General features: G+C 40.4%; 1 protein-coding gene across 2 annotated transcripts; it reads right to left on the minus strand.

Annotated features, from left to right (window-relative positions):
- Positions 1 to 6,703: 6,703 nt before the first annotated feature.
- Positions 6,704 to 59,469, minus strand: RALB (RAS like proto-oncogene B). 2 transcript variants are annotated; one of them, XM_074144709.1, is made up of 5 exons: positions 36,068 to 36,197; positions 17,906 to 18,062; positions 16,543 to 16,751; positions 13,341 to 13,518; positions 6,704 to 11,159 (listed from the first exon to the last, which is right to left on the minus strand). In XM_074144709.1, the coding sequence occupies exons 2-5, from the start codon at positions 18,017 to 18,019 to the stop codon at positions 11,040 to 11,042; spliced, it is 621 nt and encodes a 206-aa protein (XP_074000810.1). In that variant the 5' UTR covers positions 18,020 to 18,062; positions 36,068 to 36,197; the 3' UTR covers positions 6,704 to 11,039. The 2 variants fall into 2 exon arrangements, with proteins under 2 accessions (XP_074000810.1, XP_074000811.1); XM_074144710.1 differs by lacking the exon at positions 36,068 to 36,197 and adding an exon at positions 59,327 to 59,469 and having other exon boundaries at positions 6,710 to 11,159.
- Between the last annotated feature and the right edge of the window lie 12,620 nt (positions 59,470 to 72,089).

A 72,089-nucleotide genomic window follows, 5' to 3' on the forward strand; every position in this document is an offset into this window, starting at 1 on the left:
GGCAAAATTCAAAGAAACCTTGGGCATCTGGTGTGGTAGTGACTCCCACCATGATCTATTCAAGATGCCCAGGTGCCCGTCACCGGCTTTAGTGGCAAGCCAAAAGCCTTGTGAAGCCTGCAGCATCCATCTCTGACTTCAGTCCCTTACAATGAACATCTCTGACTTTCTTCCCTAAGGACTCAGTGCAGCAGGTGTTTTCAGTCTGCCCACCTTCCAGATCAGGTGTCCAAAAACGCAGCAATAAATATATTTTTTTCCTTCCCTTTTTCTAAAAGAGCTCAAGGTGGGCGGAGAGGATGGGCATAAGCTATTTTTATTCCTACCTTAATTTAGTCAGCAGTCCAATGGTTCATGAAAGAAGAGCTGGGCTCTGACAAGTCCCAGGGAACATGAGGCACATCAGATCTCCTCAGAAGGAGCAGGCTATGGGGTGACGCTGGGACAGGAGCACTCTCTAAGCCTCCAGTTGAGTCAGTGCATGACCTAAGGGAACATGATTCCATATAGCTCTCTAGATAGACAGTTCAGAGACAGAAGACCAGGCCTCCCCGCTTCCCACCCTGCTAGCCAAAACATCTGGAACTACCTAGTCCCCATGAGACTAGCTTTGAGAGGACAGAGGCAGTCCCCTCCCTGGCACAGAGCATGCCCAGGTAAGTGCACTCTGCTGGGAGAGGAGACATACACACTCCCTGGGGCAGAAGGGAATTGAGCCATGTGAAATTCCCCGTGTTCGGCACTAGCCTTTTGAACGCCGAACGTAGTGTATACAAAACATCGCCACGCTGCCAACCAACCTGCCTTGCCCTTGCAGGAACGGACCCACGCTCTGTTCCTGGAAGGAAGCCAAGAGAGAGCCTAAATTGGAAGCCCAAGGGATCCTCAGCCCCCAGGCAAGGTAGATTTAAGAAGCTGTGTTCCCCATCACTTGCTTAGGTAGCAAAGCAGCCTCTTGGGCTTGAAGGCTGCCATTTTGAGGTGGCGAGTGGTTCAGGAAGCCTCACCAAGAAAGGCAAAGATCTGGAGTTTGTGGCTGCTGTCAAGAACGGGGCATTGCAACACTCCACACTGATGCCCAACATCATTTTAAAGTCTGCTTCCCCCAAACCGAAACATCGCTGCTGTTGCCACGCTGGCAGTCCACAAAACAATAGCAGATGGAGTTCCCCCGGAGTTCAAATCACTGCACGATAAATACCGTACAGCTCCAGGTCTGCCCAAAGAGTGGGCATTACAGGAGAGCAGAGAGATCATGAGTTAAAGTTGCCAAGTGACTCTTCCCCCTCTCTAAGTGACAAGGCACAAACAAACTTGCAGGATTGCGCCTGTAGCAAAATTGGTCCCTCTGTAACTTCTCTTCTGCCTAGGTAACAGGGCTGAATTTCTTTAACAGTAGCTGTTAAAGGAAAATAGAAGAACACAGGTGTAAGTAAGGGTGGATTTAGACAAGGCAAACACTTAACTGTATGTATTAAGATCAGAAAGTAAACAAGTGATTGATAGCAGTCGATGGAGATTGTTCTTATAGCAGAAGTGGAAGAGCTGAATGAATAGAAAAGTAAATAGAAGCAAAGTATTTCCCGCAACAGGACTGCTGCTGTGAACTATTACAGGTATGCAACAAGGAAGAAGCAAACAGGTTCCCATCCCCACGGCTGGGATGTTTTGTTACTTAGCAGAGACTACTCGGTGCACAGTAGAGAAGACTTCATCTTCTCATTACAGACTTCCAAGTTTTAGAGGTAATATTCTGGTTTTGGGCTTCTGACACAAAAAAACAAACAAACCCATGCCTACCACCTTTAACTGGGAGGCCAAAATTAAGAGTCTTGCAAAGACACCTTTCCTACTCTCACCCCTTGGTTTAGCTCCAAAACAGGAGGAACCTCCAAGAAGCTTGTGACGACCAAAAGGGAGAATCCGCCGGCACAGAGGGAAGCAGGAGTCGCTCTGTGCGTGTGTCACCTGCTGCAGCCTGTCTGGGGTGACAGTGTTGTCAGCAGGAAAGGGTTACCAGGAGAAGTGGGGCTGCTTGGAAACGGGCCTGGGTGCTGCAGAGCTTTTCACCTTTTGCTTCCTTAGCTTTTCCGCAGCTAGGAACAGGCTGCAAGCCCATTCCCATTTCTATGTTCAGGATAGGTCTCCATCAACTTGTTTAATTCAAAGTTCTGGGATTGTTTTTATTTTAGGAAGAAAGAAAGAGAACAGAAAGTAAAGCATGCATCCCTTTGTCATAGACTCACATTTCAATGCTTCGAACCTATTTAATACCTTGGACTTTACCCGATTTTTGACTCATGGGGAAGACTGTTTTCCTGGAACCTATATCCCCATTTCTTTCCAAAAAAGAAGAACAAAAGATAAGTTTTAACTTGGTGTTGATGCAATATTCACCCCACCCAGAACACTGTAACCAACTTTGAAAGCTCATGTAAAAAACATGAAGAGTAATTTTTACTTAGCTCTTGTTATGAACAATTCAGAGATAAGAAACAAGGCAAGACACGTCTCAGCTGCAAGTGTGAACATGATCTCAACACTGCAACATTTTCCTTGCCTGGCTAGAGATGGGTTGGCAGCATGAGGTATATGAAGGTAGGTTACAGGTGACAAGAATGTAAAAAGCCTATTATTAAACTAGGTGTAAGCAGTCTTGAAACTTCATTAGGGCCAGGGAATTCAGCCCTGGACATTACACCTGCTTGATTATTCACTGGAAATTAACATGAAACAAATGCTGTAAACTTGAAGCTAAGTTGGAGGGGATTCAGATGCAGCTTTTCCTGCCTCCTGACCAGGCAGGGGAAGGAAAGCGGTTTGTATCACGGACAGACTTCACATGCCTTCCTCTTTCAGGAGGGAAGTGAAGTCTTCTCCACAAGTTTTCACCAGGTGCAGAGGACAGGTCATTTGCTGTCCTCCAGCTGCCGCTCTAGAAGAAGAATGAACTGCAGAACTGCACTGTGTTAAAGGTACATTTGAGCACTGACCTATTTTTGTTCATTTGCCATGGGAGAGACATGTGGAAACATTGTGGTTTGATGGGTTTGATTAAAAATATGCTAATGAATAAAGAAAATTAAGTGCATCCCTTGGGCTCCTGGCAAGCTGCCAAGACAGACACTGGGACCACCAACGGGGGGTCCTTATGCTTCAGCTTTTGCAATCCTTCAGATTCCTACTGCGGAGGATGATGATCCAGCGGAAACAGGGCTTAAAAGTTGAGTGTTTTGCGTGTCCTGCCTCCACTCCTCTCCAAATGCCACAATATTTGAAAAATTATGCCCCAGGTGCTGGAATCAGCAAGCATAAGAACATCTTTGTTTTCATTGAAAAAAATACTTCTGCCATCATTGTTGAAGAAAGAAAGCTTGCAAACATGAAGCAAGTGCACTCAAAAGCCTTGGAAACAAAAAGACTGTGAAAGAGAACTCCAAGTTCATTTTCTAAAGCACCTCATTATTTCTAAACCAAATGTAGTTTTGGAGGCCTGACTTATGGTTTTCAAGCTCCTGAGGCAAAGCTGCAAATGTGGTCTTTATTCCCACGCAGGAGAAGTTCTGCCTGCTCTCCTCCCTCCATACTTTTTTTTTTTTTCGGCGGGGGGGGGGGGGGGGGGGGAAGGGGGGAGGAGAGCACAAATCAAAACAACTTAAAACAGGCACAGTGTTACCCTCTGCTCCCCAGCTGTTTGCTGCACTACCATCATTGCCCAAATGGATTTACTCAAGGTACCACATAAGAAAGCTCTAACCTGGCTGGAGGAATAGGTGCATCACATACTTTTCTGCTGTTCCTCAGGTAGGAAGCAGCTCTCATTAGCAAAGTCTGAAGTGTCCAGCTCTCCCAGTGCTCATAATCCTGCTGTTGGTAGTTGTTCTTCCCATAGTCTGATTCACACTCTGTTGCCTTGCAGTCTTCAGAGCTGGTACAGGGTAGCTGGCCGTAGTTCAGGATGTGAGTGTCTGTCATCCAGTGGAACTGCTCAGCACCGAATTGGAGTACAGTCACCAGGAGTGAAAGGAAAGAAGGACTCGTGCTTAGTTAAGCTGTCTGAACCTAAATAGAACTACGAATATTTGAAACCCTAGGAGTAAAGATGAACATCCAAGGACAAAGAACCAAGCAGGCCTAATAAAGAAATGAAAATGGAGACCCCAGAGTGAAAGAAGTTCTTCCACAGCCATGACCAGGGCACTAAGTAGACGAATAGCCATATTTAAAACGAAACACTTAGTCTACCCTGCAGGCATTTGTTCAACAGCCTGGTAGGTTTTGGTGTTTATAGCTCCACCTTCCAAGCAGAAAACAAAGTTCTAACTTCTGATTTCTGAATCCTGTCATTCTGGGCAAGGATACTTCTGTCAGGGAGATCTGTGTCTGACCCACACCATCTCTCTCAGGTTCTCATCAGCATTTCTAAAACTGAAGAGCCAGACAAACTTTTAGGGACAAAACTGCAGGCTCTCTCAGGAACGTTGCCGTGATGGTTTTCATTTAGAAGAAAGAATTTGGCTATTTTCTAGATAATTACTCCTTTCCCCAGTCCACAGTTGTTTTCCTTGTTTACACGTACAGAAGCGTAACGCCATCATTTTGTGGGGAGGGTAATCACGTTACAGAGCACTCTTACAGGCCACAGGTTGAGAAACACTCATCCAAAGAGCAAGTTCAGTTTGTTGTATGTGTTTTCCTTTTAAAACAAAAACAGAGCACTATTAAACAGTAGGGAGTAACTTTCCTTGTCTCTCAATGCTACATGTATGCACAAGTTTGTCCTTGAATTCTGGTATTTGGCCTATGAAGCCAACACGCATAAAGGCTCTGATACCCTGAACACTAGACTTTAAAAACAAACTCTATAAACTCTGATTATATCAAAAACATGATTCTGCCTCAAAGCCAACTAACAAAGCTCATTGAAGGGAACTTACTGTAAACTCTGAAGATTAATCAACTTTATCAGGAAGGCAAGTGCAGAGCATATGGTCCCAGTCTCACCTCAGCATTTTACCTCCAACCCCCTTTGGGGTTACAAGGCTTAAGGGGCCATTTGCTGGTATTTCCCTAGTAGATCCTATTCCCACAAGAGACACTAAGTAGTTTGGGGGAGGAGAGTCTGAGGAGCAAGGGAAAAAAAAAAAGAAAAAGAAGATTTTTAAATAGGATATTCTCTCCTTCCGTCCCCCAACCCCCCCAACAAGGCTTTATATTTCAAAGAAAACCCAGCATCTTTAGTCACCCTTAGAAGCAAAATGTTTTGTGAAATACTGCACAGTCCCCTGGAACAATAACTATTCTTTCTGGCATGCAAATCAGCGCTCAGCAAGCAGAACAAACTTATACTTGCAATGCAAACTGGTTTAATGCCATAGAAATCGTAAAGCCACCATCCTCATGAGAAATGAGGTGTTCTGCTGCACACTGGAATGTTTAGGGAAGAATTAACATCAGCATTTGCATGCAAAAGGAACATTTTAATTTAGAACACGGTCTCCTACTGCATGAGAGAATCGTATGGCAGAGCAGCGAGAACAGAAGAATCTAGTTAGCGTGGATTTCTACATGTAATTCAGGTAGCAGATTAACAGCAGCTACTTGTGTGCTCGTCCGAGCACGCTGAGCAGCCCCTCTCCATGGTAGAGCTTCTGACTCTTAAAGCCACAAGATGGAGCCAACAGTTCTCAGGAAGAGGCTCCTGTAACCGTCCAAGGGATCCTCAGAGCGCTTAGCACACAGACCCACACTAGTTGAGTGCTCTGGTTGGGGCAGGACACAGGCAAGCGTGAAGGCAGAAGCCAAGCTATGTACGGGCAATCCATTCTCCAGTTTCATCCTGCTGCAACCTAAGGAAGGCCTGTTCCTCACAAGCATCCACAGAATATCCTTCTGAAGAGGTGCCGTTCTGGGTGCATCTTGTAAGATAGCTGTGCTCAGAACCCTCACCTGCCTCCTGCACAACGCTTTTCATGCTACCCTTCCTCTGCTGCAGAATATTTTAAAAAAAATGACTTCACTGGAAAGGGGAGCTACATAAACTGCTGTGGCCATCTGAAATACAGGGCAAACACTGCATAAACGATATGATGTAAATTGCTGTAATCCTTGGCCAGAGTCATCAGATAGGGGATGTTCTGCTTCCAACTTGTACAGCAGTGGCAGCAGAAACTGCACCCAAAGTTTACTGTGAATGCCATTTCTACGCCACTCCAAATTAAGTGGCTTAACAGCACAGTGAGTCTGTCTTGAAGCTTCTCTGCTGCAGTTCCTCCATCGCAAACCAACACAGAGGATGGAGTCTGGCACACTCCGAAGACCAAGGATCAATACTTCCACAAAACATTCCTTATTCTGTTATTTGAGCCACAAGACTGAAGAGGAAAGCAACTCTGTCATTTACACAGTTGATACAAGCTGTTTGATCCAATTAGGCTGTGGAAAATTATCTATGAATGAATCAAACTATTGTACCAGTTCAGTCCAGAACCATTTCTGGAAAACCAATGATGGAGTCCTCAGCCACCTCCTCCTCTCCCCTCCCACAGTCTGCAATATAATCATGTTAGAGCTGATACAAAGGTTAGTTCCAGACACTCAAAGTCAGTGGTTGCCTGGTTCAAGAATTTGGGGATTAGACCTGCTTTTAGAATGCTGTAGAAATCAATAACAAACAAATATTATGCCTGTTTTTCTTTTTATTATCAATAGTAATACAAATCAGTTGTATTAGCATGATAATGAAAAGTGACCAGTTTTATAGACATTAAAAATGTTGTGCAAGTTAGAGACAAAGCTCTGAAGCTATGCAAGGAAAAAAATAAGAATTTACATTGTATAGTATAGCACACATGGTTTAGAAGCAGTTTTATTAAATCTTGCAATCATAATCACTTCCTCTACACTAAACCTCTTTCTTGGCCTTAGAGATAACACCTTCGCCTCCCAAGAGGAACACCTGCCATTCCCATGAAGTGTGGAGATTACGGTGAAAATGTTTGCTTTTTTGTTCCTCTTCCCTCCTTCTCCCAACTAAAGTCAACAAGAGGTGAACACTGCAACATATGCTTCTAGCAATTAAAGAAAGCTTCTGTCTGCATAAGCTCGGAGTTGAATTAATAAAAATATCCTCATTTTGAGCAAGAATTGATAGACCTGTCAGCCCCAAGTACTGGGTTAACACTTTGGAAAGCTTAAAGATCTTTGTGAGCATTTAGTTAGATGCATTTCCCCCCCACCTCTTGCTACATTTCAGACTGTAGCTTTGTGCCTCAGACCTAAAGCATTCTTAAGCATTAATATTAGCCAGGCAGGATTCAACTGGAACTTCAGATGGCTATTAACATCTTACTGAAGTTTAATGCCCAGTAAACATATGTATACATCTTTCTCTTCATTGAGCCAATTGTTGGCCCAGAAATTGCAGTAAAGGCATATTAGTCTGTATAAAACACATATGGCACAAGTCATTGAAGATGCACTTCATGTTGCATCTATACTCTCTCTCATCTGGAGAGATGCTCCTCTAAAGAAAAAAGGAGTCAAGTCTGCCTTTGCACTCCTGGAGTTTAACCTGCTTTTTTTCATATGATGACTTAGCTCCCATTATAACGGGGCCTTGTTTCAGATGTTTGCTCAGAAGACTGGAGCACTTGAATACCCACTGCTAAGCCACATATGGAATATTGCATATAGCAGTAAATAGCTCCCTGACTTTCTATTAAGCCATTATGCAAGAACAGTATTTGAATGCTTAAGTGCAAGTGCATAGTCAAGTCTTGCATGACCTCCAGCTTCAAATATCCAGTTACTTGCCTACAGCCATGCTCTAGAAAGATTTAAGAGCACGTTATACTGATGAAGACAAGTCTTGCTCCTTAATTACTTAATGTGGAAAGGCTGCTAGAATGTATCAGCTTCAGTACAGCCTTCAGTTGCCACAGTTACACAGCATGGCTAGCAGGCAGCCACACACACCCCTCTTGCCAAAGTCCTCCTTGTTCCATGTACCTGATCTGCAAGTAGTCATTTAAATTAGAAGTCAAAGCTCCCTTCACAGGAAACCCTCTCATCCAAAGGAAGCATTTGTCTGTGCCATTTTTTATTCACTCTAGTCAACCCACCTGATGCTGATGTCCAGTGAAGCACACCTTGGAACTCATTCAAGGACCCTCAAATTGTACTGCCCCTCTGCAGAACAGCATGCATTCAGGCACTTCCACCAGGAGGTGGAGTCAACAGGATTCCAGTCTGGGGTGCAGTTTTATTGCCTTCCCAGTACAAGTCAGAATGCGTTGCCCACCGTTACAAAGTAAACAAGGCAGCTACCTCAGCTATCATGTCTTCAGCTGTAACTGGAAAGTTAAACTGAAGTTTGCCCCAAGTACAGAAGAGGAATACACAAAAGCTGCTGTATTTAGTCTCCATGCCTAATCTCTCTGGAAAAGGTGACAAGCGCAGAACACTGAAAAGATGCAGTATCAAGCCACAGAACAGCAAGCACCATCTTCCAAGTCCACCTCGGTGGTGGAGCTTTATCAGTTAAAAAAGACAAAATACCCTGAGTGAGAACAGCACATGGACCGTAAGAACACCAGTAGCAGAGTCAGTGTTCTGAGTAGAAGAAATTCATCTGTCCTATCAAATACTGTCAGGTACTTTAAGAGATCAAAGGTCAAAAGCATGCAAGTCTCTTGAGCCAATACAGCTGAGCTGCTCATTGTGAGCTTTGCTGAGTTCGTTATTCATATAGCAAGGAAAGCTTATTCAGTTTTGTTAGACACATTTTACAATCCGCCTCAGAGGGGCTTGACCTACATAAGCTTGTAATGTGAACTCAACTGTTGTTTATCCTTTAGGTTAATTAAGGACTTAACCTTTAGGTCTCAACTAAAACCAAACCTAAATGAGTCATCTTCCTCCAGAAGCACTCATTTGCTGTATATACCATATGCACTCAAAAATGGATTTTATCCATGGAAGCTCAAGAGGAAACTCTGTTAGCAAAGTGCTACCACTCCAAGTGTCCCATTAGGTGCCTAAGCTACAGACACAGCTGACACAACTCAAATAACACATTCTGTAAGCCAGCAGGATCCCAGGCTCTGCTTCAAAACTGTATTGTCAAGCTGGCTTTGTGATACCAATCAATTACACTGTTCAAAGATAATATTTCCAGAATTGGTTAACCATTCTTTCTGCACATACAAGATAACATTAACAAAGGAATTTAACTTGACAAGAATGAAGATTACAGCACCTTTTATTTAGTACAATTTCCCCAATCCAATGAGTTGCCTGACAAGTTGAACTAGTTATGGAAGACAATGAGTTTGCGTTAAGTCCCTGTGAAACCTCAGACCAACAGAGGTTCTGATATCTAACATATCTTACTTTTTTCAAAGTTCAGAAGTGGAATGCACAAGAGCAATCTAGTACATGTTAAAACTGTTTTTCAATCTCAAATTACCATACTAAGTACTGAACGGTATTCACTACTCCTCCACCTCAAAAAGAAACAGTATTTGTTAATTTAGTGCTGCACTGTGCTTCATTGAACAGCCACATCGCATATTCCTTTCACCAAGTAACTGTTTTAAGCATCCAGTTAGCAGGTAAGATATAGTCACTACTTCATGTTCTCTCTACTCCTTCAAAACAGAAGACAGCCATAATTCATTCCACGATCAGAAGAAACAGTTACTTTTCACAACAGTGACAGAAGTATTTTTTGGCAACTGCACTTAAACTGCCTCAGAAAGCTTGGTTCAGTCAGCTGACAAGAGGGCCTAAGTACTGACTTCTCTTCCATTTTTTTGTTGATCAAAAATTGTGACCACCATCGCTTAATTGACAGCAAAACTCAACATGTGTCTCCATGTGCTAGGTTGCTGTGCATCAGAAACAGTACATATAAAATTAAGTGAGTAACAAACATGGCAACTGCTTAACTTCATTTGCTTTTTGACACCATACAACTCACTAGCCAGCTAATCACTGAGAGGTAGCATGTATGCCTCACCTATTCCAAGTCATGACTGTGTGATGTGACCCATCCTTACTCAGAATTTTCATCTTCAGCAAGACAAGAGACAGATGCAGATGTTCCCACTTTTCCAACATGATCACAAGTGTTCCAATATAAACAAAACCGATGAAATCAACACTTTGATTTTCACTATACCAGTACCAGGGAGGGGAAGGATGATGGATGTAGATGAGTGTAATTGAGTCTAGCCACAATACATGGAAGAAACCCTGGACAGCATTTCAAGGAGATGGTGATAATATTATTCCTTTGGAAGAAAGGATTATAGTAATTTTCTCACCCTGTATCATTAATTTAAGGATGAGAAAACAGACCAGTGGGGAATGCACCTAGACAGTATTTAAATATCAATTTTTGCATTGCCTAAATAAATCTGAATTGAGTCCATAGGCTTGATTCATGAATGCTGTATTGACTTAACATAACATGGAAGAAAGTTTGTTTTGAGTTGACTCTCAAGTGTCAGTTATTTCTTACATGGAGTGTGGGGGAGGAAGCCAACAGATTTCAGTGTAAGAAATATCAGTGACAACTAACAGAGGATGGAGACTCAAACCCTTTACCAGCTGTCATGTAACTTTTCTGCAGTTTGCAACATCGAGGGCAGCGACAGTGGGGAAAAAAAAGAAGTGTTTGAACCTGAACAGCTGTGCTTGTTAAGGCCAGAAGAGGTTCAAGAGAAACATTAGAGTAAACTAGGAAGTTAATACAGAAGTACTATTGTATAACCAAGCAGAAGGATTGTAGTTCTGAAACTGTTTCTAGTTCTGAAAGACACTGGGAAGTTGGAGCCCATTTCAGTTTAAGTAGGCATAGGTTTTGTTGGATACCAGAAATGGTTTCAAAGTTCTGTTTTCACATTTTGAAGGTGTGATATGCAAAGCAAAAGATAAGGGAGTCAATACAGACTTCCTTTCATGAATCCAGCCCTATATCCTTAGTGGTATTTTATCCATGCCACCTGTAGATAGATATTTACAGTTCCCAAGCATCACAGTAAGCAACATCGTTCTTTAAAGCTTTTCTTGTTCTTTCCACTTTTCTTGCCATTCTTGTCTTTGTTTTCTGACATTTTCTTTGCTCTGATTTCTCTCATTAAATCAAAGAATACCTAGGAGGGAAAAATAAAAAAATATTAAATAAGGTCTGCCACCAGAAAGCAGATAAAAACGACTGTATTCAGCAGCAAATAAAGATGTAGCACCACAATGTGCCTAATACAACAGAAATAAGTCCAGACATAGATCCCAGTGACAAACACAGTATCAGAATTATGTAGCATGTCAAACAGTGGCAAGAAGTAGGACAATCTTACCTGGCTACCAATTCATTCAACAGCCCTATTTTAAGAACTTTTATTGAGTATCAGTCTTGCACAAAAGTAGCATTCAGAGTTCGTGAGAACAATTGTCTGTGCCTAGCAAACACTTCCAGGCAAATCACTCTTGTAACTATGCAAAGCATTTAGTCCAGTCTTCTTCACGTAGTTACAAGCACACTCTGCTGAGTAGTGTTCTGCCTGTTTTATAATCAAAAAGCTGCAGCATACAAGCAACAACATCACACACAGAAAATTCCCCGACTACATTATAAGAAAATCAGAGAAGGTCATTATTCTGATGTTTTCTCCAAAATTTTAGCTGATTTCAACTCTGTACACCTGATGTCTAGGTACATACCACTTAAGATGCAACAGCTGTTGTACTGTAGAGAGTTATAGGGAAAAATGATTTTTAGGATTACAGGACAAGAGCTTGTCATTCTACAGAGTCAGGCTTTTTTAGTAAGGAACTACACAGATCTGATAATTGGAAACAAGACCACACTACTAAGTCAGGCTTTTTTAGTAAGGAACTACACAGATCTGATAATTGGAAACAAGACCACACTACTGATCGGAAATAGAATAGTTTATCATTCAAAACCCTCCTAAGGCTTTTTTTTTTTATTCTGCTACAGTTTCAATGCACAATCATCACAATGGCCGATAACTTGTCTTAACATATTCATTATCCTCTATGTAAGTACTGTTTTGTGTATGTCACACAAGCTAGCTAGAGAAGACCTGAGAGCAGGTCTAGAACACCGTGCTAGCACACTCCAGATACATTGCTGTTAATCCCAACTGATCAGAAAGCTAGTCTAAGTATAAAACAGGCTAAGCATTCTCTAGTCACACGAGACAGCTCATAGGCAAAAGCAAGTCCGGGTATTCATGTTTTACTACATCACCCACTTTATACATCTGACAGTCTGACTTTCTATAACATTCCACAAGTCAGAATAGTTCTTTACCAAGTTTAAATTATGCTATGTCCTTGATAACCAAAACATCTCAAGTCAAGAGTTTAATATACAGCATTTTAAGCAAGAACGAGAGAAACAGTGTTCATACATATGCAACTTATGCACCAAAGCATTTCCATTAAAAATTAACAGACTAGAACAGGAAGCTGTCTACAAAAACTTGAGAGTACAGCTAGCCACAAGTGTTCTCTGTCAAAAACCAAGAACATTGATTACCATTTGTAATCTTTAAACAAATGCGGATTACCAAGCCACACCCTTGGAGTCCAACAGTAATTTCAGACCATCTTCAGTGGATTTTTGAAGTAAAGAGGCATCATCTTCTTCAAGAAACCCCCAGTACACACAGAATGAAGGGAAGGCTTGGAACTTATTTTTTCCTACTGGGCAAACACTCCATATAGTCATAACTCATCTCTCTTCTGGAATAATGTACCATCACCACTGGTTATGCAAGAAGCCAGCAGCAAAAGCACGCTGAGAATGACAGTTCTCTCAGCATGGACAAGTCAAAACAGGGACAGGGATACAGCAAATTTGTGTTCTTCTCACAATTCAAAATAGTGTTGGCAGAAAACAAGAATGAAATCTTTAACATTAGCCACATCATACATAGCTTTGTAGGGAAGGTGGAACAATTTATAAGTGTCTATAAGCTTGCTATTTATTGCTGTTACAATAATAGGACACAGCCTATAAACAGAACAATGTATTTCAGGGAATCCTTAAACCCATTTACCCTATGTACTATTGGAAAGGTACTGGTTCAGGTACAAACAGTTAAAACAAGACAATAGCATTAACTTGTACCAGGTCTCTGGCTCCTCTAAGCACATTCTGCTAGGTTCATTCATTCATTTTGACCATCTAGGCTTTCAGAAGACCAACTGTTGATTTGCTTTTGTCCTAGCAAGAGTCAAGAATTAGTCACTTGGTTATTAAACAAGTAGCAAGGATATAACTGAGCAGATGTCATTTGTCTTACCTTATCTACATTCGCTCTAGTTTTGGCAGAAGTTTCTACATACTGCACACCCCACTCTTCTGCCTTACTTCTTGCCTCTTCTACAGGCACTTGTCTGCGCTCTTCCAAGTCAGATTTGTTTCCCACTACCAGTAAAGGGATTTTATCCTCTTCAGCCTTCACACGCAGGATCTGTTCCCTAATGCATCAGGTATTCAGAGTAAAGATATCTGTGTTAGTAGTAGTAATAAAAACTCCTCCCACTCAAGTGGTCTGCAGGTAACTAGTGTTTACAACAGTACTTAACAGGTCATTTCCCAACAGTTGAACACACACTTTAAAATTATTTCAAGTTTAACACACTAATGCTATGGGCTTTACACAAATAAAAGCCTCACACTTCCAAGGCAGCAGTTTTACAGTTTAGTTAGTAAGTTTACTAACCAGGCTCTAATAAAGAGCTGTATGGCAGAAGAGCAACTCACAGCTGGAGTTCACATCTGAACACGGAAAAGAGTACAGGAGCCACATTTGCCAAGTTTCACCTTGGCATTCAGTCACAGTCTTCAATTTCCAGTTTACATCCCACCTCAATATAGGTCTGGGCAACATCAAGGCTTTGCCAAAACAAGAGGTTGGGAAAAGCTTAAGTAACTGGCAGACATTCTTAATGGCTACCTGAACTTTACACAAAAGAAAGAGTTACTAAACAGTGCTGAACTGGAGTGCTAGCAGCCTTCCTCCTTCAAAGACTTCAAGAAAATATTTGAACCATCAGCATTAACCTAGCTGCCCTCTGGCATTTTAAGGACCTATCAGCATCCAGGAAGAGACATGCTGTGTGTCAGTCCCATAGTGTGCTATTATTAGAGTAAAACACAGGTTGAAACCAGACTGACACATGCTGCTGTCCATCTAGGATGCCGGCAGAACTGTACCGGTCTACAGTTATTTTTAGATTGCTTCATTTTGTTATGAACAAGAGCCAAACTAGACACAGGCAGGGTGCTACACCCCCTCATGCCACTGAGTTACCACACTACTTCAGATGCCTCCACTTTCCATCCACAGAATAACTGAATGTATGTAGAGTACACAAGAATCTAAAGTAGTGTTAACACCAAAGCAGACGATCTGCTGTTGCATTCAACTGTACCTTCACACATTTTCAGATTAGAGAGGCACCAGAAGCACACACTGAATGCATAGCTTCAGCAGGAGAGCTAGGGTTTAAAGGCAAGCCCATAGTTCATTCAATATTCCACTTTCTCATAGCTTGAGAGTTCTAGAAGTTAGAGGATCAATACCAACATGCAGTCTAGCCTGTTATATTGGTGACTCATTATACACATTCCCCCCTCCTTCCTGGGGAATAATTTTCCAAGGAGCTGGTTCTTCTATGTCAGCTAAACTAAATATTCCAGTTAAGTAATTTCACTATTTGTTCCCTTGTGAACCATCAAAAAGTAGGAGATTCTCCACCTCAAAGCATTTAGGTCCTTCTAGCTAGCACTGCTTTTTCATTGTTTTGTTGTGCTGGAATCTTGAACCACCACACAGTTAACCTAATTAAAGAAGTCTGACAAGAAACAAACCGGCAAGATAAACACCCCTACTCCTTTTCATCCAAAGCCTTAAGCCTTGGGTTTAACCTTATATTTCACTTAAGCACAAATGTCAAAATCCAGGCTGGGTACTTTCAAGTGTCCCATTTTCTTCCTGTTTTTTGAAGAATGACTTTTTCCTCCATTTTATACTAGGAACAGTCCAAGTACTCAGTTTTGCAGTCCTACAACGGTTCAGCTGTTTAACTCCTTTAAGTGCTTCAGTTAGAGCAAACCGAGCAGAACAGCTCTGCTTGTGTGCCCCACAACTGTCAGCCTTCAGTCACAGAAGTATTAGGTGACAAAGGAACAATATTTTCATATCTCTTCAAAGATGACGCAGTATCCTACTACTGTTGGCACAGTATAATGCAGTGAGAACCTGGATCAATGTCCTAGAGTGAAGGGAGTTTGCCATAAGGAGCTTTCAGAAACCCCTAGAAATAGGTGTCTACCTTAGCCCCAGCACTTGCACTACTGATTAGTCTGTTAACCTTACACCACTGAAGCAAAGTGAATATAAGCCAGACTGATAAAAAGCTTTTATTCTGGCAAACATAAGGAACTCCTAACACTCCTAACTCCTGACACTCCTAACACTTTAATGGCTTCAAGCTGCAACAGGGTGGGTTTAGACTGGACATTAGGAAACAACTCTCACAGAAAGAGTGATCAGACACTGGAACGGGCTGCCCAGGGGGGTGGTTGAGTCACCATCTCTGAATGTGTTTAAGAGTCGTTTAGATGTGGTGTTGGGGGATATGGTGTAGGGGAGAACTTTGTAGAGTGGGGTTGATGGTCGGACTCTATGATCCCAAGGGTCTTTTCCAACCTAGATGATTCTATGATTCTATGACTTTCCCTATGTTTTGGCAAGTTTTACTTCAAGTTGTACAGCTGTCTGGATTACCTTCTACACTGAAGCAACAGCTATTATCTAATAAGAGTTAGAGCACTTGCCCTGAAGAACCTGGCTACATGAGTTCCAAGACCAGAACAGTGGTTTAAACTCCTTGTTTTTCTTTTACACTACACAAGCAGTTTCTGTGCTCAGTCTAGTACTGACTTCTACATTAGCACTGCTAATCCCAAGAACAAAAATGGAAACATTTATTATTACTGTGTGTCTTTCTAGGAATATGTCTGCCTACAACAGTACTGCTTGGCTGCCAACTCTTGTTTGGCACCAATCCATACCTGAGAGTGGAGGCTAATCCTTCCTTTCCTAAGAGCACCTGCTTCTAGCAGAAAGCAATACAGCATCTGAAACCTGGCCAAAAGGCAGACTTAATTCCAGAAGTACTGCTTTAAGATAATTAAACTTCACATCCACAAAGACTGGAAATTGGCTTGAACACGCATGTTTTAAGAGTCCAAGAATCTGTTACTTGCCTGAAGTTGCTGCTGGCATAATGTACTCATAAGTTGAAGGCATGAAGACAACTAGAGCCAGAGGCTGGATACTGTGGTTTAAGTTACCAGTTATTGAGAGCAAAATGTTTGGGTTGTCACTTTTATTGACCAAATGGTAATGGACAAAGAATAAAGAGCTGTAGCTTTTAAGAGTTGTCAGAGCAACACAGGAAACATTTCCCCTGCCTGTGAGAGAAACTACTTACCGAAACTCTGCTGTTGCTGTAAAGGATTCATGCTCTGTTATTGAGAAGACTAGAAGAAACCCTTCCCCACTGCGGAAATAGTTGTCTCTGATAGCTGCATAATCCTCCTGTCCTGCCGTGTCCAGAATGTCTATCTGAACTTCTTCACCATCCAGAACCACTTTCTTTCTGTAGCTGTCAGCCTTGGTAGGTTCATAGTCTTCTACAAACTGAAGAAGATAAGGGATTAGTGTTTAGAATTACTGTCAAATGGTATCAGTATTTGTCCATATCCATTCTTTTTCACTTCAGTGACATTTAGAATTCCCCAAAACCTTATCACAATTCAGTCAACCACCAAGTTCTATCACTTTTAGTTTTACTATAAAAAGCAAGTTATTTAAGCACTTAATACATCAAAGAGCCAGTCTGCCTAGTCAAGAGAAATTGTCTTGCTACATGAAACACTGTTTAACAATTTCAGCACAGTTTAATGGACAAAGATACAGTATAAGATACCAGCAACCTGGTGGCATTATCTAGATCTCCCACTTCACAAAAAAGAATTTCAGTGTACTTCAGGTAGAGCTACCTGAAGCTTCAACAGGTGTAGATGACAGCATCCAGCTGTTGAACATGAAAACCTGCTCCATAATTACAGAGGCACATACTTTAATCCATTCAATATTGACCAGACCCACAAAGCCACGGCCAGTTCAACTTGTAGTTCTGTGCTGACAGCACACGTCCAACACAGGCTCCTTACCTTTCCATACCCTTTCTCTCAGCCTCAAAGTACAACAAAAGTCTGTGCCACGAGCCTGATTAAGCTGACTGGCCTTCGCTAATGACTATGCCACCTCTTCAAATATTCACATCCTTATAGTATGTCAGAACAACCTACAGATAAATGCTGAATAACTTCTGAATTACAGGGTCACGTATTCCTTGTCATACTGGTCTGGATTGTCTGATCTAGCTTCCTGTACACCAGTACACAAGAATTCATGCTATGAACATGCCTGCTTCATCCTTCAGCTCAGAATGAGCTAGAATGCTTACTTCTGACTTCAACCTTAACTGGCCTAAAAGAAACTGCAACAGAATTAAAGTTCAATGCCAATAGGTAACAGCCTCTGTACACTCAAACAAGCACATTCACATTCTGCATGTCTTTTGACAACTGTTCTTTCACTAATAAGTATCAATTTTGTCACCCTTAGCCAAAGATGTTCCCAGAGGGCACCCTTCCCAGATTCCTACATTCTTCTCCTGCCAGTCAGGTCATCAGGTCTTTTGCTACTTAAATTTAGCTCTCCCACTAAAAAACTTTAGTAAGCTGTATCCATTGATGCTTTAGAGAAGCTGAACCAGAGATACTTACCTCATCATACATAAACTGAAGAGTGAGTGCAGATTTGCCCACACCTCCACTGCCAACCATAATTACTTTATGGAGGGCCAAGGAACTCTGGTTCTTGCTCTTGCTGGCAGCCATTGTCCTGCTTGCCACTGATGAAGCGCCAGGCAACCAATTAGATCTGCAGACAGAAGAAACAGAGTCACCATCCATGACACCATGATAGAGTGCAGGTAAAGCATCTTACCAGCACTGAAAGACCAGATTAAAACCCTGCCCAGCAAGCCTGAAGAACGGGCCATTTCAATGCACTGCCAAGCAAACCACATCACTGACGTCTAAAGCATGAGTCGGAACAAGGTATTAGAACAAAGAGAATGTATTTGTGACAACAGTACCATTAATAAAAGCACCAAAGGTTTGTCAAAGCAGCTACTAACTGAACAAGCTGTTATTATTTGTAAACCCATCCTACGTGACTGCTATGTAGAGCAGTCTCCAAAGAAAAAAATACCCCACTTTCTCAAACAACATGAAATTAAGTGGTTTTTGTCCTTGTTATAAGGCTTTACGCTTTTCTAAAATACTTCTTTAATGTTGATAAAGCTTAGTTGCAACCTGGAAACAGAGCTATACCTTAGATCTGCTTATAGGTATAAAGATGACTTTTGATCTCTCTGTGTAGACTAAGAAAAAAGCAGAGATACACAGTAAACTCTGGCAGGAACAAGTTGCAAAAGCTTTCAGCAGAAAGTCTTATGACATGGCATTAGCATTTATTTTATATTCTTCCTGCCTTTTGATACTGCAAATCAAATTTGCTTTTGGAAAAAAAATAAATCCTGTTTTCTGCAAGAAATTCTCAGCTTCTGTTCTTCTCCCGATGCTGCAAAGCCATAAAAGAGTAAGCTTCAACAAACAAGTACTAGCTAACAAACCTTTGTTCATGTGTTATGTCTATTGAGTAATTAAGTGCTGGAGAACTCTTAAAAATAATACTGCATATTTTTTTTAAAGAGTAGCTGAAGTATGTGACAAACACAAGCATCAGCTGCCATACCCTGACTAGCACAGCAGCAGGTCTAAGAACAGCACATTGGGGACACATGCAGAAGTGACCAATACAAAGAGATGTGTCACCAGTCACAGTGAGAAAAAACAACACAGAGAGGAGTATTCCAAACACATGATGGCTAAAGGGAGACACTAGGATAGCAACACGTGTCCCCACAGGAGGGCAACTAAGGGCCCCAGGTGTCCATATCCTGGCAGAGTGCCATAAGGGGAACAGCAGACCACCCAGGGAGCACTGCCATGGAAAGTGACTATACCAGCCTTGATTTATAGCAGTACCCGTTATTCCAGAAGCAACAGGCCAACCAGGAGTCTCAAATTTGCCTGGGCATGATTACTCCAGAAAGACACTGGAACTGCCACACCACACCATCAAGTTCTACTGGATGGAAATTTAACTTCTTCTATAGGTCTTTCAGAGTACTATATTAGAAAAACTTCAGGATAATTTTGTTTAGGGCAGCTAGTTAACTAGGGACGAAGGGACTGTCCACCTACACACACACTACTGGATTATTTAGCCTGGAAAGGACCTTTGGATGTTGTCCAGTCCAAACCTCTCCCTTAAACTGGATTGCCTGGAGCAAACTGCTTTATGTGCCCTGTGTTTTGAGGTTGACAATTCCATGACCAGTCTGGGCAACCTGCCCTGGGGTACAATGATTGTGAAGATCTTTTCCCCTCTATCATGACTGATGTTCTGAAAAGCAACAAATCAAACTAAGTTCTCATTGACTGCTGCATACAAGAACAAACATGCCAACAATCAAGAAGTGCCCTCAGGACAGCATTTTCAAACATATGAGCACTAGTATTTTTCCATGTGGAGTATTTCACTCACACCTGTTTGCTACACACATTTGGTACAGTAACGCATATTAATCATCTCTAAGTGCTCATTCTGGGATAAACACCGGTAAGACAGATTTTCCTCTGGTAATCTTCTATATTATGTTATACATAGCTCCCTCATCCAGGATACTCCTTAGTACAGAAATAAGATCGACAACGTCTACTTCTAAGATTCTCCCTGTAGAGCACAAACACACGTTTGTGTTGGTGACAGTTGATTCAGCCATCACCCCAGAGATTCTAAACCAGAAGAGGACTGCAAGCTTGATTTTCAGTTCTTAATCACCAGAGAGGCAAGAGGGGAAGAGAACAGAGCTCCCTGCCAGGGGAGCATGGAAAAATTGGGAGAAGACACAACAGGTAGCACCTGAACTCCAGAAGTAGCTGCTGAAAGACTTTCTTTGCTTATGGTCCACATGTTCTATAGATGATAAACTAGAATTCACATTGCTTGGATATAGACACCCAAGGTGTAAGATCTAGAGATTGACTAGACAATGAGATGGTTTGGGGGATTTTTTAAGTGTTAATAACACAGATTGCTCTGAAGCTGTAGAGAAGTTTATTTTGTCCTAGTTCAAGAGCAGTCTGGCTTTGAAACTAGTAGACAAGCTGCTTCCTGAAGAAGCCAAGAGACCCTTAGCAACTTTTCAGTGTAACCGTGGCTGCTTTCAACCTTTGAGTATTCCTTTAACAAGCATCCCAACACTATTGTAACTGCTGTGTTAGATAGCACAGCTTTCAAGTTAAAGATTTTTCTGGCAACACAAACTTAGTGCTCCTGCAAGTCCACTGTGCTATGCAACTACAATTAAAAAAAAGAAGATTTACTAACAGCCAGGAGAGAAAATAGCAACATTTTCCCTCCTATCAATAGGGACACCACATCTTTACCTGGTCACAATAAAGGAATAGCTGCCTTTTAGGTAAAATACTGACCAACTTGATTCAGTACAAGCTTGTAACAGCCATTAAGTGGTGAGAATATTTAAGTTCTTCCTTCTCCATCCCACCTCAACACTGCCCAGTAGAAACTGCAAGGTCAGCCTTCATACACAGTACTACCTGACTTATAACCAGAGTATTATATTAAACAAACCCCATGCCATAGCATACAAATTTACAGTTTTATTACATCTAAAGCTAGCCCAGCTCTTCATGGCCAAAGTACTTGACTTCCCCTGCAGAGCCGTTACAAGTGCCACTTGAATCTTTTAGAGTATCAACACTACATGAACCCTCTGAATGTGGGAGTCTGCTGACAACACAACCCCTACGTTGTATGCCCTCTGTAAAATCCCAGATGCTTCACACAAGGCATCTCTTCTTCGGTGGCAACACAGGGAGCGTGGCCTCCTCCAGCCCCAGAACAGCCAGGCAGTACAGAACAAGGCAAGGCTGAAACAGTGTGGCACAGGATTGACACAGGCAGTGTCAGTGCAGAAGTACCAGTTTACAAGACAATAGGCTAATAGCACATCACTGGTTCAGAAAGGGGCACAGTGAGATTTTAATAGGAATACTCTAATAAAACAAGAGACATAGTTGGAGCCAACTGTTTGTTTACTTGCATTTCCACCTCTGCAACCCAAGAAAGTTTATACACCATGTGAGTTCAAAGCTCACATCTAACAGTTCCTTGAGGTTAAAGAAAAATAGTATCACTAATACAAGTGGAAGCTCTCTCCTCAGTCGTCTAAGTAGACAAGGAGGAATTTTCATGCCATTCTGTAGATTAAGCATCCTTGAGGCAGTCAAGGCACTGACATTAACTCATCTGTTCCTTACAGAAAAGTATTTCTTGGGAAAATCCAATCACCTCTCAAGAAGAGTAGCAGTCTCTTGAAGAACTTGTAATGACTGCAGTTGTTTTTAAAACATTATTCAATTCCCTTCAGTTTAAGGGAATGTAAACCTAAGGCCAAGAATCTTAACACATCTGCTGAAGAGCCAGAGCTGAATAAGCGTCCAGACAAGTCACTTAATTCTGTGGTAAGTGTTCTCTCCTCTCCCACATTACTCTTTACTCGCTGGAGAGTAAACTGTGCCCAAACAAAAAGATGTACCCTCCTCTGGCAGGAAAAGAAGTGATCCAGTCAGTTAACCTGTTTAATTTCAATCTGTCATTTTACCCTCAGGTTCAATGACACCACATTGCACTTTGTGTGCTAAGTGTCATAAACTGTAAAAAAACCTTCTGAAAGGTTGGGTTTTTTTTTTTTTTTGGCAGGGTGGGGGGTTCTTCTGGCTGTAGTTCACCCTGCTTTGAAATAAAGTGCTAGACAGAGCCCAGGTCAGAGCATAAACTTTTACAGGCAGTCTTTCATCTTTAAGAAATTAGAAGTAATTACCTGCTTCATCTGCTTTAAAAGATAAGGATTAAGTAATTGACTTGGTAACTCTGGATTATTTTTTTTTTATAATAGGTTACACAAAGCCACATGCACAATAGCAGCATTGTGGTGCTAGTGAAAGATGCTCTTAGACCAAGAAATCAAGGTTACACTAACAAACAGGCTGGCCACATGAAGAACAGCAAGATCTACAAATCAAACCATAGTGGTTACTAAAAAGCTTGTTTTATTTAGACTTCTGAAGATCTGTATTTTTATCTGTATAAATCAAACCATGCCGCCCTCAGTATAAGAAATCTAACCCTAAGCTCACCAACTATTTCAGCCTTCCCTTGCCTCATCTGTTTAGATTATAACTTCTCAGGGTTAACTAAGGCCTCCTGCTGTAGAGAAACCTGCACAATGTTGTGTCATTCCTGGCTGGTCCCCCAAAACTGAACACTTCAAGGCATTTGTTTATAAACAGCTTCATAAACTCCAAACTTAAGCATCAGTTTGCTATTTCTCCACCCTCAGCCTAAAATTAAACTGTTCAGAACACTGTTAACAAACAGGATTGGTTTACCTAATGCCATGATTCAGAGACTATTATTGAATAACTATTCCAAACCAGATTGCACTTTTACATCCCTTTCTACTTCACCTGCATTAAGACTCCACAGTTGTTCAGGCACTTAAAGGAAAAAGCACCTGTCACTTCACAAGGAAGGAACCCATTTTGCTACAACCCACACAAATACATAGAAAAAAAGTAACATGAAAAACTTCACTAAGTCTACCTGTTTTCCAGTAAAAATTCTGTTATTACAAAAAAAAAAACCCTCTAGACCACTTCAAAGGCTTAAATTGGAAATGTTTCTAGTTCTTCCAATTCAGTTTGAGATGTAAAACCAAAATAAAGCTCTAAGCTCAAAATTGCTGAGATCAGCCCTTGTTCTCTCGCTGTGCAGCTGATATCTTTGGACATTTCATTTCATTGCTATCCTGCCACTGAAAGCAGCCATTCTTTGGATTTTAAAATGGGATTCTAGAAACCCTTAGTCCAATAGCTTGACAGAGGAGCTTTGTTAAACCCTTCAGATACCTACTTTTAAAGGAAAATCTGGGTATTCAACCTATTAAAGGCTTAAATATGATGTCATCAAAAGCAAGCACAGAAAGGACAAGGTTTTGCAACAGTATTTCAGTGATCCTCATTTATCAGAATATGAATTAGAGGCTTTGAGGTGTTTGGTTCTGTGATATGCCTGCAAGAATGCACTCACAGAAATTCCCTAGATCACAAAACTAATTAACAATCTCACTGAGCTATGAACTGTAAGAGCTCCTCAGCTGTTCTGAGGTTATCCAGAAAATATTTAAGTACTGAAATTCCATTAGCTTTCAATGGACTGTAAATGCTCGAACTGGTAATTTGACTATAAAAAAAATCATTTGAGATTAAGTGGCATATTTAACACTACTGAAAGTTTAGGATACGCAGGCTAAAAATAAAAATGCTACTCTATCTTCTTTTGCTGTGCTAATGTCTTACCTCTTGGCATGTCTCCAGTTATTGGTTTTCAAGCTAAACAGATATTATGATGTGTTTGGCAGAAATGCCTGCTTGGGATATGCTTGTATCCTTCCCCAGGTACTGCTGGGGGTTTCTGCCTTCTCTGTTGTGGCTATAGATTTTTCTGGGCCATGCTTAATCAGATCGGGGAGTTCATTCAGCTTGTCTTGCAGAGCAGGTTGGGTTAGCTGTTTCACAGCCCCCATTTATATCACCCAATGCTGCCATCACCATCCTGTCTCTCTCTCAGTCCCCTCTCCCTTGCCTCTGGCTGTTCAAGTCCACCTCCTCCCGTAGGAGGACCATTCAGCAGGGCTCACTGGGTCTGCCAGTCACATCAGCAAGACCACATGCGCCAATGCTGATGTGAGGGAAGAGAAACCGTTTGTAGGACTGAGGCCAAAGAAGATAAAACTATAGTAGCCAAAAGGTTACTTATATTGCTGCTGAAACGGGAGAGTTCCCTGCTCCTGTTCACACTATGCTCCTTAGACACATGTGCTGGTGCAGCAGACACCCTGCTGCAGTGTCCAGGCTGAGCGCTAGAGTGAAATCCAAGCCCAAGATTTGCTCTTGGTAATCAAGCATTTTCTTTCTATTAGTAGACTCTCTCTCTAATCTATTAGTAAACTATCTATTAGTTGCACAGTTAAGGGCACTGGACAGGAAACTAGAAATGCATTTGGAAAACCTAATACTTTATAATATCAGGAGGAAGAGTAGGAAGAATTAGTAGGTCAAGGAACTACCTTACTCTGTATGCATGAAAAGTATACTCTTTATAGACTGGATCCTTGTTGGAAGAAGTGGTAACAGCCATACCCCTAAAGGTTACAGGAAAAACTGCAGAACGAATACATTATTTACTTGATACACTGAAAGTTATAAGCTTATATTACACTAGTTTCAATCAATTAGAATTACTAATCCCACATAAATAGTCTTTAAATTTAGATACAATTCATTTCCTGACACAGCTACTCTCTAGCAGCAGCTATACATACACTGCTGGTTAATGGACATAAGAAGTAAGCCCAAGACAAGTCAATTTGCGATGTTGCAGCAGTTTAAGGTTAAACCAAACCTAAAGCCAGACTACAATTACTCCACATCTCCTACAAGGCTGGGATAAGGATAAGCACAGGTTGAGAAACAGTTTTAATTCAGGAATTAGAACAGCCAGTTAAGATTAAGAATTCCTACTAATGATCTTAAGTAATACCATATCTTACTTTTCACTATTCCACACATTTACTTGCAAAGTCATCTTCAGCTCTCCTCTTAGACTAAAATTGTTTAATAAGATCAAGTGATCTCTAGAAGAGTGGAAGCCTTTGTATATTAAGTCCAGTCTTTGTCTGACGTGGTTATATAGCATAAGATCATGAAAAACAGGAGACTCCCAGATGCATTGCTACTTTATCTGATCATTACCCTAGCAACCTACAAAGTCTAGCACACTGTTCTTTGCCAAGAGGTTACAGCTAGACTTGGACAACCCCACCTTTTAAGACTATCTTCATGATCTGGGTCACCAGATTAGTGATTTATTTTAACTATGAAATACCTGTATAATACCCTTATCATCCTTGCCAAGCACAGCCCAACTTTGCTTACAGGTTTTCAGAGAGATGCATCATTATAGCTTAGGAAGCAAACCCAACAGCAGCGGGCATTCACTTGCTAGGTAAAATTCTTAAATACGTGTCCTCTCACATCATTCAGTAGAGGACCATTCTAGATTATTTATTACAAGTAAATAGATGTTATCTTACACATTAGCAGTAATTTCAAGGTAAACAACCTTGCTCAAAATAATCTTGATGTCCAAGGAAAACTGGACCTAAATTATACCCAAGGCTGTATACTTGAATGAAACCTTCAAAGATTTAGTCAAAGAAAGGACTCAGTCTGGTCAGTCCAAGCATCAGAAAAGTAGCAGTTTAAAGCAATTCTTTAAACTGGTGTCAGATCTTATGCTGACCTGAAATACAGGCAAATGCACACATATCCCTGTTCCTATGGGACTTCAGTATCTGGGGCTTTTTAGAATTCCCTTAAAGTGGAAGAATAGCCAAGTAACTTGTTTCTGATCAGTAGCGAAGTGACAAAGAGAAAGGACTTCCCTTAAATAGTACTTTTAAGGCACTGCAGCACCCAACAACAACAACAAAAATCATTTATCTCTGCCTGACTAAATACAGTTGCAAAAGTCATGATATAAAGTTAATACTCTTAACAGCCAGGTAACAACTGTATCAAGAGATTATCAATGCATGCAGGCATCCCAACACTGTACTGTTCTGCAATACTGCAGTCACATGCAGTCCATAAAGCCTTGCAAGTCACCTTAATTAGAGCTTGAATACAGACACTAGAATTCAAGCCTTATTTCTGCTGCTTCATTTTGGTCTTGAGGCATCTTTACACAGATCAGTATAAAATGCTTGTTTCAATACAGTTATTCTATTTTTGTCACAGGCACAGAGGCATCTCCATTTCCAAGCCCAATAAAGCAGTGCCTGTTTTTCCCCTTAGTCTTTATAAATACAAATACCATTGAACCAACAAAGGAAAGAATCACGGAAGGCAGCATTAAAGAGACTATTAGAATAAAAGGAGAGAGTTACACAAAAGCCTTGCCAATTTACTACCAAGCTAAGACTAAGCTATGATACCAAGTTGATTCCTGCTTAAAGAAAACACACAGCTCATCTCAAAATTGAGCCCAGTAAGTAGAAATGCAGCTACTTGGTTGTTCGGTAATGCTTTTGTACAACTGCAATCTGCCAGTCACCTAGGTAAGTGGTTCTAAGTGGACAGATGACACTAATCCAAGTATGTTTATACTTAATTCATGTATACTGAATGCATACAAAGCATTACTAAACCTGCAAGAACAGAAGCTAATGGTTGTCTCCAGTGCTGTTCCACTTTATCTACTGAACCATATTATTCACAAGGTGAACTCCCCTAGGATGTGATGCATGAAAATAGTCAGAGTGCTGTACCCTTACAGTCATTAGGTGAGTCATCTCTACCCCGACTTCCTCATGGAGGCAGGAGATAACTGGCAGTTTCCCCTACACGATTCCTTACAGATCCTAGTGGGGAACAGAAAAAAAACAGAGACAATGTAATGGTGGGAAAACTGCCAATACTCCAGCATGCACCAACTTTCCAGGGAGAGCACCATAAAAATCTGTGTTAACAAGTGAACTCTGACATTGTTCAGTTTGTATACATGCTGCTACATTGTCAGAAAATGCAACTCATGACTGGACCAAGTCACAGAGAGACCTAACATGATACTGTGCCTCTGTGCCTTCAGGAGATCATCACTATTTGGAAGCTTGAATTTATGTCTGGATGCAGCATGAGCTCCAGTGACACTGACAAGCTGTGAGGAAGGGACAACAGAAACAAGGCAGAGAGATCTAGAATTAACCCTCCTGGTAAGTATCCGACTAGTTTGGTCCCTGCAACATTGCCAATGAGAACAATCTTCCTTTTAGAGCAGTAAGGAACTTGCACAACAGGCACCTTTTGAGTACTAAGAGGCTACCACACTTGAGAACCTTTGTAGAACGACTTAAAACCACTGTTTATAGAATACTCTGCCTTTTAGAACTGGGTTACTCCATTCACTTTTTGCACTCTGAAGTAATCAAAGTTAAAGTCCACAGAAGCTGTGCAGCAACTGGGACCATGTTTAGTAGGTTTCTTACCTGTTCCAGTCTTTAAAGGTTTTTGACATTGTTTTCTACAGATGGTATGCACCTTTGATATCAACAGCATAGTAGAATTGCAGTTTTAATGTTATACTTGTGATTTTAGACTTTAATAGTAGCCTTGCATCCTGCTTGCTTCACTGGGTGCAACCCACCAGCTCTGCCATGTTATTGTAGCATCCTGTCACGCAGGTATGTGACCCACGTCAACAGTAATGAACTAGATGAGCACAAAACATGCTGCTTCCCTTCCCTAACTAGTAGCATCACTTGTCTTCACCAGAAGAGACAGCAGGTGCATCAGGCTCACAAGCATTACAGACCCCTGCAACGGGGGCATACAGCAACAACCTAAATTGAAGTTGCTTCTGAGAGGTGTAGTCTCTCAGGGAAGGTCCCAGTCCATCACAGTCCCCTGTGCACAAAAGGTTCAGTATTTAGATAAAGGTGGTGACAAGTCAATGCAATAGTTATTAAAATTGCCTCACTGTTTGACAGATGGTACACAGAAGCATCATAGTTACACAGTTTTATGGGGGGAAAGGGGGAGGAGGAAGGGGGAGAAACCACCATCCCATTTTCTATAGTACTCAGTGCTGACAACTAGCATATTATACATAGTACCAAGCAAATTACACTCTTTATTTCAACATGATAGCGTTATCTGAAGCAGAAGTCATGAGACATTAATGCCATTACAGCTAAAATGGCTTCTTCTATAGGGAGACACCCAGCCAGACCTCTCCAGGTACATTCAGAAAGCCTCCTAGTCAAGTATTAAGCCCCAAAAGACACAATGCAGACAGACTATAGAAGAGGATCTACCACACTGCTCTTACCCTGGCAAGAACTTGCTAGGAAATCCAAGAGAAGTCTTTTACAAGCGAAGACTGAGTTAATACCATTACTCGCTATTACTATGCTAGGATTTTGTCACTGTGGTGGTAATTGTCTAGTTGCCTAATTACTTAGGGTGAATTATGACACCATTTCTCACACTAGTCAATTAGGCTCATACCAGGAAAAAGTGACACCCATGCAACAGTTGTACAACAGCCTCAATCCCATCGATTTACAAAGCATATTTCAACTGTGCTTCCTTTGAAAGCTCATCCATGCAAGAACGTGCTTATTTTTGATAGACAGCATATACAAAGTCCCCCAAACCACTGCTAAGAGATAATGACATCCTTCGGATAGTTAATCTAATACAATTGTTAATCAACTCTGAGAGTATAACAAATACAACAGACCAAGTCAAATACCTCAGCTTATGCAATGTCTTAAGTGGCACAAAGTAAATTGAGACTCAAATCCTATGTCAGTAGGAGGTTACAACACGGTTTCAGTTCATACGTCCATGGATAACCTACAGCTCTATGATCCACAAGGAAGTTGCCACTAACATTGATCTAGCAAACGCCAACAAATACCAATTCAGCCATAAGCATGCTACAGAGTTGCAGGATTTAATTCTTCATATCTCATGAAATACTACCTAGCTCAAGGATCTTGTGCTGTCAGCTAGCCCTTTTGTCCTACAAATAGGCCACAAGACACTGCAGACAGTCAGGCCATGAACTGCTACCACTGCTCCTCCAGAAGAGGAATTGTGCTAGATCATGCTGCCTTCCATTTTCCCAGTGAACTGGATGCCTGGAATAAATCAGAAACCCAAACACTATTTAGTTTGGCTTGGGTACTACCAGTAGAAGCAACTGTGCCTGTCCATACAATTACACCCCTTTCTCCTAAAGCAAAGTTAGCATCTCATATTCCTATCTCCATTTGGGGAAGTGTAAGCCACAGCTGTGCTCACATTTGATGGAAGTAGGCAAGTAATAAACTCTTACTCTGAGCTTACTCTTAACCATGGAGTTCCACCTCCCCAGGGGCACTGGGGAATCATCTCCCTGTAGCCTCTGAAAGTAATCCCACTATTTTAAGCACTTAACTGAAGGGTTCACAGATGTATTCTGAGTCACTGCACTCCCTCAATCAGGCACACCACACAAGTTGCCAAGCACTGAACCTTTTCCCCCATCTTTCAGTCAATGCATTTGCATCACACAAAACAACAATAGTGACATTTAGTACTTCAGATAATTACTAGTTATCCATAACTCAGCTGCTGTGTTAAGTCATCTTTAAACAGACTTCTTCACTTCAGTTTCCTCAGCCAGGAAGAGTCAATACCATACCAAGGTATTCAGCATATGTAAGAAGCTACCTTTCTATTGAACTAAGAACAGATGTGTCAAGTAACAAAGAGGCATGTAGTCTTCCACTCCACTATATTCACATACTTTATCTCAAAGCCGAAAGCAGTACTTCTATTTTTAAATGGAAACTGATTTATTATACCAGTACAGGGGTCACATGCAATTTCTGTATTCCTACTGTAAGCGTAAAGTTAATAAAACTAAAAAGTTGTGGAGAACTTCCTTTATGGGAGAAGTGTTATCCTTGGTCTCCCTCATGGAGAATGCTCTGCGTACCACTATAAAAGCATTCACAGCCATGCACAGAGCCTCTAGAGTGCTGTAGAAAGAAGAGTGGCCCAATATAACATGCTTGTTGGGGTGGCAGCCTTAGCTCTGAATCCCTTGACTTCAACACAGAGAGATGAGGACACGTTTAGTTCAGGACACTTCTCTTTTTGACCTAGCAAGTGACAGGTCACATGAAAATACAGAACCAATGCAGAATATAAACTATATATTTATCCTTGTGTGCTCTTTAGAGACATTTCCTCTCTCCCATTACCAGAATAAAACACTACTATTTTGATACACAGCCAGCTCATCTCATAGCTCTCATGCCTTTCCTGGGAAATCAGCACAACAGGGTGCTTCTGCAGACTAATGTGTATTGCACAGGGAACAAACAGGAGATGCAGGGGGTCTGTGTGTAGCTGCGAGGACCTTAACCACAGTGGGATCACAGAGATAGGCTGGGACAGCTCTCACTTTTAGGGGGCTGCAGTGGATGGCTGCAGGCTCTTTAGGACAGACAGGCCAGGAAGGCAAGGCAGGCAAGTTGCTCTTCTTATAAGAAAAGCAGAAATGCATGAAGCTCTACCTAGGGATAGATGATGAGCCAGTTTATGGGTCAGGGTAGTCAGCAGAAAGGCTGGATGAGACAGTCTCCAGAAGTGCCTTCCAGCCTCAGGAACTTTAAATTCTACTCTGTGCCCCAGCAATACAGTTGCTACAAATCTTATTTGTGGAGAGTCTTTGGAAGTGGAAGACCTATTTGATAACTTGCACCAGTAGCACAGAGCTAAAAAAAACACCAAAAAAACCCACTTACAGCAAGTCCTTCATGACTAACACCTAATAAATAAATATTAGTTAAGGTTTCTAATAAAAGTATAATAGGAGGCATGCTCATCAGATTATATTAGAAGACAGCTGTAAATATTTAAGAAAAGGGAGTTGGGCAAGATCACTGCTTGATCCCTGTTTTACAAACTAAATTAAGATAAAGATACAGAGTATCACCATACAGCCTACTTATGTCTAATATTTTTTTGAATTAGTTTCTTTCCATTATAGCTTCAGAACAGACTCAATTCATCAAGCCTATTTTGATTTTTAGTTTGCCTTACAAGACAAACTTAAAAGTAAATTATCAATGAGCTTGCAGAACTGTTTAAAAAATTAAATTGCTTCCTAAAATGTGTTTTGAAAATGAGAAAGTAGAATGAGAAATAGCACCAGTTTCAAGCATACATTCCTGTCTTTCGAAAGGCTATTTCCTTAAATTGCCTGGATAGGCTATTTTATGATGTGGTAGATAAAAGCAGAAGGATGCCATAAAAGTCAGTCAATGAGACTTCTTGGTGACTACACTAATGAGAATTCCTTACCTACCCAGAATGGGCTCTCACAGTAAGCCAAGAACACTAAATAGCATAACAGTACCATCATGGGGAGGAGTTTCTTTCTTTCTGTCGCAGTGGTTTAGTGCAAAGGCTGTATCAGAGATGACTACATACTTTAGAATCAGTTCCTTCTAATCAGGGAACAACTTCCCTGATTAGCAAAACCATCTATTTTCTAGAAAGCTACAGCAATTGGCATGCAGCTTGCTCTAAAAACCACTGCACTTGTTAAATGTCTGCTTTAGAGTGGTGCCCAAGACAGTGACCAGATAAGCAGGGTAGCACTAACCTTATATACCAACTTCTTTTAAAAAAAAAAAAAAAGCCACTGTAGTTAGCGTTCTGCAACATGCAGCCCAGAGTTCAGGTAGCTCCCACAATTAAACTTTAAATGCTTTGCCACAATTTGAGTATAATACTGTAATACAGTACCCTAATAATCTTACCTGTAATGTGGGATTTGTTTTCTTAAACCTGTGGTTTAAGCCACTAGCTTGCAAAAGACTGTCATCAATATTAAATCAATGTTGGAAACATTATTTAACATGGCCATCTAGATGAACAAAGCCATGCCCAAAATTGGGGCTAAGTCTAGGTTTCCAGTACTCTTCTAAAGAATGATCTTTTTCATGACAGGTAAAGACACATACAGAAAGAGCTAGGAACCAGAGAAAACACAGCATCTGTGTAACTCGGCATGTTCTCAGCTTTGCAGTTATACGCTTCAACTTCAGATTAGTTCTGCCATGTTCCAAATTTAAGAAGAACATATTAAAAACTCAAGTTTCATTGCACTTTTAGTAGCCCGAAATACTTCATCACATCAAATACTAATCACATCAACTGACAGCAACACTAATTCACAAAGTAACAGTTGACAGGATTAAGGCTTTAACAAATGTTTATAATCCCAAACCCGATTTTTCACTCTTTGACTTGTGATCCTGCAAAGATTCCTAGTCAGAACTGTGTTTCCATTAAGTCTTATATTCCTGGAATCAACTATTATTTGCTCCTTTCTCAACCAATTCAGCAAGCATTAAGGCAGCTATAGGCTCAAGATCCCATATAAAACAGCTGAAAGTGACAGCTCTAGTCAAGCACTTTGTCACCATATAGATTCAAGTAGCTACTTGCACAGCAGCCTAAATAACATTCTCACATTACATGACTTCATGACTCTCATTTTGACAGGTCTTGAAAAACACATTTGCACATCTCAAGCACAAGAGACAAAACAGATCCTCTCATATTACTATTAAAGCAGTATTTGGAAGAACATGAAGAGACAAAGCATGAGTTATATAGACTTATCTTGCTTAAATGACAAGACAACTTGATATTTCTGGGGCAGGGATGGATAAAAGTTGCTTAATCCTGTTTAATGGGCTAAAGAGAGCTATCAAAAACCTGACTGCTCTTTGACAGCTATTAACAAGTACTTTTAAAATATCTGCTCCATAGCCTTTTATCAAGAGCCACGTATCAACTGTGTCACAGAACAAAAGCCCACAAAATTTATTATTACCACTAGGAGAGTGAAACAGCCAAGACTGTTTGCTGACCTGACCGACTCGTGCACTAGCAAGTAACAAGCAATGGAACTTTATCACCACTGCTTGATGGTGATGCAAAAGTTTCCAGAGACACAGGGGTGGTGGGTGGATGAAGAGAGAAAAGCCTAAAGAACTGAAGGTTTTTAATCAACAGGATAGTACTTTAAGTCAAGACAGAAAGAGTTTGCGAATACAGATGCTATCTAACCTGGCTGGTAATTATGAAGAGCACCTTTTATGAGTCAATCACACAAAAGTTACTTGAAGGCAGGCACACAGAGCATGAAAAGCAGCAAACACAAGAGACCCATGTTTATCATAGAATGGTTTGGGTTGGAAGGGACCTTAAAGATCACCTAGTTCCAACCCCCCTGCCATGGGCAGGGACACCTCCCACTAGAGCAGGTTGCTCAAAGCCCCATCCAGCCTGGCCTTGAACACTTCTAGGGATGGGGCATCCACAACATCCCTGGACAACCTGTTCCAGTGCCTCACTACCCTCACAGTAAAGAATTTCCTCCTAATATCTAATCTAAATCTCCCCTCTTCCAATTTAAAACCATTACCCCTTGTCCTGTCACTCCACTTCCTGACAAAGAGTCCCTCTCCAGCTCTCCTGTAGGCTCCCTTCAGATATTGGAAGGCTGCTATGAGGTCTCCCCGGAGCCTTCTCTGCGGCCTCCCCAGCCACTGTCTTTCACTCAAACCCCCAGAGACCACTACTCCCATCCTGTTTGCTCCAGGCACAAGACACCTACCAACCTTAGGCTCTGTTTGCCTTGATACCACTGTGCACTTGCAGTTCCCTGAGCACTTACTGCCTGCACAGCTGTCATGAGAAACAGGCTCCTTCAGTACCTCTGCTAAGAGAGGCTATTAATTCACATGAATTCATTGTGTAATAAAAAGCAATTCACTCAATCAGTAGGCAGCCACATGGAGTTTGAATCTAGTTAATAAGAAATTATCAAGTTAAACTTAAAGAGCAAGTATCCACTGCACGGGAAGCGAACAGCGTTTTACAAAGCAACAGGACAAGAACAAACTACGAACCAGATTCCCAAATCATGATGTTAGGGCTTGTTCTGCTACGCCACTTGGCCACTTCTGCTCTGTTCACAGGACAGTTCTGTTGCTTGTGAAGCCTGGATCCCAACACTTCCCAGAGAAGCAAGCCATTTTATCCAGCATTTGGACAAATAACAACTGGTGCTTAATCAGTTAAGTTGCAGCTGAAAAAACTTAAAGAGGCATAAGATTGCATAACCTATATTCCATTCAGGATTTCAGTGTACACATCCAAGTTGTCCAGGCAGTGTCCCATCATTACTGCCTTGATTTGATCAAAGTGTCTCAACCACTCTTCTACCCAGATATCCAGTACTGCTGCACTGACAATTAGAGACAAGTTTGAGAGTTTTAAAGGGTGACTGAGAAAGGGCATTGTCTGGTCAAATTATGCTTTCAGTAAAGAGTTTTTGTAAAGCATTCCAGCTAGATCTTTAAACTAGACATTCCTCTGCAACATATACATAACACCAGTGAAAATAGGTCAGCTTCACTTTTCTCCAGGCATGTAAAGCAGAATCAAGTTGGCCTACTCCAAAAAGAGGTGTACAACAAACTATTTACTACTAAAAATCTAATATAGGAAACTTATTTACTGGAGTAGTCTGAAAGCCTCTCTATTCCTTAAATAAAATACTTAATACAAGAAATCAATGCAAAAACTTCTACCACGGCAAATGATATCATCTGATCATAAGCAAAAATCCAAGTTCAGTATACGGGGGCCAGGAGTGGTTAAAGCAGTAGATAAAACTTTTAGCAAGTCTGCTATAAGTGAGTAAGCTGTAAAGATGCTATGGCCAAATAAGATTGAGCTGTTGCTATTAAATTTTCAGCCTTCAAGCAAACCACTTGCAAGAACCACAGGTCTGGTTCCAGCTGTTAGTTCCTTCTCTCAACTTTGATAATTCATTTGGGGGGGTGCGGTGGGGGGATGGTAGGGTTTAAGGCCGCTAAAGACAGCTTTTCCTGAAAAACATGGCTCTGAGGATGTCCTTGAACAGACACTTTCCTCCCCCTCACAAGAGAAACAAAGATTTCAGAACGAGAGAAGTAATGCTTGGACAGCTCAACAAGCAAAGAGCTACCTAGACTGCAGACTTCAGCTTTGAAAAAGGCAAGGTTGGTCCTAGCGCAAGTACAGTCTCCCTGCTCCCTTTCCCCTATAAGAACACCCAAGGGTAGTTAAGACCAGGTCTCCTGTTCTAAGATCAGGATTGATTCAGCAGGACTCCAGCCGAATGGGTTAGGCCTCCACCAGCTGTTCAGGAAGCATGACTGGGCTGCTTTGTCTCACACCCGCTCTCCCTGCCCTTCTCCAGGTAAGGTCACATTCAGGCACCACCTTCCTCCTCCTCCAAGGTACACCCTGCACTAGTAAGGCTGCAGGGAGAATAAAGAGCAGCACAGAGAGAACCTGGCCAGGTAAAACAAGATCCCTCAAACTTCTGGTTCAGCTGAGACCGATAGCATCTCAAACCCTCCGTTTATCTCGCACGGATGAAACGTTATCACTTTTCCCAGGGCAGCCAAGGGAAGGCAGAGAGAGAAGCCCGCACGGAAGGAATTCGCCAGAGAAAATAACACTCAAGGCCAGCTCCTCCTCGCCCTTCCCTTCCCCTCCCCCGAGCCCCACTTGTAGATACAAGTCACAGCAACCGCCCAGCGCCGGTGACTCCACCTCAGCCCCAGCACCAAGAAGCCAGACCCACGGACGAGGGGCTGCGGCGCCGCGGAGCCTCACCTCCCGTTCCGCCTCCCACGCAGGCCCAGGGACGCAGGCGAGGAATCGCTTCCCCCCCCAGAAGCCGGCCGAGGAGCCGCGGCCCAGAGTAGGAATAGAAGCCGCCGAGCTCTCCTCGTCCCGCACCCCCCGGGTGACACCTCCCCTCCTTCTCCGCAGCAAAGCGCGGAAACGAGGGGGCTCACCCACATCCCCCGGCCGGCGGGCCCAGGGCCCCTCAACCCGCGGCGGCTCCCATCTCTTCTCCCCGAGGGCGCCGGGCCGGGACAGCCGAGCTCCCCGCAACCCCGACGGGGGTCGCTCCGAGGCGCGGACCAACACACACACACACCCCCCCCCCCCCCTCCCCGCCCACTTCCCTCTCACCTGAGGGCTAAGACCCAGCTCCGCGCTGCGACTCCCGCCCGGCGCCCGGCTCCGCTTTAACCGCCGCCGCCCCCCGCGCTCTCATTGGGGTGCCGCCGCCCGCGCGCCCCCGCCGCGCACTTCCGCCCTCCTCGGCGCCGGGCCCGGCTCGCCGCGGGAGCGCGCCCGCCCCTCCGCCCGCCCCCGGCACCGCCGGGCCCCTCCGCCTCCGCCCGCCCGCGGGTCACGTGGCGCCCCGCGGACCAATGGGCTCGGGAGGCGGGGCTAGCGGGTGGCGGTTGTCGCTGAGGGGAAGGGGCTCTGAGGGGCGGGTGGGGGTGCTGAGGGGAGCTGAAGATTCTGTCTTAGCGTGGGTGTCGTGTCCCCGGGCACGGCGGCTGTTGGTGGAGGTGGGTTCGGGCTGCTGAGGAGTGTTCCGGTTCCGCTACGGGAGCAGCAGAAACGCTGCCCACCCCACCGCTGCTTCTGCTTGCGAGGGAAAGGGGCCTGTGGGGAGCTGCTGAAACGGTGGTTCCCCCTGCAAGAGCCCGGCATAGACCCCCGCGCTGGGAGGCCGAGCCTATAAACCTCTCTTTTGAGACAAAGGAAGCTCTGTTTTGACCCAAAAGAAGTAAGGAAGGGCTCTATCTTAAATACATTGCCTAAATCGTAGGACTGCAGAAATTAATAATTCTGAGGTCAGAAGGCAAAGGAATGGAAACATCCCTGCTTTTCCTCCGAAGTGTCAAGGATGCTGAGCGTTCTATTATCGCATTGTATTGCGGTACTGTCGTGTGTGTACAACGCAGAGCAGTTCTAACTGCTCAGGAAAAAAGCATAATGCCTATTGCTATAATTACTGCAATTCTTTCTTCAAATCTTTATCAGTCCCCAAATCCAAATTCTCTCTGTCCAATTATAATGTTAACAATCACACAGTCGGACATAGCTGTCCTGCCAGTTGGAAGGGAAAACACACCTTTTCTCTCTGCTTTAATTAATTTGGTTAATTTTTCTAGCTTTAAGTGTTGACCTATTTCAATTCTACACACTGAAGTTGCAGTGAATACGTTTGGTAAAATTCTGCCTCCTAGAAAAACAGCACTATGCGTGATAACACCCATTTTGGGAAATGGTGGAAGTAATTATTACCACTGATCTCTGGGTGTTCCGATCCTCTGAAGTACAGAAGTAATGTTAAGTAGTGTTAGCTACTGCTTCCACATTAGGCCTCTTTGTAGCTTCTTATAGAAAAGAAAGGGAAGGAATTAGTTACCTTCTACCTCTATCCATTGATAGACGGGTGAAAATGTATTTTTAAATTGGACAGCATAAAAAAGGCCTGTCACTTAAAATAAATGAAAGGTAAAAAAAAAAAAGCAATCCAGCTTTATAAAAGTGATAGGTGAAACAATGGCCCATTGCTAAAACAAAATCAAATGGAGGAGGACGAGGAATTGGAAAGAGATTTACTATAATATGTAATTTCAGGGTTTGTAAAAAATGCCAGGAATTGGAAAAAAGAAGTTACAGTGGCAGAAAAAAGTAGGTGTGTGGCTCTGAGAAACAGCTGAGTACTTCAGGACTGCATAAAAAGGAAATATTTTCTGAATTTCTTCCAGCTTGAAGGAAATCAAGTTTTCTACATTGTAAGTAAACAGGGTTGACCTCATCCTTGCATCACCATCAGTTTCTCCTCTTAACTCAACAACTGCAAAACACCATATTTTCGTTAACCCCTTAAATGGAAAAGTGACTTTTTGGGGGTTTGTTTATTGGGAAATATCCCAGTTCCAGTAATTCTTCCCCTCTGCATTATAGATTCTGTCAGGTTAAGAACTGCATCAATATTCAACCTGCATTAGAAGCTGGCAGACTGAGACCTATTTACATCCATGCAGAGAAGGAATAAGCAGAGTAAGAAATATTGCCAAATGTGAAAGAATGTTGTTTTATAGCTAACACTTAAATTACCCAAATACTGATGTTTCTAGGATTATGCATGAATTGTTTTTGAGATAGATTTTGTGCATTTTTCTGTAGTCCTAAGAAAAAATATAATTGGGACTGTTTCCTATTTATTCTGTAACTATATGTCTCCATGGCCATCTTTCATGTTGTGCAGACAATGCAGTGGCACCAGTTGCTCTAATGTGACTATCCACGTAAGATAAATATTTTCAGCAAATTCTATCTATGGGTTGAAACTACCAAGAGCCTGGGAAAGTGGGTCTTTTCAAACTGAACAGTCTGCTGCCCATACCACACTCCTGACACTTCCTCTTTCCCCTTGCAAAAAAGAGGGTTGAGAAATTAACCACATCTATCCTGCTTTGGCAAATTGTTTAGGGGAAACCTGCTTCTTTGTAGTAATCCAGTCATGACAAAGAACATTTGTCTGATGCCACATTTTGAATCATTATGCATGTTGCCTGGTATAATCTCCATGGTTACCATAGGTGTTACAGATATATTTTTGCTTCAGTACATTAGGAAGAAAAATTCTATAGAACAATTTAGGGGAGAAAATTCCTTTTCACTGTCATTTATATTGCATTTATTTTATTCTAAGTGCTTTGCAGACAATAAACGTTTGCTTTCTAAACAAGTAAGATTTCAGTAGAGACGGAAAAATTTATCTCCAGCTGTTGCTTTATCACGCCATAATATATTTTAAACTGCAAATTCTTAGAGATAGGGACAGTATTTTTGATGCATGCATTTAGTTGCTAGCCCACTAAGGATGTAATAGGGCACTCTGTGTCACTGATAGAATCATGAACAACGGTAGGTATGGTGGGATGACTGAGTAGCAAATATTTTTTCTTTGCAAAGATCAGGACTCATACTTCCCTTCTGACCAGTTCTATTTTATAAGTAGAAATATATTCTATAAAGATGGTTAGCTGAAACAAGAATTAGCTGTAATTGGTTCTAGAAACTAGTGATGGGAAAGATGTAAAACCCAGATATGGAGCTTTATTTGATTTTTGAAATTTTTTTCTTTTTTTAATTGTAGAAATAATTGACAAAGAGAATCAAGGAGATGTATATAAGGAATTAAATGGAAAAGATGGTAGTAGACCACCAAACCTAGCCCAAGTGCTGCAGGGAAGAGGGGAGCTGTGTAAACTTTATGGGATCTATTGATCGGATCCCTTGGATTACCATACCCTCCACAGCTGAGGGGAGAGAGGCTAACGTTTTTATCTCCCTCTCCTTTCTGATAAATCAGTGCTAGATGGGACTGGCAGTTGCCTTGGTCTCCACATTTGTCGTTTATGCCTGTACAGTGTTTGTGTAAAACCACCATCTGCACACCCAGTTCTCCTTTGACAGTGTTTTATTGTGTCTCTGGCCTTTTTTTTTCACAAATGACTATGGGAGGAACAAGGTGAGGAGCCAGTTCAGGGAAAATATATTTGAGGAACTATATGGCCTAGCAGGCTGCAAATGATGGACAGAAGGAATTCCCTGGTCCTGGAAGGGGAGCATGTAATAGTAGTCTCAGGGGCAAAAGGAAAGGTATATAAACGGATGAGGAACTTGGAGAAAGGATCTTGAATTGCAAGGGAATCAGTGCTACCGAGGAAGTCAGTGATTTAGTGACTGCAGATTTAGTGATGTCATTTGCAGTCTCTGACAGCTACAGAAATAAGAGGCAGATTCTGTTCTCTGCTGACATCTGAATGCCAGAAAGGGACAGATGCAGGACAGGTACCGGATTCACAACTTTTACTCCTGCCTCGGTTTACAAGAGACTGAGACAGGAAATGTTTTCAGTAGTAACCACAAAGAAGTCAGGGGTCAGTGGAGAAAGAAGTGGTCCTGCCACATTTCCAGCACTGAGGCTGAGCCAGTAACATAAGAACAGCTTGAAGCAGCAGGGAGGTTTTGTCTGTCTCTGAAGGAATTCCTAGTTACACACAGCCAGTCCCTTGTAGCACCTATGAGGCACAAAGCAATGGTTCAGTGCAGGTAATCAGACCCAAATGTTTTTATTAATTTATACAATCCAAAGCTACTGCACTTTTTTAATCCTACTCATTAAGCCATTTTTCAATCAAAACGAATGCTAGTGTAAAACTGAGGAGAACAGAAGAAAGTCGATTGGGGAAAACAGGAAAAAAATCCCAACTATTGGATCTTCTAGAATGCTGTGATGTCCTTTTTCTTCTCAAAATACAACATTTTTTGTATGTGCAGAATTCAGCTGCCAGAGTTAATCTAGCCTCAGATAACTTGTCTGAAGTGGTACATGTACATAGTGTGCACTCAAACAGAGTTTGTTCTAAAATAAAAATAATTTAGTCAAAGATGATTTTCTCTTTGGGCATGGGTATTCTAACAAGAACTACATTATACAGATTATTTGTATACTTAAGAGAATGAAGCTGACCCTCCCATGATTTATGAATTTCAGCATTCAAAAACTATAGAGCAGTAAACTAAAATATATGAGAAGCAAATGACAGTAAATGAAATATGACTATGGGTTTAGCCTTGTAGGAGTTTATGGTGTTTTGACTATAACTTGCACTTTGTTTTTGTTGTAAAGAGCAGAAGCCACAACACTAAAATAAAAGTTTACAATCAATCAAATCACCTTTCCATTTCAGATACAGCTGGGATTTGTCAGGATCATATTACAAGGTCATTTTTAAGGAGATTCTCACTAACATTTTGTGAGGTAAGGGATTTCACATTCCAGTTTTACAAGTGTTACACCTCTGATTGTCATGATTATCAACAGCATGACAGATTTAGGGCCTGATCTCGGAGTCGTTAAAGAAGGAGCTAAGTTTATTGTAAATATCTTGGTAGCCTAGAATCAAAAGAAAATAAAAGGTCTAGAGAGAGTCATAAGAAGTCACATAGTCTTATTCCTTGGCCCAAAGGCAAGATCAGTTACACATATATAATTTTTGGCATGTATTTTTTTTAATGCAGTAAAGACTGCAGTATTGCCTTAGCAATTTATTGAAAATATTGGATTACTTTATCAAGAAAAATCAACAAATGTCACTTACTGCAGTTTAAGCATATTAATTAGTTGCATACTGGACATAGCAATTAGACTTTTTCTTTACTTTTGCATCAGCTTGCTAAATATTAAAAAAAAAATAATTTCACCCTCAGAATGATTTTCTTCCTTCAAATAACACCTTTTTTTTTCAGTTGTTTTTTATAGGTTATGTTTCCTAATTGCCACTCACTCTTTTTCTTCTTTGGACTCTTTCCAGCTGGTCCATATTTCCTGAAGTGCACTGCTGAAGCAGATACATTAGCTAAAGCTTTACCAGTAATATGTAGGGTAGAAGGTGTACTTTAGTGTCTCACAGATAAAGTTGAATGCGATTATCTTTATCACACTGAAGCCAGTTATGTAAAAACTGGAATTATTCCAGAAATAGATAAGGCAGGGGATTTTTCCAGAATAATAAGGCAGCTAACATTATTGAGAATTTACCTTGCTGAGTTGAACAGTGCTACCTTGTTGAATAGCTGCTGTTGGAGAGTGATTTCAGCATGCTTGAAAAAAATACATGCTAACAAATCTTCTCTTTTTTTTTTTTAATCAAATTTTCCAGATGAAATTATTGACAAATACCTTAAATTAATAATAAAAAATACTGGCTTTGATAGCAACCAGCATTCTAGCAGGGTGTGATCAATACTTCAGAAAGAAGATCTGTCAATTAAAATTATATGATTTTTAAGTATGTACTTCTGTCTGCAGTCTCTAATCAAGTTGAGGTAACTCAGAATGAGATTAAAATGTCCTTCTGCAATTTAATTCAGAGCATTTTTTATGCAAACATATTCTTGCGCCATAAAAGCACTTCATATTTAGTCTGCTATCCTAATTGTTATCAATGAAGTTTTCTCTTTTCAATGTTTAATTCCAACATCTATTGCAAACATTTGGTAGCTTAGATGCTCCTTTACTGTTTAAGGGGCAATAGAAATTTTTTTTCCCAAGCATCTCACAATTTATAAGGGGTATCTTGGGACCTCAATTTTGTAGTAAAGTTAGTTATTGTTATGATAGTACTTTACCTATTAATCAATGGCACACCTTCTAGAATTAATTCTGATATGACTCAGTGGCTAAAAAAATCATACTTTTCTTGCACCTACATCATAACTTTACACTATCATGCTGGCAAGTGTCAAATTAAAGAATGTCTGGATGTAAACTTGAATGGAAAGTCTCTTCTGGAAATCCAAGTTCTGTATGAAGTGGTTTGGTTGGTGAAACAAATGTCTACAGATTTTGTCTACCAAAATTCCTCTTCTGCTGCACTTTATCAGAGATTCTTTACTCCCTAAACTCAGGCAATATAACACGTCGTTATTCATTAGTTGCTATATTTCAATCCAGAGGTGAAAGCTTTAAAAAGTGCGTAAAGTGGGTATTGTAGGAAACCTGTAGGAACTTGTTCCACCAGTGAAGTATATAAGGAAGTCTGTGTGTCTATGAATATGCTAACGTAAGTATCATATTGTTATGACAGTACTTTATTCTCAGCTATAGAACTTGCTAAGAACACAGTACAGTCATGTGATAATATTGCTGCATTTGAGAAAATTTTCGCTATTGAGCAGAATGTTCATATGTTAGTTTACACAGTATTCTTCTCTAGAAAAGACGTTACTTGCAGTTGATAACCTAATGCAGTCTATAAACAGCCTCTCTTTTTTTTTTTATGTTAAATCAATAAGAGTACAATATGCTTTACATTAGAGGATTAAGGAAAGTAATTTCAAAATAAGCATGCGTTATATCCTGTAACATTCTGGCTTCTGTATTGTCTTTTTTCAGTGAACAGTAACACATACTTAGGATCTGTCAAAAGAGTGAGAGATTAACTTCTTAGAAAAGACTATTTGCTAGAAGATAATTGTATCAGTAGTGGCAATTTACTGCTCAACATATTAATAGGTTAATTCATATTCAGCCTGTTAGCTCATTAATAAATAAATTCTAAATAAAAATAAACATATTTTATCTTCTGATGCAATTTACATTAAGCCTCATATTCCTTTGAAAAAGCTTGGGAGGATCTGTACTTGTTTGTGGGGTCCTCAGTCTGCAAAAGTAATGTACCTTGGCCAAAGTGTAAAGTATGGGACTCCATCAGACACTGCAAGCCCACAGCCCAAGCTTCTCTTCAATCCCCAGGTTTTATGATTTCATTATGATTTATTTCTGGAAAACTATAAAAATAAAATAGAAGCACTGCATAAAAAAAAAAAAAAAAAAAAAAAAAAAAGAAAAAACTGAAATAATTACCAAGAGCCAGAAAGTTCTGAGTTCAGACTTCTGATACTGTGGATAATGTGAGCAAGCAAAGGAATATAAGGAGAAAAGAACCTTTGAGTAGAGATATATATGCATATATATGTGTGTACATATATATTTTTAATTTAAAAGTTGAAGCCATTGTAATTAGACACAACTAAAATAATGTTTGTGTCAGAAATGCTGCTATTCCCCAAATTTAATTGGAGCTACACTGATTTACAGCAGAGATAACTGCATTATGTACTCACAAACAAATCCACCCATCCTTCTACCTAAGCTAATATCCTCAAAATAAATGACTGAAATCCTAAATTCATCTGATATTTGCAGCCTAAAAGAAATTGTTTGCTGGACAGCAGTGAACATTTGCTTTAATTTGGTCTTGTCTTTTCCCTTTCATTACAGGGGCATGTTTTAAGACCTTGCAAGCTGTGTTACAGATTTTCTGCCCTAGAGCAGAATGGCCAAAGAATAGCTTTTTTGGACATTTTTTGACCAACTACAGTTTATTGAACAGTGCTATATGTTGATTTTCTCAAATCTTGTTTACTTGATTTGACATTATTATAGATGAGAGCAAAATCTGTATATATCATATATGGCAAATCTGCACCTGTACTACTGTAGTAGTAAGCTAAGAAGTTCCATCTAGTCAGAATGAAAAAACAAAATTTACAGAACATAGGAGATAAGCCGAAGCTGTGTCTATACCTTCTAAGAGTCTTTGAGAACTATGAGTGCCAATTATACAAACCACCTTTGTGTAACTTTGAGATCTTTAGTAAGAAACTTTACACAACCTTTCAAGCGCAATAAATCAAACTGTGACTTTTCAAAATTGCTTCTCTGCATTCAGGCATGAATTTCATCCTCAAGCTGGATTTCTTGAAGGGCAGCAACAGACCTTTACAAGTACAGACCTTTCTGGTCGTACTTTAAGTAGCAGAAAATTAATTGGTTTGATCTGGCTCGTGTAACTATATTTATTCCCCTTATAACCCTTGTCCTTTTTTAAGGTTTTTCTTTTTCTATGCAATAGTTCTCTAACATTTTTAAATGGAATTACAACCAGGTCATAAGACATACAAGGACTGCTTTTCCCCTACCTTTTTTCTTCCATACTGATTCCTATCTGTGCAAACATCTGCAAAATGCTAAATGGCAATCAGTACAGATTTAAATTACTACAGAAATGGTCAGATAATGGAGAAGGTGGCCCATAGCATAGTCTTTTAGTTCTCTGGAAGCAGTGCACAATGCATCAAAATTTCAAAACAGAAAATGTAGAAGTAGCCCAAAACCTAGTGGTCTGATTCTAAGCAGCACCATCTCAGTCACTGCTGTCCCTGAGCATTGGATTTTATGGTGATTTTTTCATGCTGTTTTCAGTGTCACTTGATTATTTGCTCTTTGCTCTTAGCTTTGGACAGTAACAATTTTATTACTGGTATGAGGGAAGGGATGAAAACTGATTAGTTAGGGAGATTATTCTGGAAACTTTTAGTGCCAGTTGAGAAATCTGAGTTGCTATAAGTGAGGTGTTTGCTGGTGCATACCAAATTAATTGTTGGTCTCACAACACTTTGTATAGTGTAAAAATCAACTTCATATTGAAGCATTGGGATCATCATTCTTTCAGTTGAACAGAAAAAGGAAGTAAACTCCCTTCAAGAACTGGTTTCTGCAGAAGAGTGGTATCTGCATATACACAGTATAAGAGAAAAAATGTTTTTTCCCTTATGCAGATCAATAGAAATTTTCAATCTGCAAACTTCAAGCTTAAACCCGTATGTGGGTCACTGCAAGTTAATTAATAAGGTTAAAAACTAGCATTAGTCATTTATACTGTCCCATAAACATGCCTGGTTCATAGACAAAGATGGACGATGCCAAGTAGATAATGTAAGTCTGGCCACAGAGCTAGAACTGTGAAGGCACAGATGCCACCAGTGCAATCAATACAAATTGTGACATCTGTGCTGTAACCGCTAGGTAAGATAGAAAGATCACTCTTGCTTGTCTCTGATTTAGAGAATCGTGTTCCGTGCAAAATGGATCAGCTTCAACAAGGACTAAATATACCCCTTGCCTATCATAAGGGAGTCTTTGGCTTGCTATTTGGGCTATTTGCCTACTAGCTATGGGCTCAAATCACTTCAGAAGACAAGGAAGTTGATGTCTGGTTTACTACAGGCTAGAGAGATGCTGTATCCCCTAAAACCTTGCATACAAAGGATGCATCTTCTTCCTGTGATTTGAAAGAAAAGGCTGCTACTCTCTCCTTCCTTCCCTCTTTCTATTTATAGAGAAGGGAAGGATTTACAAGATACCCTCTTCCTAAATCATTTCCTATCAGCTTCCCACAGAACTTACTGGCTTGCATAGATTACATTCAGAGAAGGGATCTGACAGTTACTGAATCTTACTCTAATGGCTTAACACTTTCCCCAAAGTCTGCCCAGACCTTTTGTCAAAGTTCTTAAGAAAGTGATAGATGATAGTGTTTGTGATCTTAGCTCTTCCTTTTAACAGTTATAATTAATTTAGGATGCAAGATGCTTAGAACTGCTAAGAGGCAGGTACGTAGCTGGGAAGAGGAAAAGTAAATGGAAGATCCAAAATTTTTAACAACTTAGTTTTTCTTGATAAATGTTTTAACCCAACAAGTTATTTCCTTGTAAATTTAGAAAAGGTCTTTATATGGAGCAAGCCTGAGATATTATTATATTTTTGTGGCAGCTGCTACTTCCTTCCAAGAAAGGGCAGTCCTTCATGCTCTTTGGAAAGCAAAAATGCTATGGATTTGGCCATTGTGGCTGAAGATATCCATTATGTCAAATGCAAAATGCAATAGTCATGTCACGTCCATGCTAGATTCAGCTTGATGTAGTTCTGCCTTTTCAGTTTCTTTTCACAGAGCCTAAGCAATGTGGCCACCTGCTGAATCTCTCTTTTGATTGGTATGTAAAGAATCTTTTGATTGGATCAGCTGGGCTCCTTTGACTTCTCAGCACTGAAGGCTCAGCAACAGTTTCCTTGTGGCTTTTCTTAAACCTCTCCAAGGGTTTTCTGGGGATAACTTGGGAAGCTTCCAATTCAGGAAAAGATAGTAAAACTCTGTTCCTTTTCCACTTAGCTGATTTCTTACTTTGTTGTATGATACTAACTGAGATAAGTCAAGGTGCTGTTTCTAAATACAATTTGAATCACAGCAGAAAGTTGCAGCACTGCTCTGCCTGTAGAGTTCAAATTCCCTTAAACTTTGCGGCTCTTCTTTAATAACTGGCTAAAAATGAGCTCATAGTTACAATCCTAGAATTCTAGGATTCCTAAATTTTTAGAATTCCTTGCCCAGAGAGAGCTGTGATTCTTACAAAAATTTTCAGTATACTAAGCCATAGATAGCTTTTCTGTCATTAAGTTTCTATGTATCTTCATGGAAGTTTTGTTTCTTAGTTCTTCTCATGCAAACAATGCAGTTAAAAAGTAGAAGCAGGTAAAGACTGCAGCATGAAAGAAATTAAAACCCTCTGATGAGGCATTATTTTGCAAATAGAAGTAAAAGGTTCACCTAGGACTCTTACCTGTGTTAGAAGAATTGATTATCTGCATCAAAAGATAGGAATAATTGTAATATATGATTCCAGGGGGCCTTAAAAGACCTCAGATAAATGAGTTTATTCTGAGTAAAATAAAATGGGATTTATTCAACGGCTGTGGGAAACACACTGTCTCATCCTCCGAATTTCCCAGCTTGGTTTAAAGCTGTCCTCATGGGGTAACTCCACATACAAGTTCATTCTGCCTTGTAGTTTAACTCTTGGCTTTTGACATAGCTGTTGCATGACACAGGTGAACTACCTGATAATTATCAGAACTTGCTTCTCAGAAATAGGCGTAAATCAAAAGTAATCTTTCTTGTCAGTTCCTAAAAGCCGCAAGTGTAAAAACAAGTAGGTGTGATTGCCATGCTTTGTCCTCGGTTGCTGCACCTACAGCGTCAATTTCACCAGCAACTTTCATCTCCTCCCTTTTAAAGGCTTATAATAAAAGGGCTGCTCCCCTTACGATGTTAGTTTAATAAATCTGCAGCTGTCATAAAGGAGGATATTACATGATTTTACAGATCTCAAGGTCACAAATCAGCAAAGAAAAAGGCTGTGGAATTTATTTCTCAAAAAAAAAAGATGTTTTCCATGTCCCTTAAGCTAAACATGTATTCCTTTTGGCTATGGACGAAATAAGACTTTTAATGCTTTTCCGGCCAGCTAATGGAGGACCATGCTGCCTTATCCCTGTTAGAGGCTTCGGTCAGTAGAAAGCCACAAAGACCAGCATGGAAAGATGACCAATAAAATGTCTGGCAGCTTTTTTTGATGCACATTCCTATTTCATCTATCAATTTTCCAGCAACCAAGCTTGCTCTGTCACAGGTTTAGATTGCGGGGAGACTCTTGAGCTGTTGCTAGAAAAGGTATGAGAACATGCTAGTCCAGATTAGGAGTGCTGAGCAGCGGACAGAGCTACGATACATTACATGGCACCACACTTGTGGTTACTCCTGGTCTTATTTTAGATCCACCCCACAGAGCTACTTCCTAATTGTATTTTGGTCCATGTACCCTGTTAGCTCCCTGAGAAGCATGCTTTTTGTTCCAGCATGAGAATTTGAGTCAATTTTTATTTTATTGACCAATATTAATTCTAGCTCCATTTTTGTTAGATTCCAAACTTTTGACTCTTCATTTGTCAATAGAGTGGCAATGGCTTGTTGCTGCAGGACGTACTGCAGTACTCGTCTGTACTCTCAATTCACCAAAGCAGCCTTTTTCAGCATGCCAGAGGCATGGCTCCAGTTAGTTAGGCAGCAAGAGCTTTAATTCAAATCCTAGTTTTTGAGCTTAAGCTTTTTCTCATAAGCTTCTGATGATTTCCAAATATACCAAACTAATTTGCTGGGAGCCTTACTTTAGTTATATAAAAAATGTTTTAGTTTCAGCTCTCATTCTGTTCCATGTACAAACATTTCATTCTAATTCTGCTAGAACTTTGCCACTCTTGTTCTAGTTCCTGTTAATAAAATGCATAGCTTCCTGGTCTGCATCCTGTTAGTGCTGACACAGGCTCCTCATATCCAGTGATTTGTGCCCCCAAGGACAGGAAATGTTCTGCTTTGCTGATTCAAATCTGACCAGAAATAATGTGGACTAAGAAACTTTTAAGAGGGAAAGTTTAGCTAAGAAGATGACAGTTTAGAATGTAACAGTCAGAGAAAGGGAGAAATATCAGAACTAACTTGGAAGTCCTTGATAAATGGTAACAGTAATAGTAATGAAATGTAACCTGAGAATTTAACATCAGCATTCTTCTTTGCATGTTTTTCCTTTCTAAGGCTTTTTGTTGCTTGTTTTTTTTAATGTATTCTCACCTGTGTGACTTGTTATTTACATTGGTTTGAGCATATACCAATGTCAACTTATGTTATTTAACAAAGGTTTTACAAGTGTTATTGCAATTTAATGTTGCTGATAATAACTTGTGTATGGACTCACCCCATGAGGATGACAACTTTAAATCTCCTATTTAAGCTGCCATTTGTGTCAATTTGTCTAAATGCTGTATGTGGTTAACAGTGGTTGGTTCTTAAAAATATTAACATTACAAAAACTGCCTGTGGAACTGGCAACTTCTAGACAAGAAGCAAAGGACTACTAGGGCACAAGAGACTGAACTCTGATGTCCCTTTCGAGGTCAGAATCAAATTGCCTTGGCTTAGGGGATTTGGCAGTTCTGTGTATAAAGACAGGCCATTGTTTTTCAAACTCTACTATTTAGTCACACTAAATATATTTGCAATTCACAAAATAACAAATGGTGTGCAGTAGTTGTGCAGTTGAAAGGAGTAAAGTTTTCAGTTGAGGATTTTAATGGGACATGGCATAAATATTTAAGTTGAGGCATAGCATAAAAAGGTGAAAACTGATCAAGTGTGCTTGATCAAGGTAGACAAAAGGCAGGTAAGTCCTCAGGTTCTTAATTTTACAGCTCCCTTGAGCAAATTAGGAAGTCACAGTATAGGAGAGTGAAGTTCAATGGGTGCTTTGCACACCCATGCACAAAATCATGGCTTCTCTTTCCTAACCAAATCTGAATATCCTTCTGCTTAAACAAGGATGGTAAGGGATTTGCTGTGTTAACACGGACTCTCTAGCTGATTTAGCATTACTAGGAAGGATGCTGTCCTTCCTCTGAGCTTGCTAATGAGTATCAGGAAGTATTGCCTTCCTTCCCGGCTCCTAGCTTGCTGCCTCTAGAACATCCCCTGCCTTTACTGGCAGGGCGTCCTTGCCAGATTCCAGCACAGATATGCACACGCTGCTAAAAAAAAGGATGTCCAGCCATTTCTGATGGATGTAATAATCTTATTTATTTCTTCTCATCTGTTGTATATCATGCATAAATAACTGCCATGTTTGGCCTAGTGGTGAGTGTACTTTGGTTGTAAATGACTGATCTATAATTAACTTTGTTATGATAATTATTATAGCAACATAATATTTTTGACATATAGATTAATTACAATTTTGGAAAGCAATGGTGTTGACACCTTTGTGTTTGAAATATGCTGTATCAACAGATTCTAATATGTCCGTAGTTGTAAGGACTTTTTCAGTTCTGGCTGTTCACATGTTTCAGTCCTGTAATAATGGACTTTTCCCACCGATGACTCAGAGGAAATAGTCTCTCCACCCAGTTTTTCACAGAGTAAAACACAGCAGTTCCCCAAATTTTTCACTGCAAAAAATTACTGTTGTAGAGCAAGAATTTAATGGAACCTCAAATACTAGCATAAATATGTGATCAAATTGAATTTCATGTAACTTGTGACCTCATTTGAAACTGTTGTGACCTGGCTAGTATAGCGCCTGCTTTGGGAACCACTGCTTTTTACACTGTTAAATAGCAGATGTGCATTTCTGAGTTACATTAGCAGCCTATAGCACAAGGCAGCATAGAGTCAGCATGTCCTGAAGAGAAGACTACGGTTATTTAATGTTTGCATAGTCTTAAGATAATGGGAATGAATCTATTAGATGCAGCATTACTGGCCTCCTCTCCCCTGCAGTCTTCTTTGTATCAAGAGCTCTGACCATATTCCATTCCAGTGACTTCAGCATCAAATTTGGATTTGCAATGGGATGACAGAGTAGAATTTGACTGCTATTCAACGCGAAGCTAATTTGTATTGTAAAATTACTTCTTGTTTCCTTCTTGATCTTCACTAATTTACATAGAGTTACAGATATATATGATGCCTTAAAGGTGCATAAAGACAAACGCCCCTTCCCTGTAGATTATGATCAACAATAAGAAATAAAAACACAATACAAAGAACTGCTGCCAGGAGGCAATATATTCTTCCCATGGACTATGCTTTCCTATGGGACATGCATGCACTTAGTAATTCTTAATCTACAATCAGTTCAGGTTAAATATTCTCTTTCTTTTAAAGATGTAAATAGCAACGCCTAGTGGATTAGCATAGAAACACTTTATGGAAGAAATGCATCTTAGGAAGGATTTGAATGAAGATAGCATTGTGATTTCTTCCAAAAGACTTATCAGAAAAGAATTTACAGCAGAGAAGAATAGCTCCTGCCTTTTCATCACAGCTACTTTCTGAAAAACAAGTATTGAAGAGAGATAAGGAAACTTTCTTGTAGACTATTCCTATTATCAAATAGTAACTTCACTCCACCCTTCCCTTGTATTTGGCTTCTTACAGAGTGCCTGGAGCTGCAGTTTTGTTCCAAGACTACCCTCAGAAAAATCCCCTGCCATTATCAGACATGCTAACAAAAGAAAGAAATGTATACTTCTTCCAAAGAGGAAAAATTTAATTAACTGCCATCTATCAAAATCAGAAAAGATGCCCCTTTAGCTTGACTGAAAGTTAACACAGCTTTCCCCTGTACTGTAACTGGCTGTATGTGCTGAAACCAAGCCACAGATGCATCCAGTAGTGCCCTTCCTCAAGCAGAAGTTTCAGCTGAAATTTACATTGATCTCAATTACTTAGAGTCTCCCTGAAGATAAAGTAATTGTTTCAACTTGTATTTAAGTGAGACCTCTCAGTTTTGATAATTCGTATTTAAATTATGTTAAAATTAAGATGGTATTGTAATTCTTTCCATTGGCTTGTAATCTTTGCATTAGCTCAGAATGGTGCCTCTTCCCACTAGAGATATCGACTCCAAGGACAGCAACTTCTTTTCAGTCCCCGTCAGCACTGTTCTTCCTGTACTCAAGCAAGATAAGACCCAGAACCTGCTGAATCTATTCACTTGAATAAAGCCTGCAAGATTAACCCATAGATCCTGTATCCTTGTATGCGTACAGAATTCACACTTAATGAAATTATTTCCATAATTACAAGAAAATCATAATTCCTACAGTTGTGCAGGGAAATTGAATCATGCATCACAGGCAGGTGGCCAAAGAAGAGAGACACAAATACAATACAAAGAATACAAATATAAAGAAATGTATTGACATACATTCCTTCTCAGTGAGTGATGCTTACAGCAACATCAGGTGTATTAATATGAGAGCCAAGCCCGAGAGGCTGCATGGGTCAGATCCCAGTTTAAGGACAATCAGTAGCAGAGATGACAATCAATAGCAGCTCATTCAGACAGAAACACAGTAACAACTCATCTGTATCAGGGTGCCGTTCTTGCCCACCTCAGAAGCACGGGCAAGAAGCATCCTCCCTTTGTTCCTTCTCTTTGGGATAAGGCAGCAGCTTGCTCCTTGGAATTTCCATAGACAAAGTGGTTCAGAAGATCCTGCAGATCAGATTTGGCCAGTGGGCTGCATGTTGAACCATGCTGGTGAAGAATTTTCAGAAATAATACGTGTCAGCCTGACTACATCCACTGACTGTGCTGTGAGTTTGGCCAGCACTAAAAGCTTTTGGAAATCACCACCTGTATCTGGACATAGACTCTTACTCTATCCTCAGTCTTTGTGCAAACCCTTTCTTAGCAATAGGACACTCTCTGCTTGTAGCAGGCCTACACAATCCTATCTCTATAATCAGAAACACTGGGCAACATTATAAAGGAAATTGTCATCTCCTAAGAACTTAACACACAGCTTATGGCTTTTGGAGTCATCAGCCTTTATTAGAAACAAACAGAAACCAGTATGAACAAGCTGAAGAATTACACTGAACTCATAATCCTGACAACTATAGCCAGTTTTATTTTTCCTTAGTTACCTCATTTGTTGTCACAACTCTCCATTGTGGAACAGAAACCCAGTGGACAAAGCATGGGATTAAAAATTTAGTAACTTAACTGCAGCCTTAACACTAGTTCCTACATACTGTGGCAATGTGGAGATGGTTGCACAGTGTGATGAAGGGAAGCATTCTGCATCACAGTGCTGAGGTGGGAAAAGTACTGTTTATGATTGTGATTGATACTCTATGGCTGCAGTGTAGTTTTAGTAACAAAAGTGCTGTAACCTAAATGTTTCTGTTGGTTAGGAATACACCTTGTTTGTAAGGCTACAAGAGTAGAAGGAATGTTCATCACCCAAGTTTAAAAGGCACCTTGTGAATAAAACCAGGGTCTTGGCCGACTGAGATTGAGACAACCAGGACTGAAGGAGGTTGGCATTTAGATCACAGCAGTAGCAAAACCAGATGACAAAGCAGAGCTTTAAAAAGTCTCTCAGATGGAAAGGTTTGGCCCAGAAGGGAAGTGAGAGGAATGGAGGGTGCTGCTTACTAAGGGGAGGAGATAGGAAACAATGATGCTATTGTGGCAGTGGAGCTGATGAAGGTCAGAGAAGATAAGCTTTAATTTGCATGCTTTCAAAACACTCATGCAAAATTGGTGATTTTTTAGTGAAAGATTAGGGCCAAGGGATATTGTGGCCAGGGAGTCTGCTGTATTTGTATGAACTGTAATCTACAGTGCTTTAGTTTTTCAAGTGAAAAACAGTGCCTTCAGCAACTTTATGCAAGGGATATCTGCTTTGCATTTAGACTTGCCATATGCCTTCTGAAGAATTAGCTATAAACCTGAAGATCTGCATTTTACTGGAAGCTCTGGGGAGGGTCTGTCCAAGCTGTGGTATCTGGAGAAGCCATTGCTGGACATGGAACAGGCAACAAGGCTGTCAGGTTTAGCTCTCAGGAGCAAATACTAAGCAGAATATTTCCACCTTGAATACGTGCTTTTGTGACCCCCCCAGTTGAAGAACTGTGCCCAGTCTTTAACCAGACATGAGAGACAAGAATCCCAAGAGCTCTGAACCATAGCTAGATCTTGTGAAATTAATGGGGGGGAGTTCTACAGGGGTAACCATGTTAAGTTCCTTTTACAGAAGTTGCTTATACAAACCAATCTCCTAGGAAACGGTATTTGTCTACATTAACATTCTTTACTTAGTATGAGATACATAGAACATGCCTAGGTTCACTGCTGTTTAGATTTCCCTCCTTTAGCATTCCTACAGCTTGCCAGAATGTCTGCTTCTGCAGAAACAAAGGTTAATTAAACACTTCCGCCCATTAGAGCAAGGAGCGAACATTACAGTCTGGCCCAGAGCTACCTTCTTCAGCTGTCAGCACTGAAAGACACTTGGAACCACAAATTAGTTCCTCAAGCAAAACTAGTTTCAGCAGAAACTGCTTGTTTTATTGAACAGAGAAGTCCTTCCCCGTATTTACAGTTTCAGCTTGTACTTTCCTCACTGTACCTAGTTCCAGCAAGAAACATTCTAGTGGTATTTTGCAAGTTGCATGATCCAAGATTTTTGGATCTTTACAGTGCCATGATTAACACATAATAAGGAATGTTGGAAAAAATGTACCTTGCCTGCATTGCTAACTCCACCTTTTATAATTAATATAATTTAAGGTAACTGATATTGGATTTTTTTGTTCCTTGTGGCATTCCTTACCTTTGTACCTTTCACTGTGCTTGCATAATGGAATTAAACTAGCCTACTCCCTCATTATGCATTTCTTTTCACTTTCTTTTCCGTTTCATTTTCTGGCTCTAATGTATAAGCACCATATTACCACAAATACTTTCTCAATTCTGTGATTCAAATTTACATAATAACATATTCGTTATATTAACTCTTCAGAGTAGCACTATGGTCGTACCTCAGTTTCCCTCTCACTGTTGTATGGGGAGTGAAGGCAGACAGCATATACCTTTCACAAACAGTTACTGTTACCATGCCTATAATCCCCACTGCTTGAAGAACTGACATTCCTAAAATGTTTTCTTTCTGTGCGTAATCAATCTTGTGTGTGTTGCAATAGGCCTATTAAAGAGCGGTGACTAGTAATGAGGTTACTCAGGTAGGCAGGACACATTGTGGTTTTCACTGAAAGTAGGGTCTTAAATAAAGACATTTACAAATATACATGTTTTATGTAAAATAGCATGATGTCTACTTAATCATAAAGGCTGGTTTTCTGTTCTCTTCAGTAATAGATGGAGCAAGTATAACTCTCTCTACATGCAAAACTCAAGGACCATGTCTTGTCAGGTCAGAGCTTTTCTCAAATGTGATACTGTGTTATGCATCCTCCATTCTCATTCAGATTATCCCAAACAATTTCTGATTTTTCTCAAGCTGACTCATTCTTCGTACCTATTAGCTGAATTGTTCCTGAATTTTCAGGATTCTCTGCTCATGAACTGTCTGTGCATATATTTGATTTCTACTAGTTTGGTTAGTTTTGATCAGACACACAGAACACAGTCTTCTTCCTATTCCCAGCCTGGAAGAGAACACCTAGGTGAAAACCCATGTTTTTCACAAATATTATCTAATGTTTGATTAAAATTTTCAGCTTCAGCTTCTCAAACATTATTGCCGTTACACTTGATGGGTTAATAAGAACTCTGGATAAAAGGAGACATGAGTGAAGAGGCACAGAAATATTTTCAATTATCTGCATTGCTTTCTTGAGTTTGGTTTCAAAGTCAATGAAAGTCACAGAAGTGTCTTCTTTGTCCACTTTGTACTGGACAGCTCCTGCCTGGTTTTCAAAAACCCCTATGAAGGGCAGCATCTCCAGCCCTGATAGATGGGCACACAGTGCTGTCTTGCAAACTGCTTATCACTTGGCATCAGGCCATTTTCTGAAGTCTCTGAGAAAAACACCTTAATCTCTAACAGAATCTATTGGAAGCAAAGTTGGAGCAGTACTCTGACCAGTATTGGACAGTTGATCACTGATGACAGAGCGCTAGTGGCAAAGTGTAAAATATGCCTATAGTTAACATTTTAAAGAGAAGATAAACCCAAAAGGAAAACAACATGGTAAATTAGAAGTATTGACCCAGGAGAGGAAACAGAATGGCCTTCTTGGAACATCTCTCCTTGGCTTCTTACCTGGAACCTTCTGTCTAGCTCCCAATTCAGTAGGCAAGATGTGACTCCCTTCTTTACAAGTACAACATGTTAAATTACTTTAGACTTGTTTCCATAAATACAGCATGCCAATGTTTACTGACTGATTTTACCACCTAGGAGCTTTATTTGCATTCAGCAATGAAGCAGTTGAATTTTTCAGGTATTTTGTTGTTAAATTGCAATTATGTTGGAATGCTGCTTGCACAGTAATGCCCTATTCATTACATATGGCAGAAGTCTTTATAAAAATCTTGGAGCTGATCACATCTTTGTGCTGCTTGTCTCACACCAAAAACACTGTATGATACAAAGCATTGTGTAAGGCTATGTAAGAGACAGCTGTGTCTATACCCAGGTTTAATAGGGAGCAAGCCACAGCAATATGATTTTTTCATTCCTTCTCCTGAGCCTCTTTCTGTCTTATGCCTACGTACATATTTTCTGGGCCATTTATTCTTTCCTATACTGAACAACACTATCGCACAGGTAAGGTAGTGAAGATTGGAAATATTTATATATGTCCTATCAGCATAAACAAATATGTGGACTATATCAGTAAAACTATAAACCTGCTGGAGCATATCATTAGCTTGAAAACAGGTACAATTAATTTAAACGTGTTTTCAAGGATTGCACCTCTTTATGTACCAGTCTGTTCAGAGATGACACAGCATATAGTTGAGAACTGCACTTCTAAGTAGATGTTGCTTAAGACACAATTGCTCTTTTGTGCTTCAGGCTACATTTTCATCTAGTCGTGACAGCATAACCAGCAGTCTATCTTTTGCTTTCTGTAGGGCAATAACTGAGCTCCATTAATTAAAGCTATGGGTATTATTAAGTGGAACTGCTGTTGAGAGTATGAAAAAGAGCATTGCTACATTGACAGCAAAGAGATTGCTGTATGTTTTAAGTGTGTTCCCCCCCCTTTTTTTTTTTTTGTGGAGGTCTGCTTGACTGTATTTTTAAAGTTCAGAATTACTATAAAGAAAACATATTCAGCTGATATCTGAAGCAATATCAGAACCAAAAAAAAAAGGCTGAAAAAGTCCTAAGCAAGGACAATTTTGCAAGTATTTCAGCTGGTTAAGTGATTAAAACATAATACTCCAACATGAAATTCAGAACAATTATTGTAGTCATTTAAGGAGTTCATTCAACTTTATAGTTGTCTGGTTTGATGATTAAAATACAGGGCAAAGAACCAGTAGACATAAACTCTATTTTTAGTGTTAGCGCTGACTCACTGTGTGATATTGAGCAAGTCACTTAATTTAACTGTCTCACTCTCTGTCTCACCTGTAAAATGAGGGAACCTACCTCACAAGTTCTTTGTGAGATTAATTAATTAAACATTTGCTGCGCACCTAACATTTCTTGGATGTAAGGTGGTGGAAGATGTATTATTATACACATATATAAACAGGATACAAGAGCAGAGGTGGGTGGTTTCTATAAAGGAAACTCGCATCTCTTTCATCTTTAAATTTTTTAAGCATGACAACAAAATAATTAACTACAGGAAAAACTATGGGTGAAGCCCTTGAAAAGAGTTTATAAATTGAAAAAAAAGCATAGCCACAAATTAGACAGACCAAACTATAACTAAGAATAAAAATACATTGTTATTCTTCGGTAGAGTGCACAATTAAAAGACTAAGGTGAGTTTTTCTCTCCTATGATGTATAAACAAATTTACATCCAATGGAAGCGAGAGGCAGCAGATGTAAATCTGGAGAAAGGAAATAATAATGTTTCTTTTAAAACCCACATTTTTTACAGAACTCATTGCCAAATGGCGTTGGAACCGAGATCCCAGTGAATTCAGGAAATAAACATTTATATGGAAATGTGAATATCCACTGTGATGTTTTATGAACTGAAAGAGTTAAATCCCCTCATGTTGCACAGTACAAGGGATAGCCATTTAAAAAAAATCTCCTCAGAAGCCCGTTAGACAGCTGATCACCCTAAACTTACTGACAACTGTATCAGAAGCACCTAGTACAGGTCACTGATGGAGGCAGAACCCTGGAGTAGGTGGACTGATGGTTGCCTTTAGTACAGCCGTCTGGATGCTACCGAGGCTGGACCAAGCAGCACAGGAGCACAACTTTAGCGTCCTTCTACTCTTGTTGTAACTATGTTGTAGAAAATGGCAGGTTTGTTCTGTCATAAAATTAACTACATCAGCAACAGAAGAGGGTCCAGCAACTTTTAACTGAAGAGGAAGTTTTACCTCACAATGCAGTTTAGCAGATAACAAAAAGCAATATTTCTTACTAACATTGTGTAGTGACCCTATGAATGAGCCAGTCAAAACCACAGTGAGCAAACTAGAAAAGTGTGATCAATGACATATTCAAAGGTTATGTGTTTCCTTTACAGCTGCTTGCCTCACCAAAGACTGTTTGGGGAAAGGACACAACTTATTCGCACTTTTCTGAAGCCAGTTACTGTTATCTTAAACATTCATAAAAATATCACTGCTGCTTTCTGATGGTTCCATTCAAAACTGAGTAAGGCCTTTATGTAAAGCATGGTCATAATCATTTTACAACTCTGGAATGAAGCTGGTGTTTGGTACTCTACCAGGGCAACAAGCACAGGAAAATTCAGATTTTCTATCCTTTTAAAAGCAACTTTCTAGGTTAATAAATAAATTCTACAGTATCATTTGGTAGCTATAAATGCAGCTAATTATTTACTTTCATTGTAACATTTTTTACGCTGCAAATTCTGGATCATACTAAGCTATCCCTACACTATAAATATAAATATATTATTGATATATTTTACACGTTTCTACTAAATTAGCATTGCAGAGGCATCTAGACAAAACCTTAGGCACTCCACTAAGAGTGACAGAGCCTTTAGCTCTGAGTTTCAGAGCTAAAGACCAAGACGGAGAGGTGCAGAAGTAACACCACCACCACCACGGGTTATGTAGTTATACTAAAAAGAACCAATGACTCACTGTTCATGTTTACTTGCCCTGTATGCTTTAGGGGTGAGTGGAGATTCCTGCAGAAAACTAGTTCTTTTATTCTCCTTTTTATTTTGCTTATTACTAGCTAGTACTAGTGCATTCATTAAGTCAAGCAAGATTAAGAATAAACAAGAGGTGTTTGTCATCCAGCATTAATACAATGACGTGCTCACACACAGCTGCTTGTATATACATTTCAGCAGCTGTTTTTTCCTGTCTGTTCACAGCGAATGGGTATGTTTTCTCGCACAGTACATGTACCTTGGCCCTTTTCTACACCCACCCTACACCTTTCATCCAGTCTCTACATCCTGAGAGCCTCCTGCATTGCTACTATCCCTTTTCTCACCCTGGCTGGGCCAGGAATCTCCTTTGTCTTCTCACTTCAGTGATGGAAAATGACAGCGAGTTCTCCTTTCGCTTGTATTTGTGTCCCTAACTGCACATACATGTAAATACATAGAGAAGTGATCTTTCTCTCATGCAACTTAACAAGCTAGGTAGATTGTTTGCTTTCTTAGCTGATACTCACTGTGCTTAAAGGGTCGTTTGTCCTAGAGCAGCAATTTCTTAAGGAGTATGAATAAGGCAGACAGGCAGGCGGACGATGGCAGAAGCAACTCCACTACAGTATTAGAGACCAATTCTCACGATGACTATAGCTGGACTCCTCCTAGTGCCTCAGAGAGCTGCAAGAAAAGGGAAGGGCTCAGGATATGATATCATGCGCTCATTCTAAAAACAAGGAAACTGTTGTAGATGATTGAAAAAGTAACAGCTTAAAAATTCCTGAATAGCCAATAATGGAAAATTACTTTTCTGCTTCACCTTCCCTACTCTCTCCAGTGAAAAGTTTCAATAAATACAAATGACAAACTTAGAAAACAATATTTACATCATTATTAGGACTAGCCTAGAAGAAGTATAACAGCCAAGCCACCTCAGAGCATTTCTTAGTGTTGCCTGGAGTTGTCTGTTGAATGTGCTTATGTGAGATCTTAAGCTTTGAGCTTGTTACCAGGTCTGTTCAGGCAAACACACCAGTCCTCGGCATAGCTGGCTCTGCAGCCACAGTTGGGTTTGTGTAAGCAACAAGGACTCCCTGTCAGTACTCTGACTTGTTTATTGCCTTTTTCAGCAAAAGTAAAATCTTCTAAAGCATCTAAGTGACTTAGGAATCCAATTAATATTTCTAATAAGCAATATAAGCAAACAGGCTTTTAAATCTCATGGAAAGAAAATGTGATTTTGTGCAGATTTGCTGGGGTAAGTTTTACTCCTTAGATCCCTTTCTAATTGCAAGCCTGCTTTAGAAACAATAATCTATTTACAGGGCTATATTATTATAAATTTATTTCCCAGGTCATCATTTACAGCCTTTTAAAAAGAAATTAATAAACATTTGAAGCAAAGCAGATGTCCCCACTTAGCACAATTGTTCCTAACCTGGATTTAGCTTTGAAGTTTGCTGTTTCTATTTCAGATCCAAAGAAGCACGTGCGTGCCTGGAAGCTTGTCTGTACTTTCCAGCTTTATCAATTGGTCTAATAAGTCACTCATTTTTCTCTCAAATTGTCAGAATATTTTGGTTTCTGACATAATCCCATAAAACACTGTCTCATAGGAAAAATTAGCACAGCCTTCGAGCACACAGCGTTCTTATGTTATGTTTGGAATTGCTATATTCTCTGTTATGGCAGTCATTGTGCTTGCCTTTCAGATTACTTTTTTGTCTTAAAAATTTCCTGTGATTTTTTTCATGTAATTCACCCCAGATTCAGCATTAAGGCCATCCATGAGTGCTATATTATAGTTTACCATCATTTTCAAGACCCTATATTGGCTTTTGGTTTAATGGCTTGGATTTTGAGGAACTTTATCATATTAAAGCAGTTTAGTGATTGGGCATTTTATGTTTCGTTATTTGTCAGTATCCTTCTACTGAGCTGTACAACAGGGTGTTGCTCTTGCAGCTCTACTGTTTAAAAAGACATATTTCGCTGCCAGATTTCTTGTCCTATTTGTGCCCTTTGTTACTGGACTTTCAATTTCAGGAACTTGTTCTATTTAAGAGGATAGTGGAAGAACAATACTTTATAATATAATATTTATTATACAGATGCTGGTATTATCAATGCTTTTTTATTCAGTGGTGATGTGTCTCCTAAATAAACTGGAACACAGAACCATTTTCTTCATAAAAAAATTCTAGGGATTTTTTAACTACTTCTATTTCTGAAGCGAGGATCTTTACTTGTTCTGCCTAGAAAAGGGTAGTGACATCTTAAATTGGGCAAACATAAATTGTTTGTGAGGTTGAGGAGTGTGAATTAAGATCACTAACACATTCACTTTTGTAGAATTTATGAAGTCCCTTCTCAGTGGGATACACTTTACATTTACATTTGTTTCTCTGCTTTTGGCTTGATTTTTAGTAATAGTATAAAACCTATATAGGTGATCACCTGGATTTGAGAAGATGTCCCACAACAGTATAGATTTGTCACGGCTCCGGGTTTGATTTGGACATTTCATGTATTCACACACTGAAACACAAACCATACTCTTAAACGTTCAGAGGATGAGGGAGGTGGAACTGCTGCACAGAGCAGGGGTACCTCTGGTCTGTTCCTACTCCTCTCTGGCCCTATGACTGGGTTACTCGACAGAACATACCTGGCTGCATCATCCGCGTCATTTCTCAGTCTGAGCTTTGAGGAGGTGGGGTACAGCCTGCATTGTGTTCCTAATCTGAATCTGCGGGAAGTAAAAAAATGGTATCTTGGAATATTCCAACTGAAGGTATTCTGAAAACAACACACAGATTAGTAACCAGGCTTTGAGTGCAGACAGATGAAACAAACCTAGACTAACCACATGCACATTGGTGTTGATTCTCTTCTTGGTTCTCTATGGATTTTAACATCCATCTGACTTCATCCTGAACTACTTCAGTGCAAGCAAGATGAAAAGCAGACTAATTGTGCACAGCTCTGGTTTGGTTTGTTGTATTCCTTTTTCTTCCTGCCAGAAGACCATCTTTTTCTTAGATTCTTGCGGGTTGCTTCCTCTTTCTATTTTCCTTCAAGATTAAGTTTGACTTAAGGAATCATGAAATAATTCTGATTAGAAGGAATCCCTGGAGATCATCTGGTCCTTTACTTTCTCAAAACAGGGCTATCTTCAAACTTAGGTCAGGTTGCTTAGTGCCTTGCCTTATCCGGGTGTGAATATCTCCAAGGGTGGACAGTCCAGTCTCAATGGGCCTTAAGCGTTTGACCACTCTGACTTTGAAGTCCATATGAAGTGTAACTCACATTCCTCTGTTCAAATATAATGTTTGGATGTTTCCCCATGTTAACATACAGCATCTGGTAGTAAACCTGGATGGGGAGGTAGTTTGGAGCTTGGGAAAGAAGTGGGAGGGAACTACAATGTGGGGAAAGGAGGAAAATCCAAGTTTTTAGTTTCATAGAAGGTAGTAGGAGAGACAGTGGTGAGCAGGAGTAAAAGGGATCATGGCAGGGAGGGAGAAAAGAAAGGGCTGTTTCACAGGTCAGGCAAGGTTGTGTGTGGGAGGATAATTTGGATGATGAAAAGGCAGAAGGACAATAACGAAAATGGTCACCACCCAGATTTGGGTACCTCTCACATCCCTAAATAAATCTTCAACAATATGCCATAGCTAAAAATATCTTGCCAGTTCTGGCATGAAGGTGATTACAGGAGCTTGCAGATCATTTTGCTTTCTTAGGTTCCCTGTGCAATTTCAGATGGATGCCACACTTCACATTTAAGACAGTGCAGATATTTTAGTCTGCTACTGTTCTGTTCCAGAGAAAGTTGCCTTTTCATAGAAAGAGGTACCGGTCCTGCAGCGTACAAACACAGACAACACATGATATTTTTACTGGAGTAGTGTTTAGAGATAACTCCGGTTTTGATCACAATTAGTTCTCTCAGAGATCTCTGGACTAAAAGATGCCTTATAAATAAATGCAAAGGTTGTTCTTCATGACAGTACCAAGGAATTGGAGCAGTGATGAGAAATTTTAGTAGTGAGCACTATGAGGTATAAATCATTTTCCAACACTAATAAAAAAGAAAACCAGAAATTGGAGAATTCTTTTCCTTTGCTGACTATTTGCTCAGGAAAATTCAGTGTGACTGTTAAAATTGCTCTCAGGTATCCAAGAGCAACACTAGCAGCAATTGTGTTTTGCAGTAGCAGAAAGCAAAGAGGAATATGAATGTGTGAAAAAAAGGAAAAGATCTTTAAGAAGGGTGAGATGAGTTTGTGTTCCTAAGCACTAAAGTCTAGGTGATTTTGAATAGAAAATTGCATTTAGTGATGTAAACACGTTAGCTGATGAATCCTCACAATACTGTTCTGAAGCGAGGAAGGATTATGTCTTGTTTTGACAGATGGAGAAACACGGACAGAAAAGGCTAAATTCTTACCAGGATCCTTGCCAGCTTCTTTCAAAGTAATTTCCAAAGAAGATCTTTCTACAAGCAGAAAGCTTGTAGCTACAGACATCTCTCCAAGTTTCCCTCTGTTACTATGGGAGAACAGAGATGGTCATAGGTGTTGAAGCTACTGTCCTGGCCTTTTTTGGAACTCTGGCTGGATTATAATCTGAACAGAGAACAAGCAGAAACAACCTTTTCTATATGATGACTCACCTTGCCAGAGGAAGATTAGTCAATAGAAATTTGTGTCTGCCTGTACTAGTTAGTAAATATGTACTCATCCCTGCATAAGGCCAGGGGCAAAGCACTAGGGCAGCAGGAGTGGAAGCCTGAGTTGAGTAGTCATAGCTTTCTTGCTGTTGGCACTCCAACATCAACAGAAGCAAGAGCAGAGGAGTCCTAGGCTGATTTCCAGCATTGTAACAGACCTTACGCTTGAAGGATGTCAGGTGCTGAGTCTCAGCTCTCTCATTTACCCTTTCCGCTCACGATCTGTGCAAGGCATACTCCAGCCCTTCCCCAACAGACATGCTCTTTTCATCTAATCTTAGGTCAGTACAGGACTGCTAAATTTTCCTAGATCTTTTCACAAGGGAAATTATTCAGTCTAAAGCTCATGTAACTTTAGATTCATTTTGTACTGCCCTATTAATCAGTAAAGTGGTAATGTGGTAACCAGAACCTTGTAGTAGCAAAGGTAAGTAGAGATTTAAGAAGTCATTACCTTCTCATTCAATAAACATTTGTTAAAATGCCAGCCCGCTTCTTTTTCTTCATTCTGGTAGCTGACCACACTTGCATCAGGGTACTTCATATGGCCAGGTGTACCTTGGCTTTGCCATTCTTTCCCAGAAGTGTCTGAAATAAAGAGACTTGATTATTTGCCAGGTAAAATAAATTCATTTTCCCCTAATACCGGTAAAAGAAGTTTGAATGTTGTCAGCAATAGGGTAGCGGTATATCTGTGTTCACATCCTAAATATAGCCTTCACAAGAGGTCCAAATAGAAAAATCCATTGAAAACTCTCTTCATTCAACTTCTCTCTTCAATGAACTGTTGTTGAAACAAATCTGGAGCTAAATGGGACCTCAACAATAGAACTTTGTGCATGCTAGTGCATCTAAAATTTCAGGAGTTTAAAACTCTACCACATAAATAAAGGCTGCTAACACCTCTCTCTAAAGAAGTACTTTCATTCATCTTAATGACCCAGGGGCTATCATATGCTCAGTGTATTCACTACTCTTTAACCACAGGATATTAATATTAAGTCCCTGCTTCCAGTGTATCTTGATGAAACAATAAATGGTAAATTCAACCCTCTACAACATCAGCCTGAACCAGTGGACCCAATCTCTGTTTCCCATGCTCCTAATGCAATCTGAGCAGTGTTTCAATAACTGTTCCCATATCATGTCATGGCACATACATAGGCTGAGAATCCCTCTCTGAACCTTAGCATAGGATGTGCACCTGGAACTGATGTGTCAGAATGGGAAAACCCTTCGCTTGCTTATTCATGGTTTTCTGAGTTTCACCAAGGCTACAAGCTTCTAGTTTAGCCTATTCAGAGAGAAAAAGGAAAACAAAATCCACCTTTTAAGCAAAGGATTTTCTTTATCATCACTTTTTACCCTTAAAAAAACCTCCTGAGTTATATATACATCTTTGCAAAATAACAAGTGATCTGTCTTTTCTCAGTCTGATCTCACTCCTGTGGCTTCCAGGTTTTATCAGCATCTCAGGTGAGACAGAATGCTTCCTGTTGCTCTCTCCAGATTATTTGTCTTAATATTTGGCAATGATTTGCTCTCATTTGCAGATAAGCCTCCCTTTTTATATATAGGCTGCCTTCTTTATTCATATGGTCCAGCCAAAATACTCTAGCTCCATCTGCATAAATTCAATTAGCTGTTTTGTGCAGTTAGGATAGGAGTGAGAGACAGTCAGAGATGACAGTGCTCGACTGCTTGATTTTGGTCTCTCAATATTAGTTATTCCAGGAGAGGTCAAGTACTGTCCCTGGTCTGAATGGCATAATAGACTGACATGGTCCATTTGAACTTTTTGTATGGACTAGAAAAATACAGAATGGCAAACCTAATACACACACAGGCTCACAATACAAAACAGCTTACAAGTCAATGCATATATTACTGTTTCTACAATGTGCATCTCATCTTTTGTAAGAAAAGCTATTGGGATGCCATGTACTTATTCATTAGGATAAGAACAAAAAAAAAAGAGAGGAAAATATGACTCAGAGTGGGTTACTTTGTTAAAGAAACTCATTATTCAAGTATTAAAATAGGAAACATTGCAGAGAAAGGGAAGTTCTCCATTTAACTGCTCTTCACAGTTATTCTTAGTCATTGTAAGTTATCATGTATCACCTGGTCTATTTAATCACATCCTGATTTATCATGCATAAAATAAATGTGTTCATTTGGGGGAAGAAAAAAAATTTATAGGGTTGTGTTGCATGGTTTGTCCCTGTTTCTTGTCCCTATCCTCTACCCCAGCTTCTCCTAACGAAAGAGGATGTTATATCTTCCTGAAAATAGGTAGCAAATACATTTTGACCTGTGTAAGTTTCAGTGTCAGCTTACCTTTGCACAAGAAGATAGAAACACAAAAATAAAATTCATCACAGGTTATTTGACTCTTATCTGAAGTCATTTCATATATTCAAATTGCATTTCAACCACTGAGAAAGTCTTTAATTTAGTTTAATTTTCACTGAATTGTCTATTTTGCACAACAATGTACCTTTTTATCTTCATCTGCTATATTCTATTGAGCCACTAGATGTCCCTCGTTCCTACATAAAGCTCCAGATACAAGAAAATCCATGATGAATCAGCAGGACTAAGTTGGAACTCAAGCGTGTAGAAGCATGTTTGTGTTCACAGCATGCAGTGTTTTTCTGTAATAAATGCTGGTCCTTTGAATCATGCCACCGGGTGTGATTCTGTAAATTATGGCAATTCCAAACACACAGCAAATTTAAATTGTGTTTGGACAAAGTGTATACATAGGAAATACAAAAATCAGATGAGGCTGAAGAGAACAGATGAAGATGGCATTGAGCAAAATAGGCTACAAATCAATGCATCACAGAGTAAACTGGCTCATTCCATTCCCAACTATTCCCAACAGCACTTTCCATATACATATGTTATCACAGACTTTTTTTGCTATTCATGAAGTAAAATGTCATGGTCTTCCTTGTTAGTCAGACTAAATCTTATTTATTTAAAGCATACATTTGACTGTAGTCTAGTTGGGATACATGTGGACCATACCAATACATGAATTTAGATAATTACAGACTACCTGGGGAGCGGTCACTTCAGTATCAGGCTGTGGATGTTGGGCAATGTAAAAGAGACGTGTTACCAATGAAGACAGTTGACTTACACTGGTGATGGTGAAAGCTAAGTCAAACACTGCTCTGAAGGAAAAAAAGTGTTTCACCAAGTAAATAGTGCCAGGAAGCTGCTTGCAACCGCCTACGAGCTGTACAACTCCCTTTTCCCTTCCTGCGCCCTATCTGCCTTTAGCAAGTTTCCTCTTTGCACACAGACCTGACCCCCATTAGTTAAATTATACCATCAGCACTTTGCAAGAGCCTGCCACAGCAAATGCTGCCTCTCAAATTCTGTTCTGGAAACTCTTCCTCAGATTAGAGCTCACTTCCCTGGTATTTTAAATTCATGGACTGGGATGGGAAAGGTCACATCTAAAGCAAAAACTGAAGAAACCCTTCCTCCAGATTAGTTTTGCTTTTTTAGTCATGTGAGTGGTGGCAAATTACATCTGTATAAGAAACAGGACTCTGATGGCCTTTTTGCCTCACCAAAATGTTCATGGCAGAAGGTCACAGCATTTCTTTTCTGAGTTGTTTTCAAGCTTGGTCCTGAAAAACAAGGGTGCTACCATTTTTCAGTAAGGATACATACAGAGGGTTCTGCCACCTCAGTGCTACTAGTCTCCTAATATTAATGCCACTGACTGAATGATACAGATTTTCATTGGTCATTAAATATCAGATCATTGTGCATGCTCTCAATGTTATTTATGCTTTTAATGCCTGATTATTTCAGGGGGAGCATAAGCATTTAAATGCCCTTACAAGTCTCAGTCCTGTTCTTAAAAGATGAAGGGGAAAAATCATGCAGTTCTCAAGAATGTACTTGTTTGTCCAAGGCACTGTCAAAGCACAGAGCTGGGAATGTAAGAACTAAAACGTACACAACATGCTCATGGTCTTCTCTGCTTGAGGCCTTTGAACTCTTCTTCTGGTTCTCCCTCCCAAGCTGTCCTCAGTTTTACTCCACTGGAGTGAGCGATTGTTGCAGAGACGGTGTACACAATGCATCAACCATTTATGGCCCTTCAATTACTGCATTGTCTAGACCTGCTCAAATGATAGTTAATGATAGTTAATGACAATCTTGCAATTAATATACTGTGTACTGCCACTAGGCCACTTACCAGTGATACCAGAGAAGGTCAAATCCAAAGTCCAGTGACCATCAGTGTGAGATTTTCATTGTTTTGAGTGGGATTTGTATCAGATTGTTATTTCCACTGATGAAAGGTAAACCATTTTGGAAGTAATAAATCTCCCAGTTCCATATAATCCCTAGTGTTCTTTCTAATGTTTAATATCGCTGCTCTCACCAGTTTTGTTAGTCTGACGCTAAATGGATTTTTACATAAGCTAATACATACATTACACAGAATTTCCTTTCCCCTCCTGCTTACTCTTGTTGCTGGCCATCTTTTTAATAGGAAACTGAGAACTAAGAAATGGAGAGAACAGAATGACCTATTGAACCGATTTCACTCCACAACATAGCTGACAGGAAAACGGCCGCCTCAGCTCAGGGTTCCAGGAATAGAAAACCAGATGTTTCTTGGCTACATTTAACAGATGTTATTCCAGTTTGAAACAACACTTTAACATGTAGATCCCAAGAGTTTATGTATTTCCGAAGTATTTGAAAAATGTGAAAGTGGAAATTTCTTGCCAGTCTTCAAACAGTGCCAAGAATGCCTTTTTTCTTTCTTTTTTTTTTCCCCTTTACTTTTCCAAATGAACTTTTCCATTCCTGTGGTTGATAAATACACCAGAACATGCATTGGTGCCTACATGCCTTAGATAATCAGATTGGGTAGATTAACACTGCCACAAAGTTAGCGCATGACCTTGGGCAAATCACTTGATTTCCCTGGATCTCAGTTCTCCACTCATGCCACCTGTAAACTCTCCACAACAGTGGGTCTCTCAACTGCCAGTATCTACAATAGCTAGTGCAAAGAAACCATGAATAAGAACATAGCCCTGGGGTACTACCATAAAAAGGTTATTCAGAAAATGGCGACTACATAAAAGAAAGTGAGGGGAGACACAGGTTCTTTATAGGGTAATTGTAGACCATCCTGTCAACTGTGGATACTATAAGTCCCAGCACTTCCACTTTAGTGGAGGCGTGGAAGGGCAGAAGTGTGAGAAGACAATATAGTTTCCATCCGTTTCTCTGAAAAGATTCAGGTTGCTGCGTTATTCAGCCGTAACAGCCAATTCTTAATTCAAAGCACCTTCCCAGAGTGACCAAATTATGCTAGGGCCATAATGACTTTCAGAATAAGCCACAACCAGGGAGGGCACAAAAGGGGTGCTGAAACATTCTTACCCTGAGCCTGCCAGGTTTGCCTCTGAGTACATTTAGCACACGTACAGGAACCCTTCCGTCAAGCATCACAGAATTAGTGTGATATTATTTTCATGCTACAAATAGAGAATTGAAGAGACAGCATACAAGTAATAACCAAAAATATACATTAAAGATCCCAAGTCCGTGGAACTGTGCATTTCCCAAGAATAAGCTTTAGCCCATATTTACACAATTTCCTTCTTCCAATTATGCCAAGTAAATCACAAGAGCTGGCTGTGATAAAACACTCTAAGCACTTCCTTCCCTGGCTGAAACCAGAGATAGGCTACCAGCCCCCAAATAGAAAAAGCCTCAGCTTAAATTGATTACTAGCTCTCTTGTTGGTTTTGGTGGAAGTGCAGGTGGAGAAGATGACTGTTCTGAAAGAGCTCTTGAACTTATCAGACATTCCTAATATTCAGAATACTGTACAGATTTGAGGTTGGGGGAACTGAAGCTCTTTACAGGGAAGAAAGACAGGGAACAGAAAAGGAGCAGAAGCAAAAATTTCATTAAGATATTTCCCTGATGTTCAAATGTATTTGCAGAAATTTCCTGGTATTCTCCCATACGCTGCACTGATACACAACACGTGTACAGTAGATTAAGGCAAATATGTTATCTTTATTAGAGAGTTATTGTGGATATTACCTGTAAGTTACCTGGACTTATGCAAAGCATTTGACACTGTCCCGCACGACATCCTGGTCTCAAAATTGGAAACTCATGGATTCGATGGATGGACCACTCGGTGGATAGGGAACTGGCTGGATGGCCGCATCCAAAGGGTTACAATCAATGGCTCAATGTCCAGGTGGCGGCCAGTAACGAGTGGTGTTCCGCAGGGGTCGGTACTGGGACCAGTACTGTTTAACATCTTTGTCGGAGACATGGACAGTGGGATAGAGTGCACCCTCAGCAAGTTTGCTGATGACACCAAGCTCGGTGGCGCAGTTGACACGCTGGAGGGAAGGGATGCCATCCAGAGGGACCTAGACAGGCTGGAGAGGTGGGCTCGTGCAAATTGCATGAAGTTCAACCAAGCCAAGTGCAGGGTCCTGCACCTGGGACGTGGCAACCCCAGGCACAAATACAAGTTGGGTGGAGAATGGCTGGAGAGCAGCCCCGAGGAGAAGGACTTGGGAGTGCTTATGGATGAGAAGCTCAACATGAGCAGGCAGTGTGCACTGGCAGCCCAGAGAGCCAACCGTGTCCTGGGCTGCATCAGGAGAAGTGTGGCCAGCAGGTCTCGCGAGGTGATTCTGCCCCTCTACTCTGCGCTCGTGAGACCCCTCCTGGAGTACTGTGTTCAGCTTTGGAGTCCTCAACACAGAAAGGACATGGACCTGTTGGAACGGGTCCAGCGGAGGGCCACGAGGATGATCAGAGGGATGGAGCACCTCTCCTATGAAGACAGACTGAGAGAGCTGGGGTTGTTCAGCCTGGAGAAGAGAAGGCTCCGGGGAGACCTTATAACAGCCTATCAATACCTGAAGGGAGCCTACAGAAGAGCTGAAGAGGGACTCTTTGTCATGAAGAGTGGTGACAGGACAAGGGGCAATGGTTTTAAATTGGAAGAGAAGAGATTTAGATTAGATATAAGGAAGAAATTCTTTACAGTGAGGGTGGTGAGGCACTGGAACAGGTTGCCCAGGGAAGTTGTGGATGCCCCATCCCTGGAAGTGTTTAAGGCCAGGCTGGATGGGGCTTTAAGCAACCTGCTCTAGTGAGAGGTGTCCCTGCCCATGGCAGGGGGGTTGGAACTAGATGATCTTTAAGGTCCTTTCCAACTCTAGCCATTCTATGATTCTATGATTCTATGATTCTATATGATTCTATTTCACTAGAGTGAAATAATCACCACTTTTAAAAATGCAAACGTAGTCCAAAATTGATTTCTTATCAGAAAACTAAATATTTTCTGAAAAAAAATAAATCACTTTCACTGAATGATTATTCTATGTGAAAATAATTGAGCTATTTCTCAAATATTTCAAAATAAAAGCATAATATTTGGGATTAGAAATGATTGAAACATTCTCAAAAAATGTTAACTGTAGAGACTGGAAACTTTAAAACAAAGACTTCTAGTGTTGGCTTTTGGAATGAAGATAGCTTCTTATTTTACAGCCAGTCATAGAAGAACTTTCTTGTATATTTATAGAATAGTGTGCACAATACAGCAGCCTTAGGGGTAAAAACACTGGCATGTAAAGAAGCATTGTTTCATTATTAGAATTTAGTGTAGCCTGTAACAACACAGAAGAACTGAAGCTGGGTGCTCTTCGTTTTTCATGGACACAGCCTCTATGCCTGTTCCTTGTATTTAAGTTTCATAAGTTGTTCAAAACTTTATCAATAGAATTAATAGCCAAAGTATTGCTTCTCAACATCTGGTTCGTATTCTTCTCCCAGTTATGCTGGTGCAACTCTAAATTAAACTCAATGCCTTACGTGAAGCCACTCCAAATTTATGATGGTATAAAGAAGTGAACTTGGTTCTTTGTTTTTAAAAGATGTCTGTATTTGCAGCCAAATAAAATCATATACAGTTACATACTCTCTGGCACAAGAGTGCCATCCAGCGGTAATTCCCAAATCTGTATTTGCTGGAGACAACCCTGGAGAGTCGACTACCAATCTGAGAGCTGCAAATCCAAACTGTCGAGTAGCTATTGCTAGGCTGAGAGGAACGTTTCTCTTAAAGATAAATAAATTCCAGTTTTTTAACTAGTTTTCCATATTGAAGCAGTTCAGGCAACAGATGTAGATTGCTGCTTGCTTAAGAGTGGGAATGTGCTGAAGTGGGAGGCTCCTGTGTTAGCTGGACTCGGAAGTAGTACCTACCACCATCTTAATGTACGCTGCGTCTCAGCTAATAAACTCTGCTACTTTTCAGCCCACTCTGATGGCATGGCATTACCCAGTTCTGACGGGAACACACCAATGCTAATGGGAGAACCCTTAAAGAGATTCTGGATGTATCCTGTGCAGAAGACAGAGTTGAGAGTGATCAAGCTTTGAGGCTGGTATCAAGTGAATACTTGCAGAATTCATTGAATTGTCCGGTTTGGAAGGGACCTTTAAGACCATTGAGT

The sequence above is a fragment of the Numenius arquata genome, chromosome 3, assembly GCF_964106895.1.
Source record: "Numenius arquata chromosome 3, bNumArq3.hap1.1, whole genome shotgun sequence".
NCBI classification, from domain to species: Eukaryota; Metazoa; Chordata; class Aves; order Charadriiformes; family Scolopacidae; genus Numenius; species Numenius arquata.

Excerpts from the sequence above, each read along its gene's own strand:
- RALB (XM_074144709.1), bottom strand. The coding sequence starts at position 18,019 with ATGGCTGCCAGCAAGAGCAAGAACCAGAGTTCCTTGGCCCTCCATAAA. Across the intron at positions 16,752-17,905 it reads TTCAGTTTATGTATGATGAG|TTTGTAGAAGACTATGAACC; the intron begins GTAAGTATCTCT and ends TATCTTCTTCAG. Across the intron at positions 13,519-16,542 it reads ACAGCAACAGCAGAGTTTCG|GGAACAGATCCTGCGTGTGA; the intron begins GTAAGTAGTTTC and ends CTGATGCATTAG.